Raw genomic sequence first — 60,948 nt, 5'->3', positions numbered from 1 at the left:
AGCAAGGTCCAGAACATATGAATCCATATTTGTATTTATATGCAAGAAGATAAAGAAGAATAGACAAGAAATTAATAATAGCAGAAACCTCTGGAGGATGAAGGAAAGGGTAGAAACCAAGTAGGTAGGTGACAGGAATGGGAGGAAACTTTTCGCTGTAACTATTTATTTGTCTTTTAAACTCTGTGAGTATATAACCTTTTCAAAATATAAGCCAAATTAACAAACAAAATCTCTTAAAGCCCTATAAGAGACCTCAGAGAAAAGTATGTCTTCTTAGAACAGATTCCCACTCCCTCAAGGTTTCATGTGTTATCTTCATTCTTAGGAGCCAGGAGCTCAGGAGTCAGTGTTTGTTTCTGGACAGAGAAAAGGTTTGGAAAGAATTAGGGATTACGCGGATCAATACCTGCAGCTCCCCAGATGGGACTATGAGTCTCAGATGCTTAGTCCTACTGCAGGGTCAAGCTTTAACTTCTCATACAGGCACTGACCAGCATAGTGGATCGATGTGATTAAACAGCCCTGTGGTTAGCAATTTGGTCAGGTTTACACACTTAATCACAACAGGGAGCTATACAAACACAGTTCAGAACATTTAGCAATGGACAGACCATTCCTGTCCCCTTTCAGGAAAAACTTATTTATTGAGCACTTCCTGTGTACTCTGGTGGACCATTTATTTAACAAATTATTAATGAGTAGCTGCTACATCACAAGTACTCTGCTGGGCACTGGGACTATGGCTGTGAATAAAGTGGGCAAAACTTCTCTCCTCATGGATTTTGTATTCTAATGTGAAATGCAAAGAAATGAAATGAATAAGTAAAATATGTAGTATACTAGATAGTGATAAGCATTACTTAGAAAAAATAAAGCAAGAAAGATAATAGCAATGGCTGGTGTGTGTTTTTTTAATGTTTTGTATTTTTAAAGATGTCGAACAGGTAAGTCCCCACTGAGAAAGCAATATTTAAGAAAAGACCTAAAGGGGATAAGGAAAGGAACAGGGCACATATTTGGGAAAAGGAGTTTCCAGGCAAAGAGCAAGTGCAAAGGCCTGAGGCAGGAGTATGCCTGACATTTGAGGAAGAGCAAGGGGGTCTTGTGGCTAGAGGGGAAGAACAGGCAGAAGAGCCCTCACAGGCCACTAGAAGCACTTTGGCTATTAAACTGAATGAGAAGGGAACCCTGGGAGAGTCTTGAACAGAGGTACTGCTGCATTTAGAATACATAGTAAGAGGGCGGTGATAAATAGAAGCAGGGAGACCAGTGAAGAGCCTATTGTGAAAATCTGAGTGAGATGTGACTATAGATTTTCTAGTATGGTAGCAATGGAAGTGGTAAAAAAAAAGAAAATGATTAGGTTATGGATATATTTTGAAGGTAGAGCTGATGGGATGTAGGATCTGAAGGAAAGAGCAATCACAGATGATAGCACAGATGGACTGGCTGTTTACTGAGATGGGGAAGATTCTTGAGGAGCAAGCCTGAAAGAATAATCAGGAGTTCATTTTTTTGAAAGGTAAAAAATGCTTGTCAAGAAAGCAGTTGCAGACCAGGCGCCGTGGCTCACACCTGTAATCCCAGCACTTTGGGAGGCCGAGGTGGGTGGATCACCTGAGGTCAGGAGTTTGAGACCAGCTTGGCCAATATACTGAAACTCCATCTCTACTAAAAATACAAAAATTAGTTGAGTGTGGTGTCACACACCTGTAATCCCAGCTATTCAGGATGCTGAGGCAGTAGAAATGCTGGAACCTGGGAGGCAGAGGAGGTTGCAGTGAGCTGAGATTGCGCCACTGCACTCCAGCCTGGGCCACAGAGCAAGACTCCATCTCAAAAAAAAAAAAAAAAAAAAAAAGGTAGCGAGTCTGGTGTTTGAAGCAGTAGTCCAAGATGGAAAGAGGCATTTGTATATCTATGGTATTTAAGGACTGAGCCCTGAGTATGCTAATATCTAGGGAAGGATCAGGTAAGCGATCGTTTAATTTATACACGTAATAATAAGTACTATTAGTATAACTGAAATAATCTCAGGAATCCTATGTATATTCCAGGAGCTTCTAAAAACGCTCTTGGGGAGTCAACAAAAGCTTTCAGAAAGAGGTAATGGGTTATGTCTAAACTGAGATCTGAAGGGCAAGTAGGAACTGGCAAATAAGAAAAGGGGAGGACCCTCCAGTGAAAATGCAACTGCAAAGTCCACAAGCAAGAGAGGACATGAAACAATCAGGAATTTCACTGTCCCTTCCACTTCAACTTCTCTGTCACACTTGTTCTGTCAGAGGAACGACTACAGGAGTTTTTGGAAAGTTAAATTGTAGAGATTTTAAATTGGGGTTTGGTGGGCAATATTTACATGGCTTCTAGTCAGTTCTGTGTGGAAGAAAATTATTTGGCATATAGTCATGTAACTCCTAGAACATACCAACTCAGAGGCGGCCTCAACAGAAGCCCAGTTCCGTGAAATAAGCTCCGGTTTTCAAACACAGGAACTCCTGGTTCCTGTCAAAATGGATCCAAACGTTATCCAATCAGAAATGAAATTCTGAAAGTCTGGCTCCCTTGCATGCAAAGAAAACCTTTGAGATTTTTGATAGGAGGTGGTTAAGACACTTGCTCGCTGAGGCAGAGGTGTTAGCTCCATAGTTCCTCCAGTTCTTCTCAAGCAGGGTTTCCCGAGGGCTTCGCTTGCTGGGCTCCTCCTGGATTCTCTCTGTAGTTCCTCCTCTGAGCTCAAGGAAGATTTGAAGAAAGGACATCAAAGGTTAAATATTTGACAGATTGGAACTGCGTAGAGATGGAGGGACTGAAAACACCTGCTTCTTGAGGGGGCCAATTTTAAAGAGGCAGAAAAAGGGAGGAGTGAGTAAGAAGGAAGGAATGAAAAAGACTCAGGAAAACAACGAAACCATCTTCATGTTGGAAAAACTGTAAAAATTGAACGGAATATTAGCAGTGCTCCCTATTTGTAAGCAGTTTGGCGCAGCAGAAGCCTGCTGGGCTCATGGCCTCAGAGATTGAGACATCAAAACCATCCTGGCCTACAGGCAACTTGGAGTTTAAATCTACTTCTGTATTTTCCCTAAAAGTCTGATAATCAAATCAGTGATGGCACTCCATGGAAAGATATCACTTGATAAATTTCTGGTAGTTGTTTGCCTATGACACATTGCCCCAGGCCTAAAAATTCTCTCCTCTCGAGCTCCCAACATGGAAACAATTGGGAATACTAAGTTAGAGCCTCCATCAGTCGAGGTGGACTTGCATATTGTGTACAATTTCATGGAGGAAGGGGGATGACAAATTCCACATTGACTTCCATTACACCTTTCAGTAAAGGGGCTTTAAAATTGTTATTTACCTATTATGTTTTGATTATGTACTAGCAGTAGATGCAAATATAACACAATCCAGAAAAACTATTTTTAACACACATTTCCGGTAACAGGAAATAACAATAGACTTCAATATTTATACCTATATTTGGTCCAAAGAAGTATCATAGAAGGATCAAGAAAAAAACTACAAAATGACATTTTACTAGGATAAAAATTCTGTAAGAGACAGGGAATGGCACTATGAATGCAGAGAAATAAAGGATCCGTGTAAAATCTTCCGCAATTAAAGAGGTAGCACTGTTCACCTCTCTTTTAAAGCGTTGTTGGTAAGTATTAAATTACTATGGTTTTTAGATTCCTATGATACAAGTCACTGTATCCTTCAGAAAAATTTAAACTTAATGAAAAATGTTAGATGTCCACTGAAAAAAATGTGGTAGGTATCACGTTTGTCAAAATTCTTTTAGACAGGCAAGAACACCCCAGATCAGTGAAAAGTACAAAGCAGGCCCATCGTAGTCACCATGACATTCTCTTTCTTTTTAATGACTTGCTTTTTTCTTGCACCAAGAAAAAGATAATGGGAGGTTTTATGAGATTTGTCAGGCTTTTACCATTGCTTTCCACTGGTTGCTTCCCACTTCTTTTTTTTTTTTTTTTTTTTTGAGACAGAGTCTTACTCTATTGCCCAAGCTGCAGTGCAGTGGTGCGATCTCGGCTCACTGCAACCTCCGCCCCCCGGGTTCAAGCAATTCTCCTGCCTCAGCCTCTTGAGTAGCTGGGATTACAGGCATGTGCCACCACGTCTGGCTACTTTTTTTTTTTTTTTTTTGTATATTTAGTAGAGGCAGTTTCACCATGTTGGCCAGGCCGGTCTCGAACTGGTGACCTCAGGTTATCCGCCTGCTTTGGCCTCCCAAAGTGCTGGGATTACAGGCGTGAGCCACCGCTCCCGGCCAACTTCCCACTTCTCTTGTTTTTGTTTTTGTTTTTTAATTGTTTCTTTGTTCCTCTTTGTGTCTTTTTTGGTTATTTCTTGTTGCCCAGTAAATATGACAGTGCTGACAGATTTAACTAAACATTACATAAATATTTATTAGAAGCAATCAGTTGTTTTCTTGTTTATCTTTCTGTCCACGAACCACACAAATAAGAATTTGTTTTTTTTTTTATGTTACTTACATTTCTTTTCTATCAACCTGAAGAAAACATAAACGAATGGTGGTTGAATTGATCCTGTGGAACTTCTACTGAGTTACTCTTTTCGCATGTAAGAATCAGTGTATATTCCACTGAACTGTCATAATCATTGATCCTATTTGCAGAACTGTATGAAAAAACTCTTTAGGGAGCCTGGGTAGCTCAGTCGGTAGAGCATCAGACTTTTAATCTGAGGGTCCAGGGTTCAAGTCCCTGTCCAGGCGCTAACAACATGTGTTTTACTTGCTTAGTGTGAGGAAACATCAAGAAATCAGTTGAATTTGACCTTAGCCAGTAGCAAAGATTTGAGAACAGAGGGCTAGGTGAAGAGTTATCTTTTTTTTTTGAGACGGAGTCTCACTCTGTAGCCCAAGCTGGAGTGCAGTGGCGCCATCTCGGCTCATTGCAACCTTCGCCTCTGGGGCTCAAGCGATTCTCCTGCCTCAGCCTCCCAAGTAGCTGGGACCACAAGCGTGCGCCACCATACCGGTTAATTTTTTTGTATTTTTAGTAAAGACGGGGTTTCACCGTGTTGCCCTAGGTGGTCTCCAACCCCTGAGCTCAGGTGATCCACCCGCCTCGGCCTCCCAAAGTGCTGGGATTACAGGCGTGAGACATCGCTCCTGGCCTGAGGAGTTCTTAAACATGACATCAAAAATAATTCGTGAAAGAAAAGTTGGTTAATTGTGTATGTGACTAGCAATTCGATGAGAGTCCTCGGGCTCCCCTTGGTAAAGTGCTCACCACTTTACCAAGGAAAATGAAAGAGGGCAGTCCTTCAGTCTTAGTGTGGACAGGGAGATAGAGTAAATGAGAAAAAAAAAAAAAAAAAAAAGAGAGCATGCTAGCCTTAGCCCATGTTCCATCATCATCCAAAAGCTTACATTACTAATGATAAAAGATTTGCAATATTCCAGAATGACCCTGTCTAGCGTCATCATAAAGGAAGCTGCAAACGAGAGCTGGTGTTCAGGCACTTCCTAAAAGCTCTGTTCCCTGATTGATATAAGCTACAAGAAAAGGAAGATCTTATCTTTATTAGTTTATTATTATTTTTTCGTGTTTTTGTCAAAACGGCCCCAAAAGGGATCCAGTCGAAATTGTAGCTGTCATGTAATAATTTGAGCTATACATCAGGTTTATCCTCTTTATTTCAGGGGCACCCTTTTTGTTTTGTTTAAAATCTTGTGCCTTTGCAAGCAAATGAAAAAACTCTCATTTGATCATTACATATTTATACATGAATTGAAATATCACTCTATACCCCATATATATGTACAATACTTACTGTCAACTAAAAATCTTAAAATTACACTGCTATCACTAATAATTTCATAAAAGTCAGAAGTTGGAAGTTGTCAAGCTCGTGATAATGGATACAAGTTTTGCAATATTCAAATTTTTGCTAGAAAGCCCCAATCTTATCATTGGTCACAATTACTGTCAGTTATTTTCCTTGAAGTGGCAGGCTCACTTGGTGAATTAAAAATTAAAAAAAAAAATCAGTCTGTCAAATACCAAGTCTTAATAACCATAGCTTGTTAATTATTCTTTCTAATAAAAATGGTGTTTTCTGAAAAAGCTGCTAGTTATGCTTGTAACGGAATCAGTTGGAGGAGTGCTTTTTCGGGAGATAATATTGTGCTGAGGTATGCAACAGAAGTCCTTTATGTATACTTCCCATTTCGTCACACAGAACACACACAACTCGAGTTGAACTTTAATAAAATTAATCATTTTTACTGCATCAAGGGAAAAACATCTCTTCTACGATTGTCTATGAAATTTTTTGATAGAAACAAATAAGACTGTTAACACGATTCCTCTCCGGTGGCAGCTGCGTTCGCTCCACGACTGCCTGGATTCTACCCGAGAAGACTACGCATAGTGTTTTGCTTGGAGCTCTCCTCCTAGGCTCGCTGTGATAAACGAGTGCTTGCTAAGAGGCTCAGACGATCTTCGGCAAGTTGGAAAAGCACAGATCTGGAGGTTATGGCCTGAGGCCATCTGATTATCGAGTAGCGAGTCTTCGACTTCCTTGGCAGAGATAGGGACAGTGTAAACGATCAGATACAAAATGAAATAACTAGAAAACGAAAATTTTGTCTGTACTGAAAGGTGATTTTGATGATTGAAATTAAGATCAGCAGTCCCCAAAAACCAGTTAGCAGAGTGGCGCAGCGGAAGCGTGCTGGGCCCATAACCCAGAGGTCGATGGATCGAAACCATCCTCTGCTATGAGTTTTACAGCTAAATGCACACGCAAAAAAAAAAACCAAGTCCCTAGGTTTTATGCGTTCAACCATTCCTGAAAACCGGCATTTCTGCTCTGAGTTATGTGTACCTTTGAAATCTCACCATTCTCCCAAAAGTCACCTACTTCGCTGAGCCACACCGTCCTACATTGGAAAATTCCTTTCCTCCCAGGTGTCAGACAAACAAAAGTATACACTCAGCTGAGATGCTTTTTTATTACTACGTTGTATGCGATTTCACCGTGGAGATGACAAGACCCACATTTACTTCTGTTAATTGCCAGGACATTCTCTTCCTTATTAATTATTTGCTTTAAAAAGTATTTGACAACATATAATAACTTTATTGTTTTAAACTAGTTGCTCTCCACCTCTCTGCCTTTGTCATTAACTTTTGTTGTTTTTCTTGGTTATCAGAAAAGTCCTTTTTTGGGTGCCAATGTTAAGTTCAATAACTATTTGCTGAAGACAATCAGTTGGTTCCACCTCTTCAGTCTTGCCTTTTAGAAATCGTAGGTAAATGAATAAGGACTGTTGTATTGATCCTATTTACATTAATCCTATATAGACCAGTTTGATTTCTTAGACTTAGTGCAAAATAAATAAATAAATAAAAAACCAAGTAACAGCTCACTAGCGAATACAAGTAATGTTCAGAGTACATGAATACACTTCTGTTCAGTGAATTGACTCCATGGAATTCAAACCACCTCCTTAGCTGTCTTTTCTGAGTTCAATAATTCATTTACAATACCAGTCAACATTAGCGATATGTGCTAAAATCATTTCTCATTATGAATAAGAATCTCTTCTTAGGACCTATGTGGCTTGGCTGGTACAATACCAGACTTTTACTTTGAGAGTAAAGGGGTCAACCTCTTGCCCAGATGTAGTGGCAGGCCGAGTGCAGTGTCTTACACCGGTAATCCCAACATTTTGGGAAGCGGAGGCAGCTGGATCACTTGAGGTCAGGAGTTCGAGACCAGTCTGGCCAGCATGGTGAAACCCTGTCTCTACTAAAAATACAAAATTAGCCAGGTATGGTAGCACATGCCTGTAGTCCTTGCCACTCGGGAGGCTGAGGCATGAGAATCGCTAGAACCAGGGAGGCACAGGTTGCAGTGAGCCCAGATCATGCTACTGCACTCCAGCCTGGGCGACAAAAGCAAAACTCTATCTCAAAAAACAAAACAAAACAGATGTAGTGGCGTTTTCTGGTTTGTGCAATAAGGTTTCTCTCTATGTATTTGAGTGGGCATACTTAAGAAACCATACCTGAAGTGTCTCATACATACTTGGATGTGATTTAAATGCTAAATTCTGGAACCCTTAGGCCCTTTTGGAAGGTGGTGAGTGTATTTTGTGAGAGAGACTGGGGTCATAGGTGGACAGAGGGCTATCTGGTTGGCAGCCTCTGAGATGACCCCCAATAATCTCTACCTCCTGATATTCTTGCCCTGGTGTAGTTCCCTATGTCCCAGGGTGGTCTTTGTGTCTAATGTAAGTGACAGATCTAGCTCTAGAGAGAAGCCAGTTACTATGCCACTAGCAGTCCTGTTTAATAGCCTATTTGGGGAGGGAGTGAGCCTTCCTGCCAACAACCACTAGGGAGATTGGAAGAAGATCCTCCAGACACAGTCAAGCCTTATGATGACTAGAGCCCTAGCCTGGCATCTTGATTGCAACCCCCAGGAGGAACTCCGAGCTGGAACTACCCAAGTACAACACATTGATTTTCTGAGTTACAGACACAGTAAGATAATAAATGTGTTGTTTTAAAGCACCACATTTGGAGTTATTTCTTACAGCAATTGATAAGCAATACAAATCTCAAATAAATTAAGTTTATAACTTAAGGCTCCCTGGACTATTCAGGAAATGCACTTCCAGGATGCCGATCTACTGTAGGTCACCTTTGTGGCTTTGATTTATCAAGATGAAGATATTTTCTATTTCTTTTCTTTACTTGGTGCATTCCTAAGTGACAAGACTACTTTTCGGGCAGTTCACTAGGGATGATAGTTGAGTTTTCTCTCTAGATTATTATTAATCTGCATGTATGACACTGAGGACGTGTGGAGTGGTTCTCCATTTTCAGCAGGTCCTAGTGGCTTCAGTTTTGCTCAATGTAGAAGCTGCTAAAGCATAAGCCCAAATTTGCCTCCATGAGCAAGAGCTCTAAAAGCGTAAACAACTGGGTGTTGTGGTGCTCTGCTTATCTGTGTTCTCATTTCCTTTTACATTTGTTTTACATGTCTCTTAGGTTTCTTTAATGTTTAATCACTTCATTGTCTAAAACAAACTTTTAAAGAATTGATTTAGAACATATTTTAATAAAAGTACAAATCATATGGGTATAGGTAAATGAATTTTCACACAGGAAGCCTATGAGTAACCTCCATCTAGATCAAGAAATAAAATATTACCAGCACCTCAGAGACTCCCTTTATGCTGCCTTTCAGTTACTTTTGACTTCTTCCTCTAAGGTAACAACCATCCCAACTTCTAACAGCAGAGTTCACTTCTTCCTATCCTTACAACTTATGTAAATGGAGTTGTATTGTTTTCCCTCTTTTGTATTTGTTTACTTTTACTCAATTATGCCTGTAAATTAATCATTGTTACTAAATGTAGCAGTAATTTCATTTTCATGGCAGTAGAATGTTCATTGTATTTTTACTACCCCATTTATTCTATTGTTGATGGACACACGCTGTTTCTATTTTGGGGCTATTACAAAAAAACATCAAAAAACAGGAACATTTTTGTATATGTCACAGTGCACAAATGTATTCATTTTGTTAGATTTATACACAGGAGTGAAATACTTTCACCTTTCACATTTACATTTAAAATCCGTTGATATTAATTTTTGTTTATGTAATTTATAGGTCAAAACTTATTTTTCCCCATTCGATATCCAAAGAATGTAGTACAACATATCAAAAAGACCACCAATTCCCTCACTACTATACATTGTTATTTTTTTCATAAATTGTGTTTACAAATATTTGGTTCTGTTTCTGGATGCTGTATTTTGTTACACTGTTCTATGTTTATATCATTATGAAAATTGCCTACTAACTTAATTATCATAGCATTATAATAAGCTTTGATATCTATCTATGTACATCCCCTCATTCTGTGCTATTCAAGGTAGACTTGGCTATTCTTGGATCTTTGCCTGGTTATAGAATGTTCAGAATGAGCTTGTCAATTTTCACAACAATAGTATCTTTTAATTTAGTTGCATAGACTTTATAATTTATTTTAAGGAGAATTGTAATCTTTTATTCTTTCATTCAATTAATACAGTATATCGTTAGAATAATTTAGGTATGCATTACATTCTTTTGGCAACGTTTTATTGTTTTTTGAATAGAGGTACTTCACAGTTTTGTAAGAGTTATTTCTAGGTTGAAAATGTTTTTTGGAGCTATTGAAAATAATATCTTAAACATGTTATCAAGGTATAACATACATACATAAAACTCCACCTATAAGTATAAACCTTGATGAAGTTTCACAAACTGAACACACTCATGTAAACAGCATCCACGGAATCAAATTATAATGTATTATTAATGTATTAAGGAGTGTAATCTCAGGGAAGGCTATTTAGGGGAAGAAAGTGGGAAAAATTGATTGATCATGGCCAGACATGGTGGCTCATACCTGTAATCCCAGCACTTTAGGAGGCCGAAGTGGGAGGATCAGTTGAGCTCAGGAGTTCAGGACCAGCCTGGCGAACACAGTGATACCCATCTCTACTAAAAATACAAAAATTAGCTGGATGTGGTGGTGCACACCTGTAATCCCAGCTACTTGGGAGGCTGAGGCAGGAAAATCACTTGAACTGGGTAGGCAGAGCTTACAGTGAGCCAAGATCACGCCACGGCATTCCAGCCTGGGTGACAGAAAGACACATCTCAAAAAAAACAAAAAATTATTGGTCAGCTACTATATCCAACCGATCAAAGTTTTGCTCCATAGAGTATTAATAGCCCTACATATAGAAGTTGTGCATGTGCAGATATCAAAGATCTCTCAGCAGCTCATGTTTCAACAGCAACAGAGAAGCCTTATAGCAGAAGACGAGAAGTTCAACAGAGGTGAACAGTGAAGTCCTGTTGTTTTCTGCACTCAGAGGAAATTGGTTGCCATGACTATTGGGGTAAAATAAGTTGCAAGGTAAGATGGCAAGAGAATCAGAGGTGGCACATAAGATATATCTGATACCCAAGAGTATGCTTGTCTTACAAAATATTTTAGGAAGTGTTCCTTTCTCTCTGTTGCTTGAGAGTTTGTGCAAGATTCATGTTATTTGTTTCATAAATATTTGGAAGAATTCACCTTTGAAGCAGTATAGGCCTGGAGTTTTCTCTGTAAGAAGGTTTTTAAATTACTGATTGATTTGTTTAATAGCTATTTAAATTTTCTATTACTTCCTGTATCAGTTTTTGTAACCTGTGTCTTCCTAGGAATTTTTTCATTTCATCTACATTTTCAAATGCATTGCCATGTTATTATTTATAATATTCTCTCATACACTTTTTACTGTGTGTAGGGATGTATAGTGATGTCCTTTTTTTTATTTTTTAATTTTTATTTTACTTTATTTTTTGAGATGGTGTTTCACTCTTGTTGCCCAGGCTGGAGTGCAATGGCACGACCTCGGCTCACGGCAATGTCCGCCTCCTGGGTTCAAGCAACTCTCCTGCCTCCGCCTCCAAAGTAGGTGGGAGTACAGGCGTGAGACACCATGCCCAGCTAATTTTGTATTTTTAATGGAGACAGGGTTTTGCCATGTTGGCCAGGATGGTTTCAAACCCCTGACCTCAGGTGAGCCGCCTGCCTCGGCCTCCCAAAGTGCTGGGTTTATAGGCATGAGCCACCACGCCCAGCCTATTTATAATATTCTCTCGTATACTTTTTACTGTGTGCAGGGATGTATAGTGATGTCCTATTTTTGTTTCTGATATTAGTAATTTATGTGAACTCTTATATATAAGAATATACCTAATCAGACTTGCTAGGTAGTTATCAATTTTGTTAATATTTTCAAGTAACCAGCCCTTGGCTTTGTTTATTTTCTTTATGTTTGTTTTCCATTTCATTTTTCTGCTTTTAACTCTCTTATTTTCTTCTTTTATGACCTATAACATTATGATTTCCTGTTCTTTCTAAAAGCCCTTAAAAGTTTATATTTTTTTAGCATTTTGTTTTTTTAAATGTATTCAAGACTATACCTTTGTCAACTGAAAAATCATGAGATGTATAAATTTGGAAAGAATACTTTACTTTTTAATAGTTACAGCCTGTGAGCTGGCTATACTGACAGGTTGGAAAGTGTAGCTTCCAGCCAAAGCCAGAAGGAGACACTTTGAGGGAGGAGGGGTTGGGCAGGAGTTTTATGCTGAACAGGTTTGCTAAACATACATATTTAACAGGTTATAGGAGGAGTTATGAATATTTTCAAAGGGGGAATGTGCATATACATGGTAAGTAAACATGTAAGTTACATGTCACTTACGTTTACTATGTTACTATGGAGTTGAGACTTAATATTTAAAAAATTACAATTAGCCCCTATATGTCAAAAGGTGAAGCAGGGACACGGAGGTGAAGCCGGCACACAGAGTTAAAGCAGGGACATGAAGCAGCCTCTGTAAACTGGCCAGAACCAGTCTGTGGTTGGTGGTCGTTTTATTAGGAGAAGTTACTGAAACTAGTCTGTTGTCTTATCAAAGCTGTAGTTATGGCTTGTGAAATGGAGGGATCAGTTAGTCAGTGTTTGATGGGTGGTGAGCTGTAACTTTTTTAAAAATATTATTTATCTTGAAGCCGGTGTTGTTTAGCTGTTAGAGAAAAAGGAAAAAAATTAACCTTGTGGCAATTAGAATACAGTTTATTTTTTAAGTGTATGGGTGTGTGACTTAACCCTTGTCTAGCGTGGCCTTAGGTCTTGTTTATAATTTGCTATCTTATTGCCACCAACAGTCCCCCTCTCCCTCTCTCTCTCTCTCTTTCTTTCTTTCGAGATAGAGTCTTGCTCTGTAGCTGAGGCTGCGGTAGCGCATTCTCGGCTCACTGCAACCTCCATCTCCCGGGTTCAGGCGATTCTCCTGCTTCAGTCTCCTGAGGAGCTGGGATTACAGGCGTCCACACCCGGCTAATACAAAGAGTTCATTTCATTAGTCTTATGATTTCTATTTTAACATTAATGCTGGTCAGTTGTGTCTAAACTACAAAATAGAGGAAGTATGACGAGGTGTATCTAACTTCCCATCCTGTAACCTCCCTATATTTGAATCCTTTGAAATTTGCATAATCATATGTCCATGTATCTGTTTAGAAACAGAAATAAATTGTGTTCCATGACAAGCATCTTTTGGGAATTCATGAATCTAATCAACTCTATAAACCCACTGCAAAATTTGTGCAAATAAATGGTTTACAAATTTGAGAAATATACCAAGAAAGTATGGAAAAAAGAGCAAATATTGTTTATTTTAAACTTATTTACAGGGCATTTTGGACATATACCGATGCGAAGTACTAATAAACATATAAGCCAATTCAGGAAATAAAAGATTACAAATGAAGGTGAAGTCATCTATATTCCCAACTCTTTTCACATCTTCTTCCAAACCCCTTAAAGGTAACCACTACTTTGAATTTGATTTTTACCATGTCCTTACATTTCTTTATTTTTACTACATTAGAATTTGTATTGATATAACTTTTCATGTTTTTAGAATCTGTATGTATTTTACACTTCACGTATTCATCTGCAATGTGGACATTTATGCTTGAAGAAACTTTCATAGATTGAGTCACAGTGGATTATTTTTTCTCAAATTTTTGCCTAGGTGCAATCAGGACTAAATTTATTTTTTATTTTATTACATATTGTTTCTCTTCAAGTATGACAACCGAATGAATAAATTTCTTTATGTTTTTCTTTTCTTTTTTTTTCTTTTTCTTTTCTTTTCTTTTTTTCAGACAGGGTCTTGCTGTCTCCCAGGCTGGAGTTCAGTGGCGTGATCTTGGCTCATTGCAGCCTGGACCTCCCAGTACAAAGGACTAAATTTCTAAACTCAGAAAAATTTAAAAACATATTCTCTTGTGGTTAAAATAATTTTTATCAGGATTCCTTTCATGCAATAGAAAGCTGTGTGGTAAGCAGGGGGAAATAATCATATTTAAAATGGCACAGGTTAATCCAGAAACTTTATTATCATAATTAATCGACATCAAAGTGCAGATAATTGGGTAGGAAGAGGAAACAAAACTAGTAATGTTCTCCAGGATTAAGCTGTTCTCATATATGGAGTTAATATAAGTGGAAAGATACACGTTAGTCCCATAAAAGAAAACAAAGCGGCTCACCAGCAAGAAGAAAATATGACTGGCTTCTGTTTCAGGAAAAGATTATGGAGAGAGACTGATACTGTGAATATGAAAGAACCATCTTTTGATGCCTTAAGAAAATAGTCACCATGTAGAAACTAGTCCAAATCATGAGGAACAAAAAGAGGAAACCTTGAGTAAATACAGCACTTCAAAATATCATTGCATGGTAGTATATAAACTGTCTTGTTTTACAGTATATCAGAGAATATACAAGTCCAACATTAGTGGATTTGCTGGTGGCTACAGTGCTTATAATGACCCACATATTGATTAGCCTGTTGTTTATTTAGGAATAAATCAATAAGGGAAAAATTTATGTGGAGATTTGAGGTTTGAGCCATGCCCACTTGGAATGACAAGGACTGATAATAACAGCCTGAAATGTACTCAGGAGAGAAGAAGTACATACATAAATGCCCCGTGTCATTTTATAAATGTATAGCCCTGTTTCACAACCAGTATCAACAAAAGTACTTCTAATTCCGAAGGATGACATTATATATGGAACACCCCTGATGATAACTGTTATAACATTAGCCAAAGTTAGGTGCATGAGAATCACATCTAAGGGGTTCTTCTGATGGGGCCGAAATAAGAAGATGTAAATATATGTAATGAATAGCAGTAAGTTCCCCATGAGCCCAATACCAGTTTGAAAGACAAAATTCCCAGTGTTGTGTCACTTGAATACAAAATATTCACGGTTTTCTTGGATCTTTTGAGTGAAGCCAGCACAGCCTAAACAGCAGCATAAATATATTCCACATATGAAAGTCTAGCAATCACTGAATTCTTAGAAAGAAATTTCAGTTTGGGCATGAAAATTATCATGAACGAGGGACAAATCTATCATGAAAGAGGGACAAATACTCAACTATATGTGAATTCATTACATTTTTGTGGGATTTCCAGAGGCTGGATGCCATGTATTGTTCAAATATCTAGAGAACTGAGTAAGTTTACGTGGCAGTTGGGCTTTGCATACACATTTTTACCATTTGTTCTAGCCCATTTTTCAGGAGTAGTCTGTTCTATTTTAAAGACAATTTCCCATGTAATAAAAAACAATTTTATTTCAAATTCTAGTATTGTATTTTAATTATAAACTTATAACTTGAAATATTTTGTACTTTTTTATACACAGGTAATATTTATAACCTATAAATAGCAATATATGAATATGAATCCACTTTTCAGAGCGCTAATTGTACCACACTGTTATTTTATGAATAATGAAATGTGTTTATAGAATATGGTTAACTACTGAGTAATTTCTGTCATTAAATGCTAAGTTTGCTTGTTCTGAAGAACTTTCTTTGCTTAGGAAGCGTATTTAATATTTTTACAAATGTAGTAAAGGTTTAATTGAAGTTGACAAAGTGATCAAATGTAATAAGGTATTAAATCAATTTACTTTCCAGTTAGCCAACATGGTTGATGAAGTCTTTTTCATTTAACAGATAAACAGCCCTTCTCCTGACACTGAATTACCATCTAGTTATTACATAACTTTTTATGTTTCCTTATAGCAAAGTATATTATAAACTTGGTCTCCAGCTTGCCCTGCAGTATTCAGAATACTGTACACATGCACACACATCCTATTGATTCTGTTTCTCTGGAGACCTCACACTTAGACACCAAGGAAGTGGAAATGCAACCTGCATGCCCAGGGCCAGGTGCATGCCCCAGAAAATCCTACAAGTACCCTGATTGATCTTTGGAGTCCATGCAAGCAGAAGATGATAGCTAAGGCAGAGTTGCAGGTGGCCTGGCTTAGAGATAAGGAGTACACCAGCTCAGAGCCCATCTGCAAAGACCAGAGTGTTGGTTTTTTTCTCCCTCTAGGTATTTATGAAAATCTTTGTCAAGTCACTGGCTGACTGCTAAGGTAACAGAACTTCAGTGACAACACATGACAAGCAATGTAGTCTTTGCAAAAATAGTTTGCGAAACTCAGTAAAGAAACAGATGACTGAAATCCTCAAACATCAAAAATAACTATAGCAAACCCTGTGGAGGAGAAAACATCTAATATCCAGAGTTTCCAGATTATAATATTCAAAATGTCCACTTTTCAACAAAAAACTACAGGGCATAAAGAAACAGAAATATGTGGCTCATTCACAGGGAAAAAAAGAAATGGAGAGAAACTATCCCTGAGGAAGCCCAGACATTGGGTTTGCTAGATAAAGACTTTAAATCAACTGTCTTAAATATGCTCAAAGAGCTAAAGGAAACCATGAACAAAGAAATAAATGAAACCAAAAGAATGGTGTATAAACAAGTAAAGAGAATATAAACATATAAAGGGAATAAAAAGATAGAATGTTAAAATGGAACCAAATAGAAATTATAGAGTTGAGAAGTATCATGGTTTAAAAATTTACTAGAGGTGCTCAACAGCAGATATGAGGATGCAAAAGAAGGAACCATTAAGCTTGAAGATAGGACAATTGAAAATATCCAGTCTGTTCATGCCTGCAATCCCAGCACTTTGGGAGGCAGAGAAAGGCAGACCGCTTGAGCCCAGGAGTTCAAGACCAGCCTGACTAATATGGTGAAACCCCGTCTCTACTAAAAATACAAAAATTAGCCATGCGTGGTGGCACGTGCCTGCAGTCCCAGCTTCTCAGGTGGCTGAGGCAGGAGAATCGTTTGAACTAGGGAGATGGAAGTTGCAGTGAGCCAAGATCATGCCACTGCGCTCCGGCCTGGGCGACAGCAAGACTCTGTCTCAAAAAAAAAAAATAAAAAAAGTCTTCACAATCTTGTGGTAAGAAAAATTTTCTTAGGACATAGAAAACACTAACAATAAAAAAATGTTAAATAGAATTTCATTAAAATTAAAATCTGCTCTTCAAAAAACACCATTAATAAGATGAAAAAAGACAGCCAAAAACTGGTAGAAAATATCTGTAATACATATATCTGACAATGAACTTGTATCTAGGCTATATAATTTACCTCACAACATCACAACAACATAATACCTATAAAATAAGGAGCAGCTGGGCGGGGTGGCTCACGCCTGTAATCCCAGCACTTTGGGAGGCCGAGGCAGGCAGATCACAAGGTCAAGAGATCAAGACCATCCTGGCCAACATGGTGAAACCCTGTCTCTACTAAAAATACAAAAATTAGCTGGCCATGGTGGCATGTGCCTCTAGTCCCAGCTACTTGGGAGGCTGAGGCAGGAGAATCACTTGAACCTGGGAGGCAGAGGTTGCAGTGAGCCGAGATCACACCACTGCACTCCAGCCTGGTAAAAGAGCAAAACTCCGTCTCAAAAAAAAAAATAATAATAATAATAATAGTAATAAGGAGCAAAAGATTTCAATACTTCATAAAATAAGATTAATGAATGGCCGATAAAGCATTCAATAATGAATGCTCAACATCTTTATTCATTAGGCTAATGTAAATTAAAAACACTGTGAGATGCCACCACACACCCACTAGACTGGTTAAAGTTATTAAAGTTAACATACTGAAAATACCGAGTGTTGGCAAGGATGTGTAGCAACTAAAACTTTTAAGTTCCTGGTGAGAATGTAAAGTTGTTCAAATACTTTGGAAATCATTGGACAGTTTTTATGTGTTTGAAGACATGCCCAAAGAACTGTATCCTAATTTTCATAGCAGCTTTTTTTGAAATAGTTGAAAATTGGAAACGACCTAAATGTCCGTTAATGTGTGAATGAATAAATAATGATATGTTCATATAACGGACTATTACTCAACAATAAAATGAAATGCACCACTGATACATACAACAATGTGGATGAATCTGAAGAACATTACTCTGAATAAAAGAAGACAGGTAGAGCCGAGTGCAGCGGCTCACGCCTATAATCCCAGCACTTAGGGAGACCAAGGCAGGGGAATCACTTGAGGTCAGGAGTTCGAGACCAGCCTGGCCAACATAGTGAACCGCCATCTCTACTAAAAATTAAAAAATTAGCCAGGCATGGTGGTGCGCACCTGTAATCCCAGCTACTTAGGAGGCTAAGGCAGGAGAATCTCTTGAACCCAGGAGGTGGAGGTTGCTGTGAGCCGAGATCGTGCCACTGCATTCCACCCTGGGCGACAGAGTGTCTCAAAAACACAAAACAAAACAAAACAGAAAGAAAGAAGCCAGACAGAAAAGAAAAGTTACTCTATTCTCCATTTATAATAAATCTTATGAGTCACAACTAATGTAATAGAAATTAGAGCCGTTTGTTGACTGGGCCCAGGTCGTGGGTGCACTGATTGCAAAAGAACATGTGGGAAATTTAGGGAGAAGAAAATGTTCTGATTGAGGTGGTTGTGACATTGTGTGTGTGTGTTGTGTGTGTGTCAAAATGATGAAACTGTACAACTTAAAATGACTCTTTTGTACATAAGTTATACCTCAATAAAGTTTATGCAAACACATACACAAAACAAGAAAAATAGGATTAGTAAGATAGAAAATTCAGAGTATATTGAATTAAATAGAAAGAAGATTAAAAATATATTAGATGCAACAAACAACAAAAACGGAAGAGAGAAAAAGTAGGTAAAGAAGGAATAAAGTGAAGAATTAGTATTAATAAAAAGAAAATCAAAAAGAGGAAATATTAAAAAGAAAAATAATTAAATTACTGAAAGATAAGAAAAGTATTGGTGATGGCTAAAATATAGAAAAGTTGTGAACACGCTTTTAGAATAAACAGCAACCAATAAGTGAGTCAGAGAAAGTACTTGAAGAGGAGAGAAAGGTTATAAATTAATATCCAGATATGCAGAGAAAGAGGAAAGAGAACACAAATATATATAATTAGTATGGCATTTTATTTACAGCATGTTATGTAAAATCCTACAAAGGAAAGTTTGGGAAGAAGAAAGTAAAGTAATAAACCAATATGAAAATAGCAATGTTTACAAAAGGAAAATGATTTTACTTTAAGACAATCTAAAATATCAAAGAGTTTAAAAAAATAGAAAAATTAAGCAAAGACATCAAGGAGGGAAAATATATTTTTTAAAATAATACCTGAATTGTTAAATATATTTCTAAATCATCGATACTAAAAATTAAAAGAACAATTAAAAGCAGTGTTAAAATAAAATCAGAAATATTGTTTAACAGAAGAGGATTTAAAAAGAATATAAACCTGAGGTCAGGAGTTCAAGACCAGCCTGGCCAACATGATGAAACCCCATCTTTACTAAAAATACAAAAATCAGCCGGGCGTGGTGGCACACGCCTGTAATTCCAGCTATGCCGGAGGCTGAGGCAGGAGAATCACTTGAACCCGGGAGGCGCAGGTTGCAGTGAGCCGAGATCGCGTCATTGCACTCCAGCCTGGGTGACAAGAGCAAGACTCCATCTCAAAATATAAAATAAAATATAAAAAGAATATAAAACGTTTTCAACTTAAATATAAAGATGATTTTTAAAAGAATATAAAACATTTAATAAAATAAGACAATATGCATAGAGAGGGAATAGAAATTGAGAGGGAGCAGTAGAAAGAGAAAAAGAATGAAGAGAGAGAAAAAAGAAAAATAAGATATGAAAATCAGTGAAAAGAAAGTGTACAATAAGAAATAGACACTATAGGCCGGGCGCAGTGGCTCACGCCTGTAATCCCAGCACTTTGGGAGGCCGAGGCGGGCAGATCACGAGGTCAGGGGATCGAGACCATCCTGGCTAACGCGGTGAAACCCCGTCTCTACTAAAAATACAAAAAATTAGCCAGGCGTAGTGGCGGGCGCCTGTAGTCCCAGCTACTCGGGAGGCTGAGGCAGGAGAATGGCGTGAACCGGGGAGGCAGAGCTTGCAGTGAGCCGAGATTATGCCACTGCACTCCAGTCTGGGCGACAGAGCGAGACTCTGTCTCAAAAATAAATAAATAAATAAAAAAGAAGTAGACACTATAGTAATGAAAGAAACAATACTAAAAGAAGATACAGAATGAGAAAAAAGAATGCTAGAATTTGGAGAGTTTTGTGTGAAAAACTGTAAAAGGACACCAAAAGAATAAAAGTCATACAAATCCACTTCTGAAGTTAGAGAAACGCAAAACCACCTGAGGAATGTTGTGAGCTTTAATCATAGAAAGAACAGCTTTAGAGAGAAGTGGTTGTAAGAAAAAAATATAAAATATCTGGAAACTATGCAAAGCATTTCAAATATAAATTTGAAAGCATTTCAAATGTGAAAACATGGACCAATACAAAATAAGTAGAGAAAAATAAGGGAAGTTATAACAGTAAAGAAGAAGAGGTTATCCAGAAAGGAGCAGTAAAGAGAAATCCATAATTGGATTTTTAAAAAATTACTTAAGGTATAAAGTATAGAGAAAAAGGATGGTAGAATAAAAATGCCGAGGAGATGTAACACATGAAATTAACTAAAGCTTGATTAAATAATATCAAAATAGTATATAAAGTATGGGGAGAATTTTTAAAATAAAGAATATCAAAGTAGAAAATGAAATATATAGAGAAAGAATACAAAGATAAGGTTACTTATTTAATAAATACTTGCTGAGCACTTATGTGTCAAGCAATGTTCGAACACTTTACAGATACTTAACTAACCCTCACAAAATCCTGTGAGGTAGGTAAAATTATTATTCCAAATTTACAAATGAGGACAAGAAGAGATTGAGTAACTTGCCCAGGTTCTCATAGCTCATATGTTGCAAAATTGTACTTGACCCAGGCAGTGGAGCCCATCCTGTTAACCACTACTGAGAAAATAAGTAGCAGAGAAGAAAAAGAGAAATGAAAGAAGAGAGAAAAAACTTTAAAAAAGAACAAAAAGGTAAAGAGTCAGTATTTGGTAACCAAAATTAATGAAATAAGACTGAAATAGAGGATGGAAAATACAAAGGTTGAATTACATTAATTTTGGAAGAGAAAGAATAGGAGTTGTACTGGCTATTAAATTTGGGGGGACCAATGCAAAATGAAAACACAAGAGGCCTCTCGTTAATAAATTACTAAGAATTTCAAGACAACGACAGCAGAACATTAAATCACGTATGGGGCCCTTCTATACATGGAGAAATAAGACAAGGAAAAGCTTTCAAGAATCCTTAAACCTCCTTGGAATTCTCAGAGCAGGGGCCTTTGAAGAATATTTACCTCAGGAGATTTCTGCTGCCCACAACTGCAGGCAGGTGCTCTCGTGCTGTGCAGAGGCCAAGCCTGCCTCCTTCACTTATAGGGAAGGCTCATCTGCATTTTGACTTGTCATCCTTAGTGCACCTGCCTTTGTGGAGGGTGGATTGGTCTGATGTGTCCAGAGAAGCTGCAAATAGCTCTTCCAGATGCCAAGTATCATCGTGGTGAATTTATTAGAATTATTAACTGAAGGTGCAAAGCCACCACCTGGAAACACACACTTTTTCCTGCCTGAACAATGCAATAGAATATTCTGCTGCATTCCCCAAGGCTCTAGGACTGTGATGGGAGAAATTAATCAGTTTAATTTCACTCAGCCAATAAAATTACCACGAGTTTTGCTATTGCTTAGGCCTTGCTGCATCTTCCCAGAGAATATTTTTTCCCTTAAGATGCTGCTATGACGTTTTTCATTTAGAGCGAGTTTATATTTCTGAAGTTTCCTTAAAAAGCAAACTTAATACTGTTCTGTTTAATGAGTCAATTCAATTTTTAATTGAATTCTCAGTACCTATATTAGTTGGTATGTACAAAGTGATTTTCCTAAGATTTAAAATTTTTACTGTATTTTAATTGCTTCCAACAACTTGTGTTAAATATTATGAAGCATATTTTACTGTGAAAATTTGAATGTACACTCAAATGACATACACACAGAAATGCAATATATAAAAGTAGAAATACTTTTTTGCAAATACAAATTTACCCAATAAAACTGAAGGAATAAAATATTGCCAATACTTTGAAACCCTAAATCTGCCCTTCCCAATCCCATCTTCCTTTCTTCCTCTGCAGAATCATTATTTTATATTTATCATTCTTTTTGCTGTTCTCAATTGATTTGCCACATATCTATGCATTATGAGAGAATATGTTAAGTTTGCATGTTAGCATCATCCCAGCAGCACTTCACTCTGTAATAGCAGTAAGTTCCAGCAGCAATTAGTTCACGTTTTCAGGGTTGTTTTCCACACTCCCAGAACAAGCCTCATCATATCCTGTCAGAGATCACAGCACCAGCTGGCCAGTGACCCCTCCTCAGAGATCTGGCTTCAGCACTGAGTCCCTTTCTCTAAGCTTCTAGCTTCTAATAACCTCACCTCTTGCACGTGTGTTTCCTCAGCTCTTGGGGTGATAGCTGTTTCTTGCTGTTACTACTGTTCCTTTTTGCCTTTTTAGTCTTCCAATACCCATTTTACCAATTCCATCTAATAATCCTGTTAAAATAATCAGTGTGATCTCTGTTTTCCTTACTTGATACTAATACACCTCATGTGTATGAATCAAAAGACAAAATTTATTTTCCAGTTTTTGAACTTTATATATATATATACGGTCTTTTTATTCTTTGCCTGCCTTCTTTTGCACAACTTTTGGTTTGTGATATTCATCCATGTTATTGAATGTACCTGGAGACCATTCACTTTACATTGTGGTATTGTATTCCCCTGCACAGGTATATCACAATTAAATTATCTGGTGTTCGTTTTTGTGAATACACATTCAGATACCTTCCAGATTTTTTATATTCTAAGTAATACTGCTATAAACATTCATGCATTTGCCTTGTAGTACAAATGTATAAGCTTTCTATAAGGCGGTGGTTTCCCAAATATTGGGTTTTATAGTTTTAGCTCTTATATTTAGCTCTTTAATCCATTGAGTCAATTTTTGTATATGGTGTGAGGTAAGTGTCAAACTTTGCTGTTTTGCACATGTCTATCAATTTGTCCCGGCGCCATTTGTTGGAAAGACTGTTCTTTTCCCACTGAATAGTCTTGGACTCTTGGAAAAAGTCAGTTGACCATAGACATATGGGTTTATTTCTGGCCTCTCAACTGCAGATTCCATTCATCTATATGTTTATTCTTATGGCAGTACAACATTGTTTTAATTACTGTTGCTCTATAGTAAATTTTGAAATCAGGAAGTGTGAGTTTTTCAACTTTGTTCTAGTTTTTCAAGGGCTCCATGCAATTGTAGATGCATTTTTAGGGTTGAAGAAATTCCCTTCTATTTCTTGTTTGTTGAGACTTTTTAACATGAAAGAGAGTTTAATTTTGTCAGACGCCTTTCTTCATCTTTTGAGATGATCATGTGGTTTTTTTTTATTCTGTTGACGTGGTGTATCACATTAACTGATTTTCAGAATTTAAAACAAACTTGCACTTTTGGGATAAATCCTACTTGGTAATGATATCTAATTCTTTTTATATGTTGTTGGACTCATCTTGCCGATGTTTTGTTCAGTATTTTTATGTCTGTATTCATAAGAAATATTGGTCTGTAGTTTTTTCTTGTGATGGCTTTGCCTGGTTTTGGCATAAGGGTACTGGTACTGGCCTCGTAGAATGAATTGAGAAGTGTTCCCTCCTCTTCTGTTTTTGGAAGAGTTTGTGAAGAGTTGGTATTAATTCTTTTAAATGTTTGGTAGACTTCAACACTGAAGCCGTCTAAGTCTGGACATTTATTTGTATATAGTTTTTTTATTACTAATTTATCTCTTTATTTATTATAGGTCTATTCAGATTGTCTATTTCTTCTTGAGTCAGTTTCAGTGGTTTGCGTCATTACAGGGATTTGTCTATTCCATCTAAGTTATCTAATGTTTTGGCATACAGTTTTTTGCAGCATTCCTTTATAGTCTTTTTATTTCTATATGGTTAGTAGTAATGTTCACTCTTTCATTTTGGATTCCAATAATTTCAGTTCTCTTTTTTTCGTAGTCAGTCTAGCTAAAGGTTTGTTAATTTTGTTGATCTTTTTGAAGAGCTTGTTTTTCATTTCATTGATTTTCTTTACATTTTTCTATTATTAACTTCATTAATTTCACTGTTATCCTGAATTTTGCTTCTGTTTAGTTTGGTCTTTTTCCAGTGTCTTAAGGTAAAAACTTAGTTTACTCATTTGATATCTTTCTTCTTTTTGAATTTGGGCATTTATAGCTATAAATTTTCCTCTAAACACTAATTTACCTGACTCCCATAAGTTTTGGTATGTTGTTTCTTTATTTTCATTTATCTCAAGTATTTTCAAATTTATCTTAATATTTCTTCTTTAACCCACTGGCTATTTAGAAATTTAATTTCCACATATTTGTGGATTTTTAAATTTCTCTCTGTGTTTGATTTCTGATTTCATTCCATTGCGATCAGACAAACATACTTTGCATTATTTCTATCCTTTTCAATTTATTTGGATTTGTTTTATGACCTAGCATAGGATCTATCTCAGAGAATGTTCCATATGCTCTTGAGAAGAATGTACATTCTGCTGCTGTTTAATGGAGATTCTATAAATATTTGTTAGGTCTAGTTGGTTTATAGCATTCTTCAAGTCTTGTATTTCCCTACTGATCTATTCCTTAGTTGTTCTATTCATTACTGAAAGTGGGGCACTGAGGACTCCAACTATTATTTTTGCATTGTATATTTTTCTCTTCATTTCTGTCACTTTTGTCTTTATGTATTTTGGTGCTCTGATTAATTGCATAGATTTTTATAATTGTGATATCTTCCTGATGGATTAGCCCTTTTTGTCCTTATTTGTCCCTAGTAGCATTATTTGTTTTAAAGTCTACTTTGCCTATTCGTATAGACATTACAGCTTTTTTTGGATGAAGTTTGCATGACATATGTTTTCCATCCTTTTACTTTCAATTTACTTGTATCTTTAAATGTAAATGGTGTCTTCTCTAGACAAAAGATAGCTGAATACTGTTTCTTTATCCACGCTGACAGTCTCTGGCTTTTGATTGAATTGCTTAATATATTTACATATAACATTATTATTACTGATATATTTGGATTTGTCTGGTATTTAACTTTTTATTTTCTGTATGTCTCATGCTTTTTTGGTTCTTCCTTTCCTCCTATATTCCATTTTTGCATTAAGTAAATATTTTATACTGTAGCATTTAATTTCTTTGATGATTTTTCCACTATAAATTTTGAATTATTTCTTCAGAGGAAATAATTCAATAATTCCTAGGTCTTATTTGTCATATACCTTATCAGAACACTTTCAGATTTATACTAACTTAATTCCAGTGAGATATAAAAATCTCACTCCCATATAGCTCTTTCTCCTATTTCTCCCTTTTAATCATATTATTGTTATACATATTACAACTATAAATATTACAAACCTAACATTATTACAATTATTACTTTATATAATTTTATGTGTTTTGAATAAGCTGAGAGAAACAAAAGAAAAAAATGTGTGTGTGTGTATATATATATAGCTTATTCTATATTAATCTTGTTATTTATCATTTCTGGTTTCTTTATTTATTCCTATAAATTTGTCTTACTATCAGGAGTTATTTCCTTAGCCCAGTGCCCCTTTCTTCTCACCCACCTCCTTTGTGCTGTTATTAGCAGATATATTACATTTCTATATGCTATAAGCCCCCAGATACATAATACGCATATAGTTTTGTACAATTAATTTTTGAATCAGTTAAGATAAGAACACTTTTATACTGTCTTTTATAATTACGTGATTACCTTTACCAGTGCTCTTGTTTTAAATGTGTATTTGAATTACCAAATGGTGTCACCTTCAGTCTGAAGAATTTCTTTTAGTATTTCTAAGGCAGGTCTTCTAACAACAAATTCTCTCAGTTTTTGTTTATGTGGGAATGTCCTTATTTTGCTTTCATTTTTGAAAGGTAGCTTTGTTAGATATAGAACTTTGGGCTGACAGTATTTTTTTGTTGAACACTGAATATCTTTTCCCACTGCCTCTGGCCTCCATTGTTTCACACGAGAAGTCATTGTTAATTTGTTTAGGGTTCTTCTGTAAGTGATGAGTCATTTTTCTCTTGTTACTTTCAAGATTTTCTCTTTGTGGTTGTCTTTCAGCTCGTTTACTTGACATGTCTGTTTGTAGAACTCTTTGTATAATCCTATGTAGAATTTGTTGAGCTTTCTGGACATATAGATTAATGTTTTTCAATTAGATTGGGAAGTTTTCAGCCACTCTCTTTGAAAATTTTTTCTACACCTTTCTCTCTCTCCTTTCCGAGTGCTTTCATTTTGTGTATGTTGGTGTGCTTAATGGTATCCCACGTTTCTTTACCATCTCTCCTGCAACCACTGTTGCACTCTGTTTGCTATCTCTATTGTTTTGCCTCTTCCAGGTTGTCATACATTTGAAGTCATCCGTAGCCTTTTCAGATGGTTCCATTCACTTAGCAATATGGATTTTAGGTTCCTCTATATCTTTTCATGACTTGATAGTGCATTTCTTTTTAGTGTTGAATAATATTCCATTGTATGGTTATGCCATAGTTTATTCATTTGCCTGTTGAAGGACTTCTTGGTTGCTTCCAATTTTTGGCATCTATGAATAAAATTTCTATAAGCATTCACTTGCAGGTCCTTATGTGGACACTCACTTTAAGCTCATTTGGATAAACACGTGGATTGTGGTGGTTGAAGTGTATTGTAAGACTGTGTGTGTGTTTTAGCTTTGTAAGAAATTGCCACACTCTCCTCCAAAGTGGCTGTACCATTTTGCATTCTCATCAGTAATGAATGAGAGTACTTGTTGCTCCACCTCCTCCTTAGCATGTGGTGTTTTGAATTTTAGCCAATTGAATAGGTGTGTAGTAATATCTTACTGATGTTTAATTTGCAATTATAGTATCTTACTGATGTTTAAATTGCAATCAGTAGCATTTACTGATGTTTAGTTATATATAGCTAAATACTGACATATAGCATAGGTCAATGATGTTTGGCATCTTTTTATACTGTTTACCATCTGTATATCTTCTTTGACGGGGTTTCTGTTTAAATATTTTGCCCATTAATTTTTTACCTTATTATGAGTTTTAACATTCTATGTATATTTTGTATACCAGTGCTTCAGCAGATGCATACGTATTATGCAAATATTTTCTCCAGTCTGTGGCGTGTCTTTTCATTTTCTTAACAGTGTCTTTCACAGAGCAGAAGAGAACAGGAGGTGGCCTGAGCAAGGGACTGAGCCAAGTGCTTGTGGAGGGCTCAGGTTCTGGGCCGTAAGACGCGATTTCCCTTTCGCCCACTCCGGATCTCTGAGGCCACTCCTGACAGCAATCGCCATGAGTTCTGCAAGTGAGAATAGGAAGGAAACCTGGATTCGGCCGCTGGGAGACACAGGTGGATCTCAAAGGTGGCTGTGCGGCAAATGACTGACACCTACTGGCGGCGTCAAGAGCTGCAGAAAAGGAGAAGCGCTGGAATCCTCAATCAGCTGCCTTCCCGACTGCTAGTGCCACAAATGCCGTCTGGGCGGCACAGATCCACTGGTCCAGATCTCCAGTCCTGCGCACCTACGAAAGCCGCCCGCACTCACCCCGCGGGGCGCGGATAGTGCTCCCCACTCAGACTCAGGGGATCCCGCGGGCCGACAGATCTGCGCCGGGGCCCTGAGCCCCCTGAGCCCGTACCTTCGAGGCCGGTAATAGTCGGAGCCTGAAAACTGTGCACCCACTCGACTCCAGCTCTGCGCCACTTGGTGAATCCGGACCACAGGGTCCCAGACAGGGGCCGACGCCAGGGGCGAGGGGCCGTGCGCTTCCTCTCGAGTTCCTCTCCCCGCGCCAAGTACTGCAACTCGCTACGGAGAGAGCAGAGGTCTGACCGCCCCGCTGAGATCTCAGAACAGCAAAGCAAGTTACTGGGACTGCCGAAGTCCCGCGTGTCCCCCGTTCCCGCGGGTGCCAGGCCTGGAGAGTGCTAAGCGCCTTGAGACTCGCGCTTTCCTAGCGCGTGAATCCCAACCGTCAACCGAACACTGCGCTCTTTGACTCGGTCCGATTCTGCAGACGTCCGAAACCTCGGAAGCCAAAACCTTGCTTGAAGTCACTGACCGCGCCGCGTCTCTCCTCATGGGCAGTTTCCTGAGCAAACTGGGACTTTCGCCCTCGTCCCCAGCCCAGGTGCGCACCGACTTGCCCGAGAGGCCCACGAAACGCCGGCCAACTCAGCCCCTTCACCAAGTTCATCGGGTTCAGTTCGTCCACCGCGCCCACCCTGCCCCACGGTATAGACCTGTGAGGAGGCGGCCAAACCTGGATCCTGCCAATCCAACCACGTGGCTGGCCAACGAGGCTTGGAGGCGCTTTCCCATGAAGAAGTCCCAGAATTCCCCCCTGGGGCCTCTCCCTTCAGACTGGTGGGAAAGTTACGTAAAGAGGACTATTTGGTCTCTTCGACATCCCAGGCCAATTTGGAGCCCAGTGACTATCAAGATCACTCCTCCTGACCAGAGAGTGCCCCCTTCCACTTCTCCTGAAGATGTAATAGCCCCTGCAGGACCCCCACCCTCTGAGGAGCTCTCAGATCCATGTTCAAAAGAGACAGTGTTGAGGGCCCTCAGAAAATGCAGAAAAGGGAAAGGGAGGTTGGAAGAACCACTATTCCCTGAGAGCTTGGACAGTAAGAGAAGGAGTCCAGAGACCAGACCATCCGCATTTAAGCCCCTGATGAAAAATGGAACCCTCACTTCTTTTGTGCCCAGGCCTGGGCCGCTGAAAAGAAGTCTCCACTCCTGGAGCTCAGATCACAGCTTGACTAAGAGGCCCAGTTGCTCCTCCATGAGCTCCTTGGCCAGCATATACAGAGGTGGTCCCCTCAGCTCCAAAAGGAATGCTATTTCCAGCTCTTACAGCTCTTCCAGAAATTTCTCAGACCCTTGGAAGAGAAGTGTTCCCAGTGTATCATTCGAGACACCAGAGTGGCCAATAAAAAAGGAAAAAAGTTGTCATCGGCCTGACTCTCCAGTCCCACTGGTATCAGATTTTGAGTCCCTAGGAGCATCTGAAAGTTCTGGGCAGCAAAACCAAAAGAGTCCACAGCTGCCGTCTAGCCCTGAGAACCTGGTGTCGGAGATCCCACCTCCCCAGCTTGGTTATGCAGTCTCTGATGAGGACTTGACCTTGGAGAAGAAAGCTGAGCTACAGTGGAGCAACAACGCAAGAGAAGATACAACTGAGGTCACCACAGACCCTGTCCCTGAGACTTGGCTTGCTATTCAGCCTTCCCTATCTCTCACTCTGCCTTCTTCAGAAACAGATCTAACCCAGGGGGCAAATCCTCAGTTGGAAAACCTAAGAAAAATGCAGAAGTCTCTAGGTCCACTGGCCTCTCCACAGTCCACGGGAGCAGCAACCAGTGTGGCCCATTCTTCTTTGAAGGCACCCAGCCTACCGACCCCACCTGGGTGCTCACAGTCAGAGCTCCTTCCAGGCACCTCTCCAGACTCAAAGCCCACAGCTACTTTCATCCTGCTGACCCCCACCTCTCCCACATCACCAGTTACTGACACCACCTGGCCACCTTCAACCTCTCAGGCTGACAGGTCTCCCATGCCCCCAGACCCACCTGCACCACCCACCATCCAAAGTACTTTGCTTGGAATGGTGAGTAGCCCAATATCCCATCTTTCTGCATCTGCACCTCCTGATGCAACTTCTGCTCACCTCATGTTAAAACCGATTTTGGGGCCCCTGCACAACAGCGAGATTGGAAGCTCCTCATATTCCAGAATTTCAGTCACAGCTGCAGCATCTTCAAGCTATTCCCTCTCCACAACTCAGGGCACCTTAACTCCTACCTTCAAGCCTATCTTTGGCAGCATAGATCCACTTAAAACTATGCCCATGATAGCTCCTTTCTCCTCCAAGCAGACCCCTCCTCCATTTACTCATGCTTCTACCCATCATTTCCATGGCCTGGTCAAGGCCACCTCTGTGGTCATGTCCACCACCCTAGCCAGCTTATCTAAAGACTCTGTTTTTAAGCCACCTTTGGATTTTGGTGTAGTGAATGTTACCAGTGCCATAGGCAACACTTATTCTGTCCCTTCCACTTGCGACACTTTCCTGCTTGGGAATGCTCGGGCCTTCAGGGCTGACTTTACCCCAGCCACAGGATTCATTTTCCCACCACACCACCATCCTACCATTCCTACTGTGCACACAGTCACCATCTTTACCCAGGTCCTTTCCAGTGCTGTACAGATATCCCCTAGAAGCAGCACTGCTAATTTCAGGGGTATGGACAGCCCTCTGCCTGCTTCTGCCCTAGTATCCACAAACTGGCCTGCATCAACCCCCGGCATCTCCAACCTGACTCCAGCAATCACAAGTCCCTTGGGATCAAGCTCAAGGCCACATTTCCCACTATCCCAAGGAGCTAATCCCCAGCCTGCATTTGGTGCCACAGATGGACAGAAACAAGGGCCTTCCCAGCCAGCCCTTATGCCAAGTGTCAGTAGCTCTTTTCTTTTTGGGAGCTCAGCAGTGGCATTGCCAACCCCTGTGCCAACTCCAGCTCAGCCAGCCTTCATTAGTACCACACAGTCAGCCTTGGGGTGTTTGACACCCTCAGCCACCGCCTCTCAAACCCCTGCCAGCACCTGGTCAGGCATTGGCAGCATTCCAGCAGGTTTTCCCATCAGTCAAGCTAGTGCAACTGGGTTTAGAATTGTAATTCAGACCCACCAAAGTGGGGCTTTTGGCTCAGTGTTTGGCAGCAGAGCCCCACAACCTTTTGCTTTTGGGGGATTCGTGACCCCTATGGACTGTGATGAGTCTGGGATCAGAATGACTGGTCCAGACATGAGCTCCACCTCTGGAGCTTTCAGCATTGGAGCACTGCCTAGTGGGACCAGTAGCACCATGATCCCCTTTGGAAAAGGCTGGAGCCAGAATACTGAAGGCCTGCCCAGCCACAGCACAGCTTTTGCCTTGGGGAGAGCCAGCATTTCTGCAAGAAAGACTATGGCCCCCATTGCTCAAAGCACCCCAGTCCCTGGACAAGCTAAGACAGGCAGCAGTGTTGGCTTTGGGATGCCTTTTCCAGCTGCCCAGGGCTCTGTTGGGAGAGGACCTTTTAGATCATCAGCCTTTTCATTTTCCATTGGCGCAAAATCAAAAACCCCAAAGAATCGGGAGCAAGGGCATTCCCGAAGGCATCATGCCTACAAGAAGTAGCCTGTGTTCCCTGTTACTTGTACCCTGATTTGGACCTCAGTATTGTTTTTGAAAAACCTCAATGTCTTCCAATTTTCTAAAGTAAACATACTCCAGATGTAAAGCTGGAGCTTTAGATGTTCACATTGTGTGTCCTAATCTACATCCTTGAAGAACGTGAAGGACTAAACCATCTAGTGGTGATTGCAGATTGAGGCCAGGTGGAACCAAACCCCTTGGACTTGAACAGAACCTCACCTTCCCCTTCCTGTCCACTCCTCTCTGTGTCAGGTGTGCAGTGTGCACAGCAGCAGGATCTATAATATCCAGACTTTCCAAACAAGTTGAATGTCTATCAATTAGAACATTTTTTCTTACATCCCACCATCCCTACTGCTGGTAAACACTAACATGTTCTCTCTCACTCATTGTAGGTTGTCTTTTAGAGAGTGTCACTTAAATGGAATCAAACAGTATGTAACCTTTGGAGACTGGCTTCCTTCACTCAGCATAATGCCACTGAGATTTATCCAAGTTGTTACTGATATCAATAATTTATTTCTTTTATTGCTGATTAAAAATCCATTTTTAATTGTATTCAATTGTATGAGTATACCACAGTTCATTTATCCATTCACCTGTTGAAGAACATTTATTTCCATTTTTTCTCAAAAATAAAGTCACCATAAACATTCATTTTCAGGTTTTTGTGTGAACATATGTTTTCATTTCTCTAGGAAAATTTCTGGGAGTTGTATTCCTGGGTCATATGATAAGTGCATATTTAACCTTATGAGAAACTGTCAAACTATTGAGTTAATGACAATCTTATGAGGTAGGCACTGTTTCAGTCATTATTTTGCAGATGGGGACAGAACAATGAAGAAGCCAAGTAGCTTGTCTAAAGACACACAGTGAGAAAGTGACAGAGGCATGAATTGCATCTAGGGTGTTGGCAAGGATGCAGAGAAAACATTGTACGTTGGTGGTAGAAATGTAAATTAGTACAGCCATTATGGAAAATGGTATGAAAGTTCCTCAAAAAACTAAAAATAGAACTGCCATATAATGCCCCAATCTCACTTCTGGATATATATTCAAGGAAATTGAAGTCAATGTGTTGAAGGGATATCTGCACTCCCATGTTTATTGCAGCATTATTCACAACAGCCAAGATATGACATCAACCTAAGCGTCCATCAATGACTGAATGGATAAAGAAAATGTGGTATAGATACACAATGAAATACTATTCAGCCTTAACAAGAAGGAAATTCTGTCGTTTGCAAAAGTGTGTAAGATGAACCTGGAGGACATCATGCTAAGTGAAATAAGACAAGCACAGAAAGCAAATACCACATGATCTCACTTACTTGTGGAATCTAATGTAGTTGAACTCATAGAACTAAAAAGTAGAATGTGGTTACTGGGGTTGGGGGAGAGGAAGGGAATGAGCTGTTGGTCAAAGGGTACAAAGTTTCAGATAGGAGGAATAAGTTTTGAAATATATTGCACAGCAAAGTGACTATAAGTCAACAAAAATGAATTGCCTATTTCAAAATAAGAGTAAATTTCAAATGTCCCACCATAAAAATGATAGGTAATTCAGCTCCTCTGGGTATGAAAAAATAAAAGATAGGCAAGGGAACATATCCAGCACTTTATTTAATTTAACTAGCTTGATTTAATCATTCCACACTGTACACATATATCAAAACATCACACTGTACCTCATAAATGTAGACAATTATGATTTGTTGATGAAAAATAATATTAAATTTTTAAAAAGAATTATTGCTAGGTAGTTTGGCTCCAAAGACTGTGCTCCTCACCCCTCACTATGGGACTTTCCTGGAGTGCAGGATAGTGGCAAAAGTATACGATAGTCCAAATCCAGGCTGACACATAGCTCACCTCACATAGGAAAGTTTCTCAACCACTCCGTGCCTTTTACCTAATTATGAAGACAATAATAGAGAATAGCTCATAGGAAAATTAAGCATGTTAAACCCTTAGACTAGTACTTGTACACAGGGAGGAGGCAATGCCTCTTAGCTGATAGTACATTCCACGGTCCTCTTTCTGGACACCTAACACCTATGATGTCTTTAACTTTCCTCAGTGTAGAAAGTGTGATATAAATGTGGGTTATTTTCAATCTACACCTGGAAGGCAGTCATTTTCCTTAGTCAAGAGTTCATAATCTAGGAATGGTCCAATCGCTTCAGCTCTCTTTTCTGGATCAATAGCAGACACTATGCTAGTTAGTCTAAAGAATGTCAAAAATGTGTTCACAACAGTAAAATTAGTGATATATCAATCAATGGACATTGAAAAGAGGTCATGATAAAAATATATGGCATGCAAGATGCGGGCTAGCTACACCAGCCATAGTCCAACAAAATATAACACAAGCCACAAATGTGAGCAAGGTATATAATTTTAAATAGTCTAGAAGCCACATTAAAGAGTAAATAAGTGGGTGATAGGTAATATTTAATATACTCAAAATATTATTTTAACATTTAATTAATTTGAAAAAAATTATCATTGAGTTTTTCTTCACATAATGTGTGCAAAATCTGTTGTGTATTTCACATTTACATGACATCTCAATTAAGTCCAGCCACATTTCTTACCTTCTTTTTTTTTTTTTTTTTTTTTTTTTGGTTAGAGACAGGGTCTCACTCTATCATCCAGGCTGGAGTGCAGTGGTGTGATCTTGGCTCACTGCAGCCTCGACCTTCCATGCTCAGGTGATCCTCCCACCTCAGCCTCCCAAGTAGCTGGGATTACAGGCATGCTCCACCATACACAACTAATTTTTTGTAGAAACGGGGTTTCACCATGTTGCCCAGGCTGTCTAGCCACATTTCATGTGCTCAATAGCCACCGTAGATAATGAGTACATGAATACTGCAGGTCTAAAATGTTTTAGAGATGCTTCTTATCCTGCATCAGCACAGCATAAGAATATGGCAAGACTTACAGTTTGCTCCTTTAAGGAGGGCACCCCAGGTTCAATCCTCAAAGATTCTGTGTTCAGCAATTATATTACAAGTCTTCTTATTGGCTGGTACCCTAGCATAAGGAAACAGAATAACTCCCCTTGAATGTTGTTGTGTTTACTTCAAGTGAAACTTTCAAGTAAGATATGACTGGATTCTCTAAAAGAGAGAATGCTGGAATTTAATAAAATTAAAGGACTGGTTAAAGAATAGCTATAAATTGTTTGGTGACTTTGTATGTGTGTCTATATGTCTACCTATCTGTGGGTTTGTGAGTGAGCATCTGCCTGTATGTGTTGATTTCCCCACCAGTAGTTTTAACTGACTTCCCCACCACTGCCCCAGAAATAGCCTGACTCTCTTTACTCATTTTCCAGGGACCTCAAGGTACATAGTCTCTGCTCCACTCCTGGACTCTCATAGTTAGTACTGCACTTGCCCAACCACTCACAACAATGCATAAAAAGAAGCCAAAAAGAAAGGCATGTGGTTGGCTGGGCGCGGTGGTTCACGCCTGTAATCCCAGCACTTTGGGAGGCCAAGGTGGGTGGATCACAAGGTCAGGAGATCGAGACCATCCTGGCCGACATGGTGAAACCCCGTCTCTACTAAAAATACAAAAAATTAGCCGGGCGTGGTGGCGGGCGCCTGTAGTCCCAGGTACTCAGGAGGCTGAGGCAGGAGAATGACGTGAACCCTGGAGGCAGAGCTAGCAGTGAGCCGAGATCGCGCCACTGCATTCCAGCCTGGGCGACGTCTCAAAAAAAGAAAAGAAAAGAAAAAAAATGAAAAGCATGTGGTCTTCATGCAGTAGTTGCAGCCAGCCACAGAAGAGACCTGTCCCCATTCGGGAGATCTTTCTTTGCCTCTGAGGTCCAGACCCATGGTCCAAACAGACACGTTTTCCTGAATATTGAATGAATCAGCACCTGAATTAAACAAGAAATATTTCTTAGTTTTCTGGAGCTCCATTTAATTTCTGTTTTTTTTTCTTTTGAAATTAATACACTAAAAGGAAACTTTCTTCTTATTTAGGAGAACGCTTTCAAAATCTATCAAAGCCAGTAGCCCTATTAGGTCCATCATTCTGTCATACATTAGGGATTATAAACAATCCTGCCTTCCTGGGAGGAGAGCAAGGCTCGGCAAAATAGTGTTTTGCATTTGTTATCTGCGGGAGGCACAGCTCACGTACTTTTTCCAAATAGTGCTAGGAATTTCCTCCTGCTCCTAAGGACCACTTCATGGCTCTACAACTTTGTTTAGGAAGTTGTCCTCTGGTCACTTTTGCCTTAGCTCCCTGAAGTGTATGTAGAACATACTTTCCTTTTTCTTGCCTTCTTTCTTTCCTTTCTTCATTTCTGCTTTCACTTTTTTCAGTACTTTATTGAAGTATACTTTACATACAATAAAATGTAAAAAAAAAGTATAGATAGAGCTCAATGAATTTTATATATGTATAATTTCATGTAATTATGAAATTACACCATCCAGATCAAGATTGAGAAAATTTCCAAATTGTGTTGCGTTCCCTTATCAAGTCAATACTGTATCCTGTAAGTTAAGTACTATTCTGACTTCTATCGCCAGATGTTAGTTTGCCTGTTCTTGAACTCGATAGAAGTGAAATCATAGAGTATATCCCATAGTGTGGCATTTTTGCACAACATTATGGTTTTGAGATGTATTTATGTCATTTTAAGGTTTATTTGGGTTGGGTGCGGTGGCTCATACCTGTAATCCCAGCACATTTGGAGGCGGAGACGGAAGGAATGCTTGAGCTCAGGAGTTCAAGACCAGCCTGGGCAACATAGAGAAAGCTCCTCTCTACAAAAAATACAAAAACTAAAAAAAAAAAAAAAAATTAGCCGGGTGTGGTGGAGTGCGCCTGTAGCCCCAGCTACTCGGGAAGCTGAGGCGGGAGGATAGCTTGAGCCTGGGAAGCAGAGGCAGAGGTTGCAGTGAGCCTAGATTGCGTAGCTGCCCTCTAGCCTGGGTGAAAGTGAGACCATGTCTCAAAAATAATAATAATAATAAAAACATTTATTTGTATTAAAAAAGTACTCATATTGTCACAGAAATTCATTCTTAGAGCTAAATAAGATTTCATTTTATAAATAAAACAGAATTTGTTGGTATGAGGAAATAGGAGCTTACTGATGATCATCTTAGTGAAGGAAAGTAGAGAACTTCTTTTCGTCTGAGAGCAGTGTGGCGCAGTGAAAGCGTGCTGGGCCCATAACCTAGAGGTTGATGGATCAAAGTCATCCTTTGCAAGGGTGTTTTTCTTAATGATCACCGCTTCCCAGGATCGTGGGTACCATGATATAATTAAGAAAATCAGATTTTCAACGTCTCTTTACTTAACCTCTTAAAATTAGTTATTACTCCATGGCCCAACTTTTACAAAGGCGTTAATCGTTTCCTTTTCTCATCTGTTCTTGCAATACCTTCCCTTATCACTCATTTCAAAAGAGACATGACAAATTTAACTTGAATTTCCAACAGATTCGCGTTCTGTCTTCCAGTGAATAGAATACACACCTATCTTTGGTATGTTAATGGTTTTATAATTTTCATACACGCGAAGGAAAAGCATTTTTTACTTTTGCTCAATAACTATGCAGTCGTCCTTTGGTATCCGTGAAAGGTTGGTTTCAGGACCTCCTGCGAATAGTAAAATCTACCAGTGCTCAAGTCCTTGATATAAAATGACCGAGTATTTGCTTATAACCTATGTACACCTTCCGGCATACTTTAAACCATTTCTAGATTATTTATCACATCTTATATCGGGGTCCCCAACCTCCCGGCCGCGGAGCGGTACCGGTCCAGTCCGTGGAAAAATTGTCTTCTCCTAAACCGGTCCCTAGTGCCAAAAAGGTTGGGGACCGCTGTCTTACATGGTGCAAATGCTATGTAAATAGTTGTTACATTGCACTGTTTAGGGAATAATGACAAGAAAATTTCTGTACATGTTCAGTATAGACGCAGGGTTTTTCAAGTATTTTAGATTCGCGGCAGGTTGAATCCATTGCATGCAGAACCCATGGTTACAAAGAGCCAGCTGTTTTGCATTTTTACTTGGGTTAGACTCTCCTGCTCACTGTCACTCCTTTATACGCTTCCGCACATGATTTGTAAACTTTAGATAAAGTTAATGAGAATGCTTTGTGAATTCTTCTCTAAAGCCATATATGTTAACCATGAAGACACCATTTTTATCCCCACGTACATAAACTAGAGTCATTTGGACTTTATGGGGAAAACAGAAACAAATAAGCTAAATCTGTAATGCTGGGGGGGAAATGGAATGCATTAAAATTTTTTTTTTAAGTTTATGCATCAGGATTCAACAGCAAAATCGGAGAGGGGAGCCTTAGTAAGATATTTGCAATTTTTGTTGTTGTTGTTGAGGAAATGGGCTATTTTGGGACTACATGCGCGCACTACCACGCCCACCTAACTTTTTTTTTTTTAGAGACGGATTTTAGCTCTTGTTGCCTAGGCTGGAGTGCAATGGCGCGATCTCGGCTTACTGCAACCTCCGCCTCCTGGATTTAAGCAATTCTCCTGCCTCAGCCTCCCGAGTAGATGGGATTACAGGCATGCGCCACCACGCCTGGCTAATTTTGTATTTTTAGTAGAGATGGAGTTTCACCATGTTGGTCAGGCTAGTTTCCAACTCCTGACCTCAGGTGATCCGCCCACCTCGGCCTTCCAAAGTGCTGGGATTACAGGCGTGAGCCACCGCGCCAGGCCTATGTTTTGTATTTTTAGTAGAGACAGGGCTTCTCTATGTAGGTCTCGAACTCTTGAACTCAAGCGATCCGCTCGCCTCGGTCTCTCAAAGTGCTGGCGATTACGGGAATAAAACCCCCGCGCCTGGCCCTGAGAAAAAAATTTACATTAAAGCCCTCTTTAGTGAGTCGTTACATACGGTAAAACAAACAAACAAAAAAGTATATAAATTATTCTAAACAATGAGCACCCTAATTAACGAGAATTCACACACAAAAAAACGAATCAGACAAACGGAAATAAGATGATGAGGGGAACATGTTTTGTTCCTTTAATCTTGTTGCTTTGAAGATGTTCTTATCTGGAGACCCCCTAGGCCTACAATCTTCGATTTATTTTTACCCACTGACTCCCAAAAGCATTTTGACTAAATGTCCAGTCATAGGAGATTAGTTTATACCTACAGTGAGTGTACACATTGGGATACTGTGAAACAGAGTGAATAGGGACGATATCTATTAACTTATACGGAGCAATTTCTAGAAGACATTGCTAAGTGAAGAAAAAGCAAAATGCAAAGGAGTATTTATAGTACTATATTACTTTCTGAAGTGCAAGAAAAAAGGGAAAATAAGAAGGCAGACATGCAGAAGGAGGATAAATCAGGAAGCAATGAAGTCAGTTACCTAGCAGTGCAGTGGTTGCCGGACGCTGTGGTTCACACTTTTAATCCCAGCCCTTTGGGAGGCCGAGGCGGGCGGATCCTTGAGATCAGGAGTTCGAGACCAGCCTGAGAGAAAGGGCAAAATCTTGTCTCTACAAAGATGAGCTATTCTGGAGAGGTGGGAGGGTGGCTTGGGCCTCCGGGAGATGGAGATTGCAGTGAGCTGAGATCACGCCACTACATTCTAGCCTGGGCTGGTACTCAAGTGAATACCAAACCGTAGTATACAAAAAGAAAGAATCAGACCATGCTACTTTTAACTTGGGGCAGGACGAGAATTACAAACGAATCTTGGACTCTTTTTAATTGATTTTGTTTTCTGTTGTAATGTGGACAAAGCAATTTTGAAGCAATTTTAGGTGTATTATAGGATAGGGCACATGAGTAAATGTGTTGATTTACTCGTTTGAGTAAATCATTTCAGCCAGTATTCTTTTTTTTTTTTTTTTTTTTTTTTGAGACGGAGTCTCGCTCTGTTGCCCAGACTGGAGTGCAGTGGCGCGATCTCGGCTCACTGCAAGCTCCGCCTCCCTGGTTCACGCCATTCTCCGGCCTCAGCCTCCCGAGTAGCTGGGACAACAGGCGCCCGCCACCGCGCCCGGCTAATTTTTTGTATTTTTAGTAGTGACGGGGTTTCACTGTGTTAGCCAGGATGGTCTCCATCTCCTGTCAGCCACTATTCTAATTGCAGAAGAGGATCATACAAACAGGAGATGGTGGGAAGGCAAAAAAAAAAAAAAAAAAAAAAAGCCCCTCAGGGGATACATTAGAATTGTAAATATCCGGCCTGGCGCGGCGGCTCACGCCTGTGCTGGTAATCCCAGCACTTTGGGAGGATGAGGCGGGCCGATCACCTGAGGTCGGGAGTTCAAGACCAGCCTGACCAACATGGAGGAACCCCATCTCTACTAAAAATACAAAATTAGCTGGGGGTAGTGGCACATGCCTGTAATCCCAGCTACTCGGGAGGCTGAGTTAGGAGAATCGCTTGAACCCAGAAGGTGGAGGTTGCGGTGAGCCGAGGTTGCGCCATTGCACACCAGCCTGGACAACAAGAGAAAAACTCTGGCTCAAAAAAAAAAAGTAAATATCGTTGGGTACTCATAATTATTAAAATATGCATATGTGTGTGCATAGGCATGTACATGTGCACATGTACATATATGTGTGTCTATTTACATATTATGTATGTGTGAGTATACACATGTATTTCCTAGATATTGTTGATAAAATGTTCTAGAAGCAAAGGTGCCTTAGAAACAGTAAGTACACCTAGACCCTGGATATTGGTCTCTAATACATTCCTCACTAAAAGATCACCTCTAAGAAATAGGAGACTTCAGGACTGGGACAGGGTAAATGCAGCAGAGCCTAGAACAATTTGTTATGCCAGAAAACAAGAAAGTTTAAGAAATATGGTGGAAGAATGTCACAAGGACAGAGTACTCAGCTTGAAGGGGCTGCCTCTGACAAAATCTGGGTTATATGGACTAACAAAATTATTAAAGGCAATAATGGAATTGTAAACCATTGAAAAATAAGATTTTATGAGTCCATACTGATAGTAAATACATAAATAGATGTTAAAGAGGGACTTATTTATTTATTTATTTATTTATTTTTGAGACAGAGTCTCACTCTGTCACCCAGGCTGAAGTGCAGTGAAACAATCTCGGCTCACTGCAACCTCCACCTCCCAGGTTCAAGCAATTCTCCTGCATCAGCCTCCCGAGTAGCTGGGACAACAGGCGCCCGCCACCATACCCGGCTAATTTTTTTTTTTTTTTGTATTTTTTGTATTTTTAGTAGAGATGGGGTTTCACCATATTGGCCAGGCTGGTCTTGAACTCCTGACCTTGCCATCCACCCGCCTCGATCTCCCAAAGTGTTGGGATTACAGGCGCCAGGCCAAGGGGGATTCTTGATTACAATAGAATGCCAAAGTAAAAACTGGTAAATGTGAAGAAAATTCTGGAGTTGAAAAAAACATCATTTTGCAACCATCATAGTAAATATGGTTCAGGTAGGAATTATCAATAGATGCTAACTCTAGAGGAAAATTTTGATGGGGAGCAAGTTATTTGTATGATCTTTAAGCATCTCCCGCAGATTGCTTATTAGTTGCAAGGGTGAAACTAGACACATATATCAATTTGACTGTGTGATTGGAATTAACCTCAGTAATGAGGGGCAATGAACATTGCATGTCTCCAGATTTAATAGTCCTCAGAACGACATGCCACGTACATTCTATTCTCTGGGATGCATAACGTGAACCCAATTATGAGGGGAGAAAATCACGCAAAGCCCAAATGAGAAAGGTTCTATGTTTTAGAAATATGAGCAGTTACCATGTTCTTCAAAAAGTCAATGTCATAAAATACAAAGAAAGATTGTGAAAATGTTCCAGGTTAAAGGAAACTAAAGGGATATGGAAAACACCCAATTCTAGACTGATTCCTGAACTGGAGGGGGTAAATACTATAAAGGATATTACTGGTCAATTGAAAAAAATGGAATACAAGTTAGAAAATTCATAAAAAATTATATCAATGTTAAATATACTGAATTGGTAACTATATTATGGCTATAGCACAAGAAAATATTCCTTTAGGAAATACTCACTTAAATATTTAAGCACAAAGGAACATAATATATACAATTTACTCTTAAATGTTCTGGAAGACACACACACGAACATACACAGATATAAGATATAAAAACATACAGAGAGAGAGAATGAACGTTAATAGGTGAATCCTGATAAAAGGTATATGGGTGGTCTTTATACTATTCTTATTCTTAATTTTTTTCCTTAAGTTTGAAATTATTTCCGGGTAAAAAGTTTAAAAAGGCTGAGCGCAATGGCTCACACCTGTAATCCCAGCACTGTGGGAGGCCGAGGCGGGTGGATCACCTGAGGTCAGGAGTTCGAGACCAGTCTGGCCAAAAAGGCGAGACCCTCGCCTCTACTAAAAATGCAAAAATTAGCTGGGCGTGGTGGTGGGCATCTGCAGTCCCAGCTACTTGGGAGACTGAGGCAGAAGAATCGCTTGAACCAGGGAGGCAGAGGTTGCAGTGAGCCGAGATGGCGCCACTGCACTCCAGCCTGGTCGACAGAGTAAGACTCTGTGAAAAAAAAAAAAAAAATTAAAAAACATTTTAGTAAAAATTTGAGGAAGTAAAAAGATTTAGTATAACGAACATTCAACTTCCCATCAACCAGCTTAAACAATTAACAATATTTTGTTAATGTTGTTTTGTCTATTGCTCTCCAACACCAACTAGTATTTTGAAGCAAATTCAAGACAGGAGATTCCAAAGCACTTTACTTTGACAATAAGCAAAGGTACAAATTAGTCGTTCATAGGTAAATACAAAGGAAGGTGGCACACAAACTTCTGTTAATTGTTCGGAGGAGAGGGTATCAGTGTCTGACCAACGCCTTTGGTTCTTTCGCTTTGCAACATGAGGCACTATGTGAGTGGAGCAAGGGATCCATTGCACCATGAGGACATCTTGGCTAAGAGCCCTTCAGATGCAGGCAATGCTCGCAGCCCACGTGCTGGATGTAGTAAATTGTAATCTAAGAATGGAGAGTAATTCCCCTCAGATCCGCAAGCATTCCTTGGAACCTCAGGAGGAAATAAAACTGATAGATGGTCGAGATAAATGAGATGAAGCAAAAGGAGGAAAGCTGTAGATAACGTATGTAACTTTTCTGAGAGCGACTCAGACCTGCGACAGAAACCTGGTTACCCTCTTAAAGAAAACGACCGACGAAGGTGGGATTCGAACCCACGCGTGCAGAGCACAATGGATTAGCAGTCCATCGCCTTAACCACTCGGCCACCTCGTCCTTCCGGCGATAGGATGTTTTTGGGATACTCCTTTAACGCTTGCTTTTGACGAAGTCTTGAAGTTTAATTCTGGTGATACGTTGATATGTATTGTAATGTCCTTCAAACGGTGGTCTCCTTAAAGAATTCTTACGCAAAACAAGTTCTTTCCACCTTCATATGGAGAACCTTTTAGTTTAATGATCCTGCCCAGCGCCCGTGTGTCCAGTCTTGAGTGTCATCGTTCCTCCGTATCCATTCTCGCTTTCCAACTACAGTGAATTTTTTTTCTCCCCAAGCTCCATGCTCTCCTTCTTATCATTTTCTGCCCTCAGCACTCTTTTAACTCTTCTCTTTGCCCTCACTTCACCTGCCTTAGTTCATTACTCATTCCTCAGATCTCAAGTTAGGCCTTACAGCCTTTCTTACTGAAGGCTAAGCAGCTGAAAATTGAGGCGGCAGGGTGGGGTGGGGGGGGGGGGACACTTTTTCTGTTGCGAATGTATTTTTCTGTTTCTGCCACAGAATTTTATCCCAATATTATGTATTTTTATGCTTAAAGACCCTATCATAACTCACAGCAATGGAAAATACTTACATAAATTGAAACCTCTAATTATTTTTATTTCCATTGACCATAAATCCCCAAGAGTTTCACCGTTTTTCTTCTGGTTTGAATTACCTTTACATTCAATGGTGGCACACAATAACAAACACAAGTCAACAATTTTGGTAAGTAGTTTAGTATATATGAAGAGTTGAGTTGCATTGGAAATGCATCTTTTAGTGAAATGGCTGTTAATATTTTTTTCTCCATCAATTCATTGTCCGCGGATAAATACTTCTTATAGCTGGAATAAGAAAGGTTCAGTGGAATTAACAACGAAGATCAGTAGATTGTGGTTTTGAATAAGTCAGAGCCTTCCAAGAGGTGTTTTTATGATTATTTAAGGTGCATTATTTAAAGTGGAATCTTCAACACATTCCCATTACGTTTATCTAAATTTAATAAATAAATGGTAGCAATAAATAAAAATGATGGCGAGCAGATTTGGGACGACGTAAAATATATAACTTTACGGATATCCATATTTGTATTTGTATTCATATTTGATAAAAGTCCAAGAATTTTCCTACGAGTCTCAATAATCGTAAAAAATGAAAACACTAACTTTCCATGGCCCAATATGTACGTTCCGTTTTGTTAAAAATGGAATGTTATTAGTCGGAAGTAAATGAGGAATTTGTCAGTTCCTTCATAAAATCGTGTAAAATATGCAATTGAGACACACATCTCTGTGTCTTGTTTACAGAAGACTTTGGAGACACCAGCATTTCCAGATGTTCTGTCACGGCAAGATGTTATCTAAAAGGCGAGAATGATTTGCAAGGGAAGATGGAATTAGGGAGCATTCACATCCCATAGGGAGCTAGTGCGCAGTAGGGGAGACACATCTGGGGAAATGTTTCTTTGTAGCCTCTAGGATCTCGTGGTCTCCGGCCCAGCAACCCTGTTGCTAAGCTTCTCTGCTGCACCAGGCGCTGACTTCTCTGAGATTCCTTAGCTCAAGCGCTTTTTCCTGATCACATTCCCTGCCTTCTCTCCTCGCTGATTTCTTCTTTAGTCCCCGCCTCTCTCCAAAACCAAACCGCCCCAGCAATTTCCGGGTGACTGAACTTCTACAATCTGTCTAAGAGGGTCCGAGCTCTGAAACCCCTTCTTCAGGAGCTGGTCCATGCCCAGACTTGGAAATGCTAAGAAAGCCAAGTTGCTGAGCGCCCAGCAATGAGCTCAGGGAACTCTCACTAGGAAACGCTGCGGGATGTTGGGGGTTGGGGGGATTGGCGGGGAGAGGGCGTAGAATAAACTCTGTTATCCTGGGACAGGGAGTCTTTTCAGCTCATTTCCCCCTCTTCTCTGTCCAAGTAAAACTTGCTTGTGCAAACTCGAATCAGCATCTATCTCTATTGACTATCGCCAGTTGTATGTTTCCCGTCACCTGTTCTATCTGCCCAGCCCTCACAAGTTGAGCTTCTATCCCCTTGTGGTCTTGTCTGAGGAGTTTTCTCTCGGCTTCGGCGACTGTCAGCTCTCCCAGACCCATGTAGTGGGTAAGTCCTTTCCTCAGTTTCCATCCCAACTTTTCTCTGTCCGTGACGATCACCAAATTTCCTTTCTCTCTTCTCACTAGCCTCCTATCTATCGTCTCTTCACTTGTTTGCATACCTTTTCTGGAGACTTCGATTTCCAGTTCCAGCAGGACTCGAGCGACTGCCTCGTGCATTTCCTTTTGAGGTTTCTTTTTTCTCCAAAGAACAAATTGTGCGCAGCAAAAATAAAGTTATTATTTGGTTGGCAGCTAAAGATACTCCGCTCAAGAGATGTGACGTGGAAATACCAGAAATAAAATTTGATCGAGTGATTTGTATGAGCAACCGTACAGATTGTGGAGAGACTACGGGGATTTGACTGCAGAGGACAAAAACTAAGGTTCCACCGAGACTTGAACTCGGATTACTGGATTCAGAGTCCAGAGTGCTAACCATTACACCATGGAACCTTCCGCTGAACTAGTGTTTCCTAAAGTCATAGCTGACCTATTTCTCCACCTTAGGTTCCTTCCCTCCACCCCATAGTTTGGCTGATGGGTGCATTCTGCTTTTCCTCTTGGAGGATTAAGTCAAGAAGACGCTTACCTGCCACATGCCTACATTCAACACCTTTTACACTGGAGTCATAATGGAAAACGTTGACTTCCAAATGGCCGGAGTCCTCTCATCCTAAACCAATCCTTTTAAGTGGTTTAGGAGCTTGGCGCCCCGGGCCTCGGGCCTCTATTTCATCAATGAGAAAACAAGTGAGATTGTTAAACAAGACTGTGTGCCAAGTGCCAGGCACACAGTATGCCAGGTTACCGTGTGCCAGTTTTTCTGACAAGTGTTTTCTATTGTTATCTTACCTGTGAGGCTCACAACCACGCTGTGAGATGGGACCCATAACCTCTATTTTACAGGTGAGAAATTTGAGTCAGATACCTGAGATGCTTTACTCCTTTTCGTTATAGATCTAATTTTCTCAAAAATCGTTTTTACCAGAGTAACATGTAGCGTTTTTAAGGACACGTTATGGAAAGATTTTACCGAAGTCACAGGGGAACCACTTTGCTGTTTACAGAAAACTGAAATAAATGCATTTGAACTACTGGGTTAGAGGAAGAAGATCCCAGCAACCCTAGGATAGCAATTCAGAGAAAGAAGGGGAAGGGTAGACAAAGGTCCCTCCGGAGTTTCCCAGTGTGTCCGGAATTGGTGGGTTCTTGATCTCACTGACTTCAAGAATGAAGCCGCGGACCCTCGCGGTGAGTGTCACAGCTCTTAAGGTGGAGTGTCTGGAGTTTGCTCCTTCTGATGTTCGGATGTGTTCAGTTTCTTCCTTCTGGTGGGTTCGTCGTCTACGCTGCCTCAGGAGTGAAGCTGCAGACCTTCGCGGTGAGTGTTACAGCTGTTAAGGCGGCGCGTCTGGAGTTGTTCATTCCTCCCGGTGGGCTCGTGGGCTAGCTGGCTTCAGAGTGAAGCTGCAGGTCTTCACGGTGAGCTTTACAGCTCATAAAAGTAGGGTGGACCCAAAGAGTAAGCTGTAACAAGACTTATTGCAAAGAGCGAAAGAAAAAAGCCTCCACAGTGTAGAAGGCGACCCCAGCAGGTTGCCACTGCTCTAGCTCTGGCAGCCTGCTTTTATTCTCTTATCTGGCCCCACCCACGTCCTGCTGATTGGTAGAGCCGAGTGGTCTGTTTTGACAGGGTGCTGATTGGTGCCTTTACAATCCCTGAGCTAGACACAAAGGATCTCCACGTCCCCACCAGATTGATTAGATACAGGGTATCGACACAAAGGTTCTCCAAGGCCCCACCAGAGTAGCTAGATACAGAGTGTCCATTGGTGCATTCACAAACCCTGAGCTAGACACAGGGTGCTGATTGGCATGTTTACAATCCCTGAGCTAGACATAAAGATTCTCCACGTCTCCACCGTACTCAGGAGCCCAGCTGGCTTCACCCAGTGGATCCACACCAGAGCTGCAGGTGGAGCTGCCTGCCAGTCCCACGCAGTGTGCCCGCACTCCTCAGCCCTTGGGTGGTCGATGGGACTGGGCGTTGTGGAGCAGGGGGTGGCGCTCTTCGGGGCGAAAAGCCCATGGAGGGGGTGGGAGGCTCAGGCATGGCAGGCTGCAGGTCCCGAGCCCTGCCCCGCGAATTAAGGCCTGGTGAGAAATCGAGCGCAGCGCCTGTGGGCTGGCACTGCTGGGGGACCCAGTACACCCTCCACAGCCGCTGGCCCGGGTGCTAAGCCCCTCATTGCCTGGGGCCGGCCAGCTGCTCCGAGTGCGGGGCCCGCCAAGCCCACGCCCACCCGGAACTCCAGCTGGCTCGCAAGCGCCACGTGCAGCCCCATTTCCCGCTCGCGCCTCTCCCTCCACACCTCCCTGCAAGCTGAGGGAGCCGGCTCCGGTCTTGGCCAGCCCAGAAAGGGGCTCCCACAGTGCAGCGGTGGGCTGAAGGGCTCCTCAAGTGCCGCCAAAGTGGGAGCCCAGGCAGACGAGTTGCCGAGAGTGAGCGAGGGCTGTAAGGACTGCCAGCAAGCTGTCACCTCTCACCAGGACAGTGCACAGCTCCCATGGTCCTTCCACTGCCCTTCACCAATGAGAAATATGTGCAGGGTAAACTTCCAAACGGACACAAAGAAAACTCCCTGCTTCTCCCTCGCATATCCCTTTGTGACACACACAGGAGCCCATGTGAAAACACAAACACAGACACACACACACACACACACACACACACACAGAGAATCGTTTTCTGTGAACAAAACAAAACAAAAAGTCTGTGTTCCCTGTTTAAAGTGATAGCTTCCTCACAGGACAATGTTGTCTGTCAGTTAAATTCGAAAGGGTTTTCAGAGGCATATCCACAACCTTCTAAGAATTTATTCTCTTTATCTTGTGTCTCGACAATTTGAGAAAGAGGGTAGATTTCAGGACTAATTTGGAAGGAAAATCTGAAATCAAATAAGTTTTATTTTTTTTTAAAAAATGCCAGCTATCTTTCCACTCCTTGAACTCTTCCCCGCCCCCCCCCCCACCCCTCACTTTCATTAAGCAGGCTCCCAGCCTTGGAGGTCTCTGCTCTGAACAGCTTTCTGTCCCCAACCCTTATTCCTGGAGGAAACAGAAAGAACATTAAAAAAAAAAAGGAAAAAGAGGAAGAAGAAGAAGAAGAAGAAGAAGAAGAAGAAGAAGAAGAAGAAGAAGAAGAAGAAGAAGAAGATTATTATTATTATTATTATTACCTGGGGACGGTGAATTTGAATCATCTTAGAGCATGAAAACCAAATTTCTCGGGCGCGGGGTGGGGCGGGGGGAAGAAGCCAGTGGCCTGGGGACGGTGAATTTGAATCATCTTAGAGCATGAAAACCAAATTTCTCAGGGGGAGGAAAGAAGCCAGTGGCCCGCACGGAGGTCGAACCCGCGATCTTGGCGTTATTGGCACCACGCTCTTTGGCACCACGCTCTAACCAACTGAGCTAACCGGCCGACCACAATACCGTCCTTTTGTCGTTCATCTCACCCGCATCCCTGCCCCTTCTCCGCGAAAGTATTAAATTATTCAACGTAATTCCTGTTTGTCTTACAGGGAGGAACAATTTCTTAGTTGCTTTAGAGTCTTAATAGAAATAACGAGAAATTTCCTCTTAACGCAAAAACAAAACAAAATAGCTATATTCGTAGACTTGAAAGAGGACGCTTAAACATTTCAAACTGTGGCTAATGGCCCAGAAATTTATGGAATATTTGCTGCCTTCTGAATGTCTAGTCAATACATGCAGACAATGAATCAGATTTGGTGAAATATTAATAAGTCTTTGCTTCGTAAAAGCCGCTCACTAATACAACATACAAATTGGTACCTGAAGGATATTCCCAAAGAGTCTGATTCTCGATGGTCCCACAATCGAGATTGTCCCAGGTTTCTTATGTCCAGATCCTCAATTTGGGAGTCTTCCTATGTGTTCCCTCAGATTCCTAAAGTGACCTCAAATCAAAGGTCGCTTCGAAGACCTTGGTATTGAAAAATGCTAGAAATGTGGTTCTACTCACCATTCCAGGGGCCGTTAAACCCAATCGTTGTCTACTCAGCCTTTGTTTCCCAAAAGCATTACCATTGTTTTTAATATCTTGTTTATCGTTCCAGAGATTTTGAATACATAGACAGAGTAACACAAGTGTTTTCTTTTTTCTTTTCATGAATAGTGGCATTTTATACACTTTTTAAATCCCTTGCCTTTTTAAATTTTTACTTACAATGTATTTTTGCAACCTTTCCATATCAGAATAGACAAGTTTTCTTCAGTCTTTTAAAAATATGTATAGTATTATATATACTATACACGTGTATACCTATGTAACAAACCTGCACGTTCTGCATATGTACCACAGAATTTAAAGTATAATAATTTAAAAAATATATGTGTAGTAGTTGGCCGGGAGCAGTGGCTCACGCCTGTAATCACCGCACTTTGGGAGGCCGAGGTGGGCAGATCATCTGGGTCAGGAGTTGGAGACCAGCCTGGCCAACATGGTGAAACCCCATCTCTACTAAAAATACAAAAATTATCCAGGCATGGTGGCATACGCCTGTAATTCCAGCTACTCAGGAGGCTGAGACAGGAGAATCTCTTGAATTTGGGAGGTGGAGGTTGCAGTGAGTGGAGATTGTGCCACTGCATTCCAGCCTGGGTGACAGAGTGAGACTTCATCTCAAAAAAAAAAAAAAAAAACAAGTATAGTATTCAATTATGTTAGTATATATCATAGTTTAATGAGCAGTTAGTTTAGTTTTCCATCCTGCTATTGCAAACTCTTTATGTCTACAAACATACACCATCTCTGATATCTGCCATGATACCTTGCATTCATGTGGAAAAGCTGCATCAAAGAATTGTGCAACGGCAATTTTGAGGGCCATTGTCCCCTTGTACTTTAGAGGGTTGATCCCAATATTCTTTTTCCTTGCTTGTTTGTTTTAACTATATTGAGCACAAATAGGATCCTGGGCACATTTCTACGCCTCCTTCTTCCTGAATTACAATCAGCAAAAATGTAGAGAAATTCATACTGGGGAATGTTTGTTTCTGGAATATCACCTTCTCTCAGTTAGGCGAGACTTTGGGGATGTGATAGAATCAGGTGGGAAAAGGAAGCGGCTGAATGGAGAGCAAGGTGAAGGGCCAGCAGAGGTCTTCTTTTCTGCACCTCAGAAAGAACAACATGGCAAAAACACCTGAGCGGAGAAGAGCTAAGACAGCGTCAGTATGTCTGGTGATTGAGACTGAGCTGCAGAGTGATATGCAAGTAGTAGGAGATGAGGCCTGAGGAGGAGAGAACATGTGCATGATGCAGGACTCTCTAGTAGATTATTATAAATAAATCAGGATACTTTACTTGATGGTAAAGAGGATGGAGCACTAAAATTAACAGGCATTAATTGACCTATATTGAGTCTAAACTAAGAACTATGATTACTATGTATAGGCCAAGTTAAAGATTTTTGAATTGGCCCTACCAACAATGGGAATCCATGGAAGGATTTTAGGCAGAGAAGTCTCATGAACAGATTTGCATTTTGAAAAGATCTTTTTAAGTTCCTGTAACAGATAAGCCCATTGTTACTGGACCCATGCTTAGCTTCCATCGCTGACATTAGGCTATTCAATTCATGTAATCACTCTGCCAGCACTGTAGTGGCTAATTATTAAGGCTAGCTGACAAACGCTGGTAGAATCATTCCAGTTAGTTAGTTGTTTAGTTCTTCTGTGGTGGACGCACTCTGGTTAACTTAACATGTGACACAAACATCTTCACACTTTGTGCCCTCACATCTCCCCGTCTAGGTTCCTTTCGAGGACCCCAGTGTATGTACGTGCCGGGAAACACCCTAGCTTTACCCCATATCCACCTGGAACGTCCTTAGGCGGAACTTTGCCATGCTTCGGAGGGAGCCAGGTTCTCAGCAGTGAGTGAGCAACCAGAGCCCAGCCTGGACCTGGAGAGGCGGGTCTGGCCCAATGTTCCATGCAACGCTAGCTTCCCGCAAAAGTGCTACTACGCATTGACCCGCATTGGAAATGCTCCAAGACAAAAGGCCATTAAACAAGGCGCCTGCGACCCTAATCCCTGAGGTCTTTGTGGCGATCGGGAGATAGGACCATCAAGGGAAAGGATCGTGGAGAAACAGGCAACGCAGTAATGTCTGCCCTAATTGAGCTCTCCCTGCAGAATCTTGTCTTACACATATTCCCTCCCCATTCTCTCTTCTTTTCTTCTCTAAAAGTCATGTGATGTTTGAAAATATTGTCTGAAAATAAATGAATTGCTGGATACTGGTAGTGTTCACTCAAGTGGTCAGGGACTCTTGGTCTAGAAGCAGAGACTTTTACTTATGGAAATCCCCAAGAGCCTCTCTTTGAATAAAGCCAGCAGGCGACAGTTCGCATTAGGAAGAGAGCAGAGACCCCTCCAACCCAATCTCGCCCCCTTCAAAGGCAGGCACCTTCTCCTATTCAGGACACTGCTAACAACATGCAGAGAGAAATACCTAATAGAACAGTATTCTGCTTTTGAAAGCTAAGAGTGTTTGAGAGATCGTGCAATGGTGCCATTGTAAAGCCGTCCACCAACAAGGTCAGCTAAGGGAATCTAGAAAAACAGAAACAGCACGAAAAATTGCAAGTTGTTTCCGCTCGGTTTCGACCCGAGGACCTTTCGCGTGTAAGGCGAATGTGATAACCACTACACTACGGAAACCTGCGTGCTGCATTGGTTTCCTTCGTTAAGGGAGAATTAAATTTTTCTGTTTCGGCTTTGGTAACATCGAGTTGATTGACCTTTCCTTTCAGTAAATTATCAAGGTTACCATACTTTACTACAAAGTCCTCCATTAAAACTTTTTTTTTCAGACGTGACTGGAGAATTTAAGAAAATTTCCCCTCAGATGCGAGGCTCGTTACTGTGGACGTTGATATACTTTTTCTTTTTTCTTTTTTTTTCTTTTCACGAGGCAGAGGCAGGAATTCAGAAGAGTGTGATTTCGTTGTTGTCGATGTTTATGGGAAAAAATGTAAAGAGATGTAATGTAGTAGATAAGATTCTACGTAGTGTAAAAGGAAGGGTTGTGGTGGCCGGAATATTGCGAACTTAAGTTGAGGCTCAAAGTGAATGTATCTCCTATCTTGATGACCAGATGTCCGCGTTTCCTGTCTGGAGATCTTCATATTGTTCTGGATATATCATGAGGGTAAGCATGTTTACAGAATTTGGGAAGGGCAGAGGACTCTCAGGAAAGTGGAAAGGTTCTATTGTCTATCAAATACCTCTCTATACAGCATCCAATTTGCGTAGTTAATTAGTGTCTCACTGTGATGATTGTGAAAATCCTGTTCAAAGACACCAGTCTGCATTTTTCCTTAAGGACGCTGACCATGAAGGCCATTGTTATTGTCTATTATTTTTAAAGGGAAGAATTCAGTTCCTCTTTCGCTACTGATTACACAGTTTCTGCAATTGAGTCTCAAATCCGAGAAAGATAGGAAATAACTCTTTTACTAATTCTGCAACTTGGACAATTAACTATTAACCTCAGTTCCTTGTCTCAAAATAAGATTAACATTTACTTTGTAGAATGGTATGGATTCACATATTAGTCAACTAATATTTATTGTGTGCCCATTGCATATATGGGCATTGCAATGGACAGTAGGGTTTCATTAGTAAACGAAACCAGGCACTGCACCTGTTTTCTTGGAAACTATATTCTTGTGAGAAGCAGACAGTAATCAAGTTATCATCCAAATTAATGCAGCATTTCCAAGAAAAGAGAGACAGGCAGTGCTGTCATTTAATATATATGAAGATTAATTTAGAAAGTTTAGGGGAAGATTTCTCTGAGAAAATAATGATTGTGCTCAAGTTGAAAGGTTGGGGAGATGTTAACTAGGTTTAAAAGAGTGTTAAAAGTAAAATAAATCATATGTACCCAAACCCATGGTAAATAAGAGGGACCAATTTGCAAGTAGGACAGTGTGGTTGGAGAGAAAGGGGCAGTGGGGTATGAAATAAAGCTGGACACATGAGAGTCAGCCATGGAGAGGATTTCAGGTCATAATATTAAGGATTACATTATTAAATAGCTATAAAATATGTGATAATCGGTTCTTTTTAAATGCCAGTTTCTGCCCTTTATCCTTTTGTCCTCTCAAAGTGCACAGGATGTGAGACCTAGTGTGACCTAATCTCTAAGTTAAAACCAGCTAAATTTTCCCCCGAACAATTTGGGAATACTCAGAGAAATTCAGATCATGTGTATACCCTTAGCCAACTAAGAACAAATGCGATGGTCTCAGTTGAGAGCCCAGCAAATTTGACTCCCCTACCTAGAATTCCAGTTCTGTTCTCTCTCCGCCCCCACTCCCCTCCCTCATCCGGTGCTGGGCTCTACAGATGCACTAGGATTTAAGACATTGAAGTGTAGGTGGACTAGGGAGGTTGTAACACTTATTTTCTAGCCTTGTACTCAATCAGGCAGAAATCCTGCACTCCATATTTCTCATTTTTTAAAACCAAAATCTGTGACTAAAATACACTCCAGTAACTCAATATACCATTAAACTATTTCCTCCTCTCCTTTCTTATTTCAAATTCCTCAAACATCCCGGCAAATCCAGAGCCCGCTATGCACAGTTCTGATTCCGGGTGGAGTAGGGCTCCCTCCTTGCAACCGGGACGTCTTCGTCCCCACCTTGAGTTGAGCTGGATGCCGAGTCCTTGGCAATATCCTGCACCGGCAGCTGCCAGTCTAGATACCCTGCTTGCGAGGGCCCCAATGCCCGATTTCGTGTCTGTCTGTCCCATAGATCTATTTCTAAATCACACTCAAGTAAACTCATCCTAAGCCCACCTCAACCCAGGCAGGACTACTCTGTGGCTAAATTAAACTCGCTGGAGTGGCGGCTCCAGTGACAGTTGGATAACTGACAACCTCTGGCAGAGAGTGGCCGCCGGACCCAGGGAAGCCTCCGCCTGGAAATGCAGGTCGGACTCCAGACCCCTGCGCGGCGCCCCGGATTCTTACAAAGGTGAGGGCTCGGAGTTGACCCTGTTGCGGAAACACCTTAGCAGAGAGACGCAGATCAAGTTGGGCTGCTGACCAGGTCCCTGGAGGAATTGCTGGTGGTAAGAACAGGGTCGCGGCGGCAACCGCGGCTAAGGAAAGCAGAGTGAGGTTAAGCAGTCATCCCTATCCAAAGAGATCTGCCGCAGTTCCAGACAGGAAACTTTTCTTAGAAATCTTCTCCATTCCCTACTACTTTCCACCCCACACCCTCCAAGCACAAATCTCCTGTGGAAGGTTTCTGAAAATAATTCTGTAAAGGAAAAAACAACAACAATAAATGTTTGCCAGAGATGGATGACACCTGGTAGCGTCGCCTCTCGTTTTTCATTTGTTTGCTTATTTAGACCCTCTTCCCTCTTCTTTCTTTCTTTCTTTCTCTTTTTTCTTTCTTTCTTTCTTTCTTTCTTTCTTTCTTTCTTTCTTTCTTTCTTCTTTCTTTTCCTTTCTTTCTCTTTCTTTCTTTTCTTTCTTTCTTTTCTTTCTTTCTTTCCTTTCTTTCTTTCTTTCTTTTTTCTTTTTTTTTTTTTCTGATTGCAAATTGTTCAGTAGCCATTTGGCCGTCTTTGTGAAGCGCCTGTTCAAATTATTCACCCACACACCTCAAAGTGAAAATGAAAACAAAGCCTATTAAAGAAAATTTAGAAAAATCCTTTTTGCCTTTGTGATAGCCAAATGTTTTGTAGACTTGACAAAACAAGTAAGCATTTTTTAAAAGATTGAAACTATGGACTTCATCCAAACTAAACATCATTTACATCAAAAGCCTATTGAGAGAGAAAACGCCAGCCTCAGACTGGAAGAAGGTATCCGTGACACAAATTTTTTGGAAAAGCTGTTGTTTCCACTGGATTTAAAAACCAGAATCCTTTCACATGTTAGGCGGACATGCTAATTACTACATTACAGAAACTCCCTGCTACAATCAGGCTTTTCACAACAGAACGAGATGGTGATTCTTTGGATATACTCAAACCTAATAACTTTTAATGTTTTTCTTTTTTCTTTTTTTTTGGGAGGGAGTTTCGGTCTTGTTGCCCAGGCTGGAGTGCAGTGCTGCGATCTCAGCTCACTGCAACTTCCCCATCCTGATTCAAGCAAGTCTCCTGCCTCAGTCTCCCAAGTAGCTGGGATTATAGACAGGTGCTGACATGCCTGGTCAATTTTGTATTTTTAGTAGAGACAGGGTTTCACCATGCTGGTAAGGCTGGTCTCGAATATCTGACCTCAGGTGATCCACCCGCTTGGCCTCACAAAGTGTTGGGATTACAGGCATGAGCCACTGTCCCCAGCCATATTTTTCTTTATATTTTTACCCACAGTGTGTTTCTTTCCTTCATACTTTCTTTCTTTTTTTCCCCTTTTCTTCCCCCTGCCCCCACCCCCCGAGATATAGTTTCACTCTCTCCCTGGCTGTAATGCAGTGGCACGATCTCGGCTCTGTGCAACATCCGCCTCCCAGGTTCAAGCAATTATCCTACCTTAGCCTCCTGAGTACTGGGATTACAGGCATGCGCCACCATGCCTGGCTAATTTTGTATTTTTAGTAGAGACAAGGTTTCACCATGTTGGTCTCGAACTCCTGACCTCGTGATCCACCGGCCTCGGCCTCCCAAAGTGCTGGGATTACAGGCGTGAGCCGCTGCACCCGGCGCTTTCCTTCATACGTTCTATTTGTTAAAATTAATGCTATAGAAACTCCATGATTCATAACCAAATACAGCTCATAGCTAGAGTCTAAATTTCTCCCCCAAAGCTAGGCAGAGTAAACACAGAGATTTGATTTCAAGGAACTCTTCGATGTTTTCCTATGGCTTTGATTTCCAACTCTCTTCTGGACGTTGAGAAGCCAGGAAGATCCAACACACTGAGATCTGGAGACCACTCAAGCTTCTGCTAAGTCAATGCTTGTCTGGAGGACACTGCTGAGCAGGGGATGTGATGGGGGAGGGTAGGCTGTGCCCAGTAGACTGTCAGAAGGTGATGACAAAAGAGGTGGTATCTGGGAATTCACGTGATGGGAATTCATGTGTGGTGAGTGTGTCTAGGAGTCATCGGTCATTCTATTGTTTGTGTCACTCTTACTGCTCTGGAAAGCACATGCTCAGTGATTATGTCAATCTGTTTAATGGACAGATGATGTACAACATGTCTATGCTTTATTTCTTTTCCTATTTCAACTGACATTTGTCACTGTCTTTTTTCCTTTTCCAGCATTTCCCGGGTATCTGGAAGGTGCTCAACAGTGAGATGGTGCTCTTCCTCCAAATCTGTTGACATGACAGGACAGTGCCACTTATGAATCTCTGACAAATAGCAAAGTGGAAAACTCCTGCTCTTGGCAGCTAAAACTTGGATTGATCACAATATTTCAGGAAACAGAAAAGAAAGACAATATTTCCCAGTTAGCAAGATCTTGAGTCTTATGATATTTTTCTGACATTAAATCTGCAGCATAAATGGCATGAGTTTATTATTTTCAAAAATTTGATTAGACATTTATTTCAAAGAAATTAATGAGTAGCCTACAATGTGCCCCATCCTGAGCTAGGCTCTAGAGGTAACAGATGTCCTGAAAAAATGGACGTGCCCGAGGTAACAAAGGGCTCAAGCACTGATTTTTGTAATAAAATTACCCAAAACAGGGTGGTTATATTTTAAATTGACAAATGAAACCACAGAGATAAATACTCATGCACTATCACAGAAACATGGAAAAGGGGAAACTGTCACTCCAAATAATGAGGAAAAGATTTCAGAAGAAGTGATAACTGATCCTGTAGCAGTACGAGCCGCAGACAAAACTTCTCAGACACTGAGTTGTCGAAGGAAGGGCTTTATTCAGCTGGGAGCATCGGCAAGCTACTGCCTTAAAATCCGAGCTCCTCGAGTGCACAATTTCTGTCCCTTTTAAGGGCTCACAACACTGAAGATTTCACATGAAATGGTCGTGACTGATTTGAGCAAGCAAGGGGTACGTGACAGGGGCTGCATGCACCGGTGGTCAGAGAGAAAGAGAACAGGGCAGGGAGTTTCACAGTGTTCTTCTATACAATGTCTGGAATCTATGAATAACATCGGTTTCTAAGTCATGAGTTGATTTTTAACTACTAGGTTTAGGCCAGGCAGGCCCAGGTCTGGTTTTGGGCCTGGTGCCGGGCTGCCTGTCTTTGATTTCACTTCTTCGTTTTTTTCTTAAAACAGGTACTGAGTATAAAACAATATGAGAGGGTCTCTCTCTTCTCTCAATCCAAGACTTAATAGATGAAAAGTAAGAAATAGGCTGATGAGAGACGGAGGGGATAGGGAAATCTGGCATTAGAGGCAGCATGGAGAAATAAGTCAGTGTTTGGGGAAACTCCAAGGAATTCTAAATTTGAGGCAGGGAGTAGGAGGAAATAAGACAAAATGAGAAAATAAGGGTTAGACGAGGAAGAAAGAGGATCTTTCACTTAACACTTTAGTGTGATGTGCTGTGGAGAGTTGGGAAAGTTTGGAGAAGAAAAATTATATTTTCTGTTTCAAGCTAAAGTCTCAATGGCTGCTATGCAAATAAGAAATTTAGGGGACCAAATATAGAGACAAAGGAGCAAAGAAGGCTTTTCTGCATACGGTTAAGGTAAGGCCTCAGAAAACCTAATACTTTAATTGTTTTACCTGAAAGAAAGAAAAGAGTCAAAAGAGTAGATGTAATCATTGAAATGATTATCCATGGAAAGTTTCTATAAATAGAAGCCTAGTATCAGACTTCTGAACAGTAATATAAAAAATTAGATCAGCATTAAAAAATAAAAATAAAGTGTGAACCAAGAATTACATAACAAGCCAAGCTAATCTTCAAGAATCAAGAATATGGAAAATAACTCGGGAGGCTGAGGCAGGAGAATCACTTGAACTCAGGAGGCGGAAGTTGCCGTGAGCCGAGTTGTGCGATTGCACTCCAGCCTGGGCAACAAGAGAGACTCCATCTCAAAAAAAAAAAAAAAAAAAAAAGAAAAAGAAAAAAGAAAAAAAAAGATATGACAACTAAACAATATCCTTTCTTCAAATTAAGGTATTAAGTGTTACTTAATACTCCCTCTAGCAGGTGGAATTATCTTGATGACTGCTTGGGTTTAGCGGTGATGATCTACAGTTTGTATTCAGACACATTGGTTGCGTTCACAGCGTTCACAGATGATCGATATAAATGATGAAAAGCTAACACCCACTGTGGCCCGTTCGGGGATCCAAGCCGCAACCTTGGCATTATTATTACCACGCTCTAACCAATTAAGTTAACCAGCCACGACGCGAAGTTCACTTCCCTCTTAACAAGATATAAAAAAAAACAAAAAAACAAACAAAAAAAAAACTATTTTTTCCCTCTTCAACTTTTTTTTTTTTTTTTTTTTTTGAGACGGAATTTCGCTCTTGTTGCCCAGGCTGGAGTGCAATGGCGCGATCTCGGCTCACCGCAACCTCCGCCACCCGGGTTCAAGCGATTCTCCTGCCTCAGCCTCCCGAGTAGCTGAAATTATAGGCATGCGCCACCACGCCTGGCTAATTTTGTGTTTTTAGTAGAGACGGAGTTTCTTCTTGTTGGTCAGGCTAGTCTAGGAACTCCCAACCTCGGGTGATCCGCCCACCTTGGCCTTCCAAATTGCTGGGATTATAGGCGTGAGCCACCGCGCCTGGCCTCAAGAAATTTTCTCATTCGAGTTCGAAATGGGTCATAAAGCAGCGGAGACAACTCGCAATATCAACAACCCACTTTGGCCCGGGAACTGCTAATGAACGTACAGTGCAGTGGTGGTTCCAGAAGTTTTGCAAAGATGAGAAGAGCCTTGAAGGTGAAGAGTGTAGCGGCGGGCCATGGGAAGTTGACAAGACTAATTGAGAGCAATCAGCGAAGCTGATTCTCTTAAAACTACAAGAGAAGTTGCCAAATAACTCAACGTCGACCATTTTACCGTGCGGCATTTGAAGCAAATTGGAAAGATGAAAAAGCTTGGTAAATGGGTACCTCATGACCTGAGAGAGTAAAAAAAAAGGCCGTTCTGAAGTGTCTTCTTCCGTTGTTCTACGCAACAACGAACCATTTCTCCATCGGATTGTGATGAAAAGTGGATTTTATACGACAACCGGCGACGACTAGTTCAGTGGCTGGACAGAGAAGAAGCTCCAAAGCACTTCCCAAAGCCAAACTTGTACCAAAAATGGTCATATTCGCTGTTTGGTGGTCTGCTGCTTGTCTGATTCACTGTAGCTGTCTGAATACTCGTGAAACCATTACATCTGAGAAGTATGCTCAGCAAATCAATGAGATACACAGAAAACTGCAATGCCTGCAGCCAGCATTGGTTAACAGGAAGGGCCCAATTCTTCACGACAACACTCGACTGCACGTCGCACAAGTAAGGCTTCTGAAGTTGAGCGAATTGGGCTACGAAGATTTTCCTAATCCATCATATTCATCTGACCTCTCACCAACCGACTACCACTTCTTCAAGCATCTCCACAACTTTTTGCAGGTAAAACGCTTCCACAACGAGCCGGATGCAAGCATTTTCTGTCCAATCCCGAAGCACAGATTTTTACCCTCCAGGAATAAACAAACTTATTTCTTGTTGGCAAAAATGTGTTGATTATAATGGTTCCTATTTTGATTAATAAAGATGTGTTTGAGCCTAGTTATAATGATTTAAAAATTCATGGTTCGAAATTGCAACTACTTTTGCACCAATCTAAATATTAATTTTAACGAATTGAAAGTATGAAGGAAGAAACACACTGTGGATAAAAATATATTAAAAGTTATTAGGTTTGAGTATATCCAAAGAATCCTCCTTTCATTCTGCTATGGATTGCTGCACAGAAGAGAAAGTTTTTGGGTGTACTGGTTAGCACATCTGCCTACAAGAAAGGGGTCTCAGATCTGAAACTGACTAAAGCCATAGCTTTTCCAAAAAGATTTCTCACTTTATCGAGAAATACAAATATTCACATTCTCTAAATGCCAAAGTCTTCCCGTTCTCTCTGTTGTTCCAAACTTAAATATGAAAAGTTTTCCCAGTTCTCCTGGAAAAAGGACCCTGCCAGATTGGGTATAGGCCATTTAGTCATTTAGGCAAAAGGTAATGTTAAGTGTACATATTACCATTTTATACACACACACACACACACACACACACACACACACACACACACACACAGTCTCTCTCTCTCTCTCTCTGATCCTTCTCTTAAAACACTTTTACATTTTGAGGTGTTAATTTTGCCCACTTTGAAAACTAAAATAGGTAAACAATTTGTCAAAAGATAACATGTCTGTTTTAAATTTATATGGTTAATAAATCAGTTCCTACATTCCAACATTTAATGTCAATTAGGATTTATGGAGTAACTTTATTAAATTTGTGCCTCCTTTCACCTTTACTGTTTGTTTTTGCACACTTTTAACTGCTCCATGATTTATCACACATTTTGGCCAAGATTCTTCCCCTTAGTGAGTTATGTCTTTATTCACAGTAGGAGGAAAACATGTTATTCTACAGAAAAATGTATTTTCATGTATTTTATGACATTTAATTAAAAATAATAGAGTACTCATTACTAACGATTCACACATCATCAGTACACAATATATAAGAAAATACAATGAAACTGAAACTACGGTAGATTAACAGACTGCAAAAATTAGTGATGAGCTCACAAGTACACCAATAAAAATGTACACACAGATGATAAATTGGAAATGATACTTCCAAGGCACAGGGAGGCTAAACCCATTTCTTCATCCATTCATCCATTGGTGAACACAAGAATTCCATATCTTGGCTGGGCGCGGTTGCTCACGCCTGTAATCCCAGCACTTTGGGAGGCCGAGGCAAGCCCAGGAGTTCAAGACCAGCCTGGGCAACATGGTGAAAACCCGTCCCTACTAAACACACACACACACACACACACACACACAAAATCAGCGGGGTATATTGGCATGGGCTTGTAATCCCAGCTACTCGGGAGGCTGAGGCATGAGAATCGTTTGAGCCCGGGAGACAGAGGTTGCAGTGAGTCAAAATCGCAC

General features: G+C 40.5%; 1 protein-coding gene, 5 non-coding genes and 1 pseudogene across 6 annotated transcripts; 3 read left to right on the top strand and 4 right to left on the bottom strand.

The window, feature by feature from the left end:
• Window positions 1–4,695: 4,695 nt before the first annotated feature.
• On the top strand, window positions 4,696–4,768 carry TRNAK-UUU. The gene has a single exon. It is a non-coding gene; the product is annotated as a tRNA-Lys (tRNA).
• Window positions 4,769–6,710: 1,942 nt separating this feature from the next.
• TRNAM-CAU lies at window positions 6,711–6,782 on the top strand. The gene has a single exon. It is a non-coding gene; the product is annotated as a tRNA-Met (tRNA).
• A 7,127-nt stretch (window positions 6,783–13,909) lies between these two features.
• LOC100590323 lies at window positions 13,910–14,480 on the bottom strand (annotated as a pseudogene).
• Window positions 14,481–28,203: 13,723 nt separating this feature from the next.
• POM121L2 (POM121 transmembrane nucleoporin like 2) lies at window positions 28,204–31,367 on the top strand. The gene has a single exon (XM_003271948.4). The coding sequence runs from the start codon at window positions 28,260–28,262 to the stop codon at window positions 31,365–31,367; it is 3,108 nt and encodes a 1,035-aa protein (XP_003271996.2). The 5' UTR covers window positions 28,204–28,259.
• An 11,229-nt stretch (window positions 31,368–42,596) lies between these two features.
• TRNAS-GCU lies at window positions 42,597–42,678 on the bottom strand. Its single transcript has one exon. It is a non-coding gene; the product is annotated as a tRNA-Ser (tRNA).
• A 2,469-nt stretch (window positions 42,679–45,147) lies between these two features.
• TRNAQ-CUG lies at window positions 45,148–45,219 on the bottom strand. The gene has a single exon. It is a non-coding gene; the product is annotated as a tRNA-Gln (tRNA).
• Window positions 45,220–51,447: 6,228 nt separating this feature from the next.
• TRNAV-UAC lies at window positions 51,448–51,520 on the bottom strand. Its single transcript has one exon. It is a non-coding gene; the product is annotated as a tRNA-Val (tRNA).
• Window positions 51,521–60,948: the final 9,428 nt, after the last annotated feature.

This window comes from Nomascus leucogenys, chromosome 22a, assembly GCF_006542625.1.
Source record: "Nomascus leucogenys isolate Asia chromosome 22a, Asia_NLE_v1, whole genome shotgun sequence".
Lineage (NCBI taxonomy): Eukaryota > Metazoa > Chordata > Mammalia > Primates > Hylobatidae > Nomascus > Nomascus leucogenys.
The sequence above is the reverse complement of the archived record's forward strand: the minus strand, read 5'-3'. Positions and strand labels throughout refer to the sequence as shown.

Bases quoted from the DNA above. Each gene is read 5' to 3' on its own strand.
- POM121L2 (XM_003271948.4), top strand. From the start codon at position 28,260: ATGGGCAGTTTCCTGAGCAAACTGGGACTTTCGCCCTCGTCCCCAGCC.